Here is a 72,089-nt window from a genome sequence, read left to right on the forward strand (position 1 = left end):
GAGAGAGGGGCTGTTAACCATAAGCAAAAGATTGACTAAGAGCTGAGAGTCCAAATGAGGCTGAAGACCATGTCAGTGATCTTCAAGCTGGGTGATCTTCTCCAGCAGTTCTCAGAAAAGGTAGATTATAGGACTGACTTTGAGTGGAGGCTTATAGGGCAGGTGCAGCCAGGTCCAAAAACAAATATCAAAAAAGAAAACGAGCTGGTGAAGTGGGATCTTACAGTTTAAGGATGGAAGTTGGAGTTTAGAGATTCAGAGATAGAGCAGTGGGTGATGATGAAGTCCATAGCGTGGCTAAGGCAGTGGGTGAAATGGAGCAGAGCTGAAGATAACCTGAGATGAAGGCGCCAAGAAGCTAAGAGTTGGGACTTCCATATGGGGCCCTCGGGCTAATGACAGGAAGGGGAGTACAGAGGAGTACCAGAATCTTCCATGGATCTGGGGTAGTGACCAGGATGCCGATAAATGATAGCAATGAGGAGGCATAGGAGTAAATGGTGTGAGAATGAAAGAAGGAAGAAATGTTGCACGAGAGTGAAAGAAGGGCGCTAGGAAAAACTGGTGGTGTCTCTCTTGCTCTCCGACTTTGGGAGAAAGAGCCATTCCCACAGGAGACAGCTCTAGGGGAAATGTTTCAGTTTGGATTGTTCCCAAATCAGACTCTGAGATAAGGATTCCAGCATAAGTACTCTGTTTGGGAGGTGATTGTAGGAAATTCCCATAAAGGAGTGGGGAAGTGAGATATGGGAGAGAAGAAAGCCAATAAATGGGCGTGTTATAAAGCAGATTACTACTGTGGATAACCGGAGCTTAATCATGCTGGAGAATTCTAGGAAGCACAGTAGCACATGCATCTCAGAGTTATCCCACCTGAGGGATAACCCTCTCCTGTCAGTTATTGATTCAGAGCTGTCTTAGGGAGGTCATGCATCCCCTGGTACTTCTGGCTTCTTCTATGTGCAGGCAAAGAGGGCTCTGGGGGCTGGAGAAAAAACTCCAGGCAAAGAGACAGGGGAGCTGGTAGTTGGAAGTCAGACTAGCATGGACAGAAATGTTAAAAGCCCAGAAGACATGGGTGGGGCATCAACAACATCTGCTGCAGGAAGCAATGTGCAAGCAGGGAGCCAGGAAAAGAGCAAAGAAGTGGACAGACCATGCTGTAAAAAGAGTGAGAGTGAAGGACCTAATTTAATTCCGAGGGGACATTTTAAAAATAATCATATATATTCTTTACTTCAGTGTACAAATTCTTTAACACCTTCTAATGCTCAAACCGTATTCAAATTTCGCCCAATTAGTCCAGAAATGTCCTTTACAGCTGGTTTGTCCAAATCAGAATTCAGTCCAAAATCAGGCATTCATCTGATAGTGTCCCTTACATCTCCTTAACTTCAGAACACTCTTTTTTAATTTCATGTTAAATTGACTTATTGAAGAAACCAGGCCAGTTGTTCTGAAGAACGTCCCACTTTTGGGATTTGTCTACGTGCTTGCTTGTGGTATTATTTAGCTGTTCCTCAATCTCCTATATTTCCCGTAAACAGGACGTTAGGTCTAAAGGCTTGATCACATTCAAGTCCAATATCTTTGGCTAGTATACATCAACGTGGCATTATGTCACGTACTGCAGCACATCAGAAGACACACGTCTGGTTGCTCCACCGGTAGTAACGCTATGATTGACCACTGACAATTTTTGCCTGGATCAATGAATTCATGACAGTTTTAAAAATAATTTCTTAATTCTATCACTCCATCTCAATTTACTAGCTGGCATTCTTCAGGAAAGAACTTCCTTTGTTCAACCAGGGCAGCCTAAGGCAGCAGTAAGAGTATGGACTTTGGAGTCAGACTGTCTATATTCCAATCCTGGTCCCACCACTAGCTACCTGTGTGACTAAGTCACTTAACTGCTCAGTGCCTCAATTTCCTCATCTGTAAAATGTGGTTGCTATGAGAATTAAAGGAGGTAGTATTACTAAAGCAATCAGAATAAGGCTTGGTGCATGGTAAGTACCATGTAAGTGTTAAATAAATACAAAGTAAAATGGAACTATGGCTATTTAATTATGCTGAAATATAGTTCCTACTGGAAAGGCAGGATAAATGCTTAATTCTTTCCATTTAATTATCAAGTCTCAAAGTAAGGATTTGGTTTAATAGCTGCCACAAGGGGTGACGAATAAGCAGAATGAACATTAAAGAGCTCAGGGAAAGATTTGGGAGGGAGGGGAGCTGCTAGAAGAACCCAGAATGAGAATATATGTGCAGGATGGAGCTGGGAGAAGGCGAGTCCTGGAAATAGTCTTCTCGTCCTTTATTCTCCATTTTCCAGAGCCTCAGTCAAAATCACACACGACCGGGGCCGCTAAAGGAAATAGGAAACAGAGCTCCTATTTAAAGGACAGGCGCTTGGCCATTCATGCACATCTGCAAAAGATATTCACACTTTCTCTTCATTTACTGTTATGACTATATGATTGCATTGTTTTAATAGAATATATATTATACAATATAAAATAATATAAAAGTTTTCAAATTCAGAAAGCAAAGTTTGGAACAAAACAACACAAAAGTTATTCTAGCCCTATCATCTTGATTTATTAAATAAAATAGTGAGGGACTTCCCTGGTGGTCCAGTAGTTAAAAACTCCACGCTTCCACTGCAGGGGGAACAGGTTCGATCCCTGGTCAGGGAACTAAGATCCCACAGGCCGCGTGGCCAAAAAATAAAATAAAATAAAATGAGCCCATATTTGGGGATCCACTTAAAAATGTTCCTAGGTAAGGCTGGCTCCATGCGTGTGGGTCCCATGCAGTCCCACAGGGTCCCACGCTCAATAAGGCCCAGGCTTAGTTTAATCTTCTGCTGTCACTGTCTTGGAATTCTTAATAGTTCTTGAACAAAGGACCCTGCATTTTCATTTTGCACTGAGCCTTGCAAGTTATGTAGCCATTCCTCTCTGAGCCCCTGACCTTGACCTCAGCCTGCATCCCGAAGAACAGCATAGGTAGGTAGCCTTTTGCATTTCTAAGCTCTCTGCTTTTTAACTTTGTTGCCGCTATAAGCCTTGCTATTCTTGCAGCTTTTTCATTTGGTTGCCTGTGTGGCTTCTTGCAGCCTCTGTCCCCTCCTGGGGCTCCTTTTCCTCTTCAGAACCACTGACGAAATGCATTTCTCCGTGGGCAGTGCCCCTACCCACACCCCCAGCAACAGGCTTTCACCGGGGTTGTGAGGATTGTCTGTCTTATCCTCTTCCCCCTCAGTTTGAGCATTCTCAAGCAATAGCTTGTTGCTTATTACTAAAATAAGACACATGGCCAAGAAAAGAAAAGAAGCCTCCCCAGCTCTACCAGGCAAGCATTTTATCGATGTGCAGCCCAGCTCAGCTCCAAGGCTCTGGGACGGTTGCCTCTTCTCTGAGGCAAGAGAAGGGAAGCAAAAAGAGGCAGCTTGGAAGAGGATAAGATTATCCAGTTCCTCTCTGTCTCTCCGTTTGAGCTGCCCCCATTTTATGCCAGACAGACGAAGGGCTAAGCCATGTCATGGGGTTTTTTGTTCTTGTTGTTGTTTTTTTAATGTCTGAAACATGTATATTAACATACTTCCATACAAATAACCCAGAAAAAGTTTAGTATTAGTTGTTTATTTTGTTTGTTTGCTTGTTTATACTGCAGGTTCTTATTAGTCATCAATTTTATACACATTAGTGTATACATGTCAATCCCAATCGCCCAATTGAGCACACCACCCTCCCCACCCCACCGTGGTTTTCCCCCCTTGGTGTCCATACGTTTGTTCTCTACATCTGTGTCTCAACTTCTTCCCTGCAAACCGGTTCATCTGTACCATTTTTCTAGGTTCCACATACATGTGTTAATATACGATATTTCTTTTTCTCTTTCTGACTTTTACTTCACTCTGTATGACAGTCTCTAGGTCCATCCACGTCTCAACAAATGACTCAGTTTCGGTCCTTTTTATGGCTGAGTAATATTCCATTGTATATATGTACCACATCTTCTTTATCCATTCATCTGTCGATGGGCATTTAGGTTGCTTCCATGTCCTGGCTATTGTAAATAGTGCTGCAATGAACATTCGGGTGCATGTGTCTTTTTGAATTATGGTTTTCTCAGGGTATATGCCCAGTAGTGGGATTACTGGGTCATATGGTAGTTCTATTTCTAGTTTTTTTAGGAACCTCCATACTGTTCTCCATAGTGGCTGTATCAATTTACATTCCTACCAACAGTGCAAGAGGGTTCCCTTTTCTCCACACCTTCTCCAGCATTTGTTGTTTGTAGATTTTCTGATGATGCCCATTCTAACTGGTGTGAGGTGATACCTCATTGTAGTTTTGATTTGCATTTCTCTAATAATTAGTGATGTTGAGCATCTTTTCATGTGCTTCTTGGCCATCTGTATGTCTTCTTTGGAGAAATGTCTATTTAGGTCTTCTGCCCAATTTTGGATTGGGTTGTTTGTTCGTTTAATATTGAGCTGCATGAGCTGTTTATATATTTTGGAGATTAATCCTTTGTCCGTTGATTCGTTTGCAAATATTTTCTCCCATTCTGAGGGTTGTCTTTTCATCTTGTTTATGGTTTCCTTTGCTGTGCAAAAGCTTTGAAGTTTCATTTGGTCCCATTTGTTTATTTTTGTTTTTATTTCCATGACTCTAGGAGGTGGATCAAAAAAGATCTTGCTGTTATTTATGTCAAACAGTGTTCTTCCTATGTTTTCCTCTAAGAGTTTTATAGTGTCTGGTCTTACATTTGGGTCTCGAATCCATTTTGAGTTTATTTTTGTGTAAGGTGTTAGGGAGTGCTTTTTCTGCATCTATTGAGATGATCATATGGTTTTTATTCTTCAGTTTGTTAATATGGTGTATCACATTGATTGATTTGCCTATATTGAAGAATCCTTGCATCCCTGGGATAAATCCCACTTGATCGTGGTGTATGATCCTTTTAATGTGTTGTTGGATTCTGTTTGCTAGTATTTTGTTAAGGATTTTTGCATCTATATTCATCAGTGATATTGGTCTGTAATTTTCTTTTTTTGTAGTATCTTTGTCTGGTTTTGGTATCAGGGTGATGGTGGCCTCGTAGAATGAGTTTGGGAGTGTTCCTTCGTCTGCAATTTTTTGGAAGAGTTTGAGAAGGATGGGTGTTAACTCTTCTCCAAATGTTTGATAGAATTCCCCTGTGAAGCCATCTGGTCCTGGACTTTTGTTTGTTGGAAGATTTTTAATCACAGTTTCAATTTCATTACTTGTGATTGGTCTGTTCATATTTTCTGTTTCTTCCTGGTTCAGTCTTGGAAGGTTATACCTTTTTAAGAATTTGTCCATTTCTTCCAAGTTGTCCATTTTATTGGCATAGAGTTGCTTGTAGTAGTCTCTTAAGATGCTCTGTATTTCTGCAGTGTCTGTTGTAACTTCTCCTTTTTCATTTGTAATTTTATTGATTTGAGTCCTCTCCCTCTTTTTCTTGATCAGTCTGGCTAATGGTTTATCAATTTTGTTTATCTTCTCAAAGAACCAGATTTTAGTTTTATTGATCTTTGCTCTTATTTTCTTTGTTTCTATTTCATTTTTTTCCGCTCTGATCTTTATGATTTCTTTCCTTCTGCTAACTTTGGGTTTTGTGTGTTCTTCTTTCTCTAGTTCCTTTAGGTTTACTTGAGATTTTTCTTGTTTCTTTAGGTAGGCTTGTATAGCTATAAACTTCCCTCTTAGAACTGCTTTTGCTGCATCCCATAGGTTTTGGATCGTCGTGTTTTCATTGTCATTTGTCTCTAGGTATTTTTTGATTTCCTCTTTGATTTCTTCAGTGATCTCTTGGTTGTTTAGTAACGTATTGTTTAGCCTCCATGTGTTTGTGTTTTTTTCCCTGTAATTCATTTCTAATCTCATAACGTTGTGGTCAGAAAAGATGCTTGATATGATTTCAATTTTCTTAAATTTACTGAGCTTGATTTGTGACCCAAGATGTGATCTATCCTGGAGAAGGTTCTGTGTGCACTTGAGAAGAAAGTGTAATCTGCTGTTTTTGGATGGAATGTCCTATAAATATCAATCAAATCTATCTGGTCTATTGTGTCATTTAACGCTTGTGTTTCCTTATTAATTTTCTGTTTGGATGATCTGTCCATTGGTGTAGGTGAGGTGTTAAAGTCCCCCACTATTATTGTGTTACTGTCAATTTCCTCTTTTAGAGCTGTTAGCAGTTGCCTTATGTATTGAGGTGCTCCTATGTTGGGTGCATATATATTTATAATTGTTATATCTTCTTCTTGGATTGATCCCTTGATCATTATGTAGTGTCCTTTCTTGTCTCTTGTAACATTCTTTACTTTAAAGTCTATTTTATCTGATATGAGTATAGCTACTCCAGCTTTCTTTTGATTTCCATTTGCATGGAATATCTTTTTCCATCCCCTCACTTTCAGTCTGTATGTGTCCCTAGGTCTGAAGTGGGTCTCTTGTAGACAGCATATATATGGGTCTTGTTTTTGTATGCATTCAGCAAGCCTGTGTCTTTTGGTTGGAGCATTTAATCCATTCACGTTCCTAGAGTCTGTCATACAGAGTGAAGTAAGTCAGAAAGAGAAAAACAAATACTGTATGTTAACACATATATATGGAATCTAAGAAAAAAGAAAAAGATCATGAAAAACCTAGGCGCAAGATGGGAATAAAGACACAGACCTACTAGAGAATGGACTTGACGATATGGGTAGGGGGAAGGGTAAGCTGTGACAAAGTGAGAGAGTGGCACGGACATATATACACTCCCAAACATAAAATAGATAGCTAGTGGGAAGCAGCCGCATAGCACAGGGAGATCAGCTCGGTGCTTTGTGACCACCTAGAGGGGTGGGATAGGGAGGGTGGGAGGGAGGGAGACGCAAGAGGGAAGAGATATGGGAACATATGTATATGTATAACTGATTCACTTTGTTATAAAGCAGAAACTAACACACCATTGTAAAACAATTATACTCCAATAAAGATGTTAAAAAATAAAAAATGAAAATAAAAATAAAATAATCCATTCACGTTTAAGGTAATTATCGAAATGTATGTTCCTATGACCATTTTCTTAATTGTTTTGGGTTTGTTTTTGTAGATCCTTTTCTTCTCTTGTGTGTCTCACTTAGAGAAGTTCCTTTAGCATTTGTTGTAGAGCTGGTTTGGTGGTGCTGAATTCTCTTAGCTTTTGCTTGTCTGTAAAGCTTTTGATTTCTCTGTCGAATCTGAATGAGATCCTTGCCAGGTAGAGTAATCTTGGTTGTAAGTTCTTCCCTTTCATCACTTTAAGTATATCATGCCACTCCCTTCTGGCTTGTAGAGTTTCTGCTGAGAAATCAGCTGTTAACCTTATGGGAGTTCCCTTGTATATTATTTGTCATTTTTCCCTTGCTGCTTTCAATAATTTTTCTTTGTCTTTAATTTTTGCCAATTTGATTACTATGTGTCTTGGCATGTTTCTCCTTGGGTTTATCCTGTATGGGACTTGCTGTGCTTCCTGGACTTGGGTGGCTATTTCCTTTCCCATGTTAGGGAAGTCTTCGACTATAATCTCTTCAAATATTTACTCTGGTCCTTTCTCTCGCTCTTCTCCTTCTGGGACCCCTATAATGCGAATGTTGTTGCGTTTAATGTTGTCCCAGAGGTCTCTTAGGCTGTCTTCATTTCTTTTCATTGTTTTTTCTTTATTCTGTTCTGCAGCAGTGAATTCCACCATTCTGTCTTCCAGGTCACTTATCCGTTCTTCTGCCTCAGTTATTCTGCTATTGATTCCTTCTAGTGTAGTTTTCATTTCAGTTATTGTATTGGTCATCTCTGTTTGTTTGTTCTTTATTTCCTCTAGGTCTTTGTTAATCATTTCTTGCATCTTCTCGATCTTTGCCTCCATTCTTATTCCGAGGTCCTGGATCATCTTCACTATCATTATTCTGAATTCTTTTTCTGGAAGGTTGCCTATCTCCACTTCATTTAGTTGTTTTTCTGGGGTTTTTTCTTGTTCCTTCATCTGGTACATAGCCCTCTGCCTTTTCATCTTGTCTATCTTTCTGTGAATGTGTTTTTTTTTCCACAGGCTGCAGGATTGTAGTTCTTCTTGCTTCTGCTGTCTGCCCTCTGGTGGATGAGGCTATCTAAGAAGCTTGTGTAAGTTCCTCCATGGGGTTTTTAATTATAAAAGATCCAAGATATTCTGCCCATTTACAGTTCATTTCCTATCACCAAACACCTTTCCACAAGTGGTCGACACCACTTTTTCAACACACTAAACTCTAATCTTCACCCTTTCCCCATCTATGGTCTTAGTACAGTAGTCCCCCATTATCCGTGGGGGATTGGTTCCATGACCACCATGGATGCCAAAATCCCTGGTGCTCAAGTCCCTTATGTAAAGTGGCAGAGTATTTGCATATAACCTAGGCACATCCTCCCATATACTTTAAATCGTCTCTAGATTGCTTATAATACCTAATACCAAGTAAATGCTATGTAAATAGTTGTATATATAATGTAAATGCTATGTAAATAGTTGCCACAGAGTGGCAAATTGAAGCTTTACTTTTTGGAACTTTCTGGAACTTTTTTCCCAAGCATTTGCATGCAGAGTTGGTTGAATCCACAGATGCAGAACCCGTCAATACAGAGGGCCAACTGTATATGTTATTCCTGCTCTGACAGCTTGCTGTACACACACACACACACACACACACACACACACACACACACACACACAAATACACACACACACACACGCCAGTATTCTCCTACTTGAATAAGGCTTTATGTCTAAGTTCATGCCTTTTGCCCTTCCTCCTTTGGTTCACTCTCTTTCCTTACCAGGAGAAAAAAGATGTTTTCATTAGGGCTGGGATAATCCTCAACAGTGTATTTTGTTTGTTCATTTCATTTTCTTTAAGTAAAAAGATGGATGAATAATAGAATCAATAGAAAAAGTAGTAGGAGTACTAGTACTAGTACTAGTAGTCATAATAGTGAGTGCCTCCTATGGGCAAGGCACCGTCCGTGCATTGCTAATACTAATGACAACCCAGTGATTTAGGTTTTATTGTCCCCATTTTATGGACAAGGAAACTGAGGCTTAGAAATCAAGGGAACTTGCCCAAAGTGGTCACCTTTTAAATGACAGAACTGAGATGCTTAATGCCACTCTGTTGACAAAAATGCTTGGTCACCACACTGCCTGAGTCTCCTTTCTGTTTAAAAGAGAGGGACTGTAGCATCTACTTTTGTTTTATCAGGGGTCCACTGGCTGGGTAGCCATAGGATTTCCACTCTTTATTTACATGCAGACACTAAGTGCTGGGGTGCCTCCTCCACATGCACACCCTTCTTTCCATCATGTTATATATTACAATAGCTTTCACTAGCTACTTGTTACGTAAGATGTTCCACGTGACATCTCTGCTTTGCCCTCTTTCTTACAGTCCCTGAAGCCTCTTAAAGATCTTTTTAATGTCCTCCTCCCCTCATCCATCAATTTCTATTTTATAGGTCTAGCCCTCCTTTGATATTTCTCTGTAAGTCACTTTCCTGGCCTTCTCTTTTAGGTCCTTGCCCTTTCTTTTTCCCACTACCTCTTCATTGTCATGCCCTTTCCACAGGTCACCCTCTCCTGATACAGTGTAGCCTGTGTTCAATAATGTCAACTCCTCCTATTAGTGTTTCAGTGTTGGCAGGAGGAACTTGAAGCCTGACCCCGAGTTGTCCTCTTCTGGTATCTTACTTTGAAACAAAAAAGCATTAAATTGTAAATCAATTCTGCATTGATCAAGGCTGGCTCCCGTCCCCATTGCCTGGCTGTGACCTCTGAATGCTGAAACTCTGAGTTTTCTTCTGTAGTCGATCTATTGCTGCACAGGGCCAAGAAAAAGTCTTCATCAACAAAACTGCACACCCTGTTGGCAGAAGTCAGGCAGAAAAGCTGGCAGCCAAAACTTGCTCAGTTCTACCTTTCTTTTCTTTTCTTTTTCTACCTTTCTTTTCTAATGATAACTTTAACCTCTCTAATTTGCTTCCTTTTTATTTCCCTACTCCTATTGCATCTTACTGTTCTCCCAAGTGCAGCCGGACAGCCCTTATCCCGCACATTTGCATTTTCTTTTTTCTCCTCTCCTTCTGTTCTGCTCACTTATCCCTTTGGTTTGATTCTCACCTCAGTTTATTTGGATTATTCTTTTAGCTTTTAAAAAAAATTCAGCAAGCACCTATTGAGTGCCTACTGTGTGCCAGCTACTGAACTAAGCGCCGGTTCCTGCCCTCAAAGAGTTCAGTATTTCCATGTGCTCTGAATACTTGTGCAACCCCTGGGTGGAAGAAAGAGAGAGATTAAAAGAGCATGTTAGTTGGTCACCCATATATACACGGGGTGCAGAAAAATGCACAAAATGGCCTTTATTCCCCGTTTAAATCACACATTCTAACCAATCCGAATCAATAGGACATGTTGATTTTGAGTGGCCCTTACTACTCCACTCAATTCTCAGTTCCTCGGTGGGCACAAGACCTCTGTTCTAGATGCTTTGGAGCACTCCTCCCCCTCTTGCAGTCGGTGGGAAAACTTTCCCTGCCTCTTCTCTCCATCCCCCTGGACCTCTGGGAACTTCCCTGTCTGATGTGGGTGTCTAAATTGGGTAGTCACTCAGCTCCATCCAGTTCCAAAGTTGAATGGAGATGAAGAAGCCTCTCCAGTCCTGTGAGTGGAGGGGGATGGAGAGAGCAGAAACCAAAGGCTGGCCTCGGGGTGGAATCTCTTTGAGAAAGCTGAACATTCCACACTGCCGTTGACATTCTCTTGGCATGCCTTTTTGGTGGATTATGATGCTAGAAGAGTCTCTGTCCCTTTACCTATCTTGATTTACAGTAACAAAACCCCCTTCAATTAATATAGCTTGAATTTTTGCCAGGCCCTGGTTAGGGAGATAATGAGAAAAAAAAAAAGTGTATCTGCCCACTTTCCATTTTTTTTTTTTTTTATTTGGCTGCGCCGGGTCTTGGTTGCAGCAGCATGTGGGATCTTAGTTCCCCGACCAGGGGTCGAACCTGGGCCCCCTGCGTTGGGAGCACAGGGTCTTCCCCACTGGACCGCCAGGGTGGTCTCTCTTTCCATTTTTGGCAGCGTGATGTGCTCTGCCTGGGTGTTGCTGGAACTCTTCTTGCTTCTCCGAAACTCCCCCTTTCCATCCAACCACTTTGCACCCCTTTGTTTGATATATATTTCCTTTCTCCAAACTTCTTCACATCTGCATTTAGACGCCTAATAGGCTCCTCAAATTTAAAAGGTCCCAAACTCAACTGAGGATTTCCCCCATCCCTGAACCTATGCCTCTCTCATTCTTCCCCATCTCAAAAAACGTCACCCCGATTAACCTAGTTGCTCAGGCTGAGACACTGGGAGTCATCCTTGACCCTCTCTCACACTCCATGTCCAATTCATCAGCACAGCTTACTCGCTTTAACTGGCTTTGCCTTTAAAATGGTTGCTGATGGGGACCCGCCGGCCCGGCTGCGGCCGAGTGAGCGCCCTTCGGGCTCGCCTGGGCTCCCCGCCGCCGCCGCCGAGCGGCCAGGAGGGAGCCGGCCCCCGCGAGGCCACCGGGCCCTCGGTTTAAACGTAAGACTGGATGTTTAGTTCTCCTTCTAAGCCATATTGCTCCAACAAGCCACAGAGTCATAATGTGGCAAAGCATCCTTTTTGAGAGGTGAATATTACGGAAAGAAAACGGCTGACAGAGGTGGGAAGATTGTTCCAGGGCACGTGTATATTGAAGTGGAGTATGATTAAGAATGCGAAGCGAAGGACAGAAAGGTCGTGATAAAACAAGGGGAGCGATACATCCTGGTGAAGAAGACCAGCGATGACTGGTGGCAGGTCAAGCTGGATGAGAACTCCAAAGCGTTTTGTGTGCCTGCCCAGTATGTGAGGGAGGTCGGCCGCAGAGCCCTGATGCCGCCTGTGCAACAGACAGCGGGGCTGCCGAATCATTCTGTGAAAACGATGCAGAGTCTCCATCTTCAGAGGTCAACAGAAAATGTGAACAAATTGCCCGAGCTTTCAAGTTTTGCAAAGCCATTGCCGTCTGTTCAAGGAACAGGTCTTATTCGTGATGCCAATCAGAATTTTGGACCCAATTATATTCCAGGTCAGACTGTCAACCTCAGCCTGAACCTGACCCATAATAATGGAAAGTTCAACAGTGACTCACGTTCTCCCAAAGTTTCTGGCCAGAATAGGACACGCTTATTTGGTCACTTTCCCGGTCCAGAGTTCTTGGACGTAGAGAAAGCTGGCTTCTCCCAGGAACAGTCTTGTGATTCAGCAGGAGAAGGCTCGGAATGGATACATGAGGATTCAGAGTCCGGTGATGAGCTTAGCAGCAGCTCCACTGAGCAGATAAGGGCGACAACACCTCCAAATCAAGGGCGGCCAGATTCTCCTGTCTACACTAACCTGCAAGAACTGAAAATATCCCAGTCGTCTCTCCCCCCCAATCCCCAGAAGCCCAGCAATTCAGATTAATGGGGAATGGGAACCTCATAAAGATAGTTCAGGGCATTGTTATTACCATAACAGAGGAACACAGGAAAGAACTTGGAAACCCCCTCGTTGGACTCGAGATACAAACATAAGCAAAGGAGATTCCCATAGTCCAGGAGATCAAGAGTGGCTCAAGCATGTTGACGATCAAGGTAGACAATATTACTACAGTGCAGATGGATCTCGGTCAGAATGGGAGTTGCCAAAGTATAATGCCTCATCTCAGCAGCAAAGAGAAATTATTAAAAGTAGGAGTCTGGACAGGCGGCTGCAAGAACCAATAGTGTTAACAAAGTGGAGACATAGCACCATTGTGTTGGACACCAATGACAAGGAATCTCCAACTGCCTCAAACCCTGCTACTCTGAAAATGAGTCTTCTCCCTCTTCACCAAAGAACCAAGATACAGCCAGCAGTCCAAAGGGTCAAGAGAAATATGGATTATTAAATGTAACAAAAGTTACTGAAAATGGGAAAAAGGTTTGAAAGAACTAATTGTCTTCTTGGGCTGTGTTGCAGGGTTCATCTTTACCAGAACTCAAGGAAGTAGCACAAGCTGATTTGGGAGTAATCAGTCCAAACCAGAGTTCACAGTGGACTTTAAGGGGGCGACGATTGAGATGGCTTCAAAGGATAAATCCAGCAAAAAGAATGTATTTGAGCTGAAAACCCGTCAAGGAACAGAACTGCTGATTCAGTTTGATAATGACGCTGTTATCAATGAGTGGTTTTAAAGTTCTTAGTAGCACTATCAGTATAATCAGACAGTAGAACCCGATGAAGCAATTGAGGAAGATATACCAGATTCACCAGGAATAGAAAAGCACAATAAAGAAAGGACAATAAGGATCTGAAGAAATTGCGTTCCACAAAAGTATCTAGCATAGATTCTTCAGAACAGAAAAAAAACAAGAAAAACTTAAAGAAGTTTCTTACACGATGCCCCACTTTGCAAGCTGTTCGTGAAAACGGTTATATTAAAGATCAGGTATTTGGAGCCAATCTTGCTAATCTGTGTCAGAGAGAGAATGGCACAGTGCCAAAATTTGTGAAATTGTGCATTGAACATGTTGAACAATATGGGTTGGATGTTAATGGGATTTACAGAGTTAGTGGCAACCTTGCAGTGATCCAGAAGCTGAGGTTTGCAGTCAACCATGATGAGAAATTGGACTTGAAGGACAGTAAATGGGAAGATATTCATGTCATCACTGGAGCACTGAAAATGTTTTTTCGAGAATTACCAGAACCTCTCCTTACATTTGATCATTTTAATGATTTTGTTAATGCAGTTAAACAAGAACCAAGACAGCGTGTCTCTGCTGTGAAGGATCTAATCAAACAGTTGCCAAAGCCAAATCAGGACACAATGCAGACTCTGTTTAGACATCTCAAAAGAGTTACAGAAAACGGAGAAAAAAACCAGAATGACGTATCAGAGTATAGCAATTGTGTCTGGTCCCACTCTGTTAAAGCCAGAGAAAGAGACTGGTAACATAGCAGTTCATACCGTCTACCAGAATCAGATTGTAGAGTTAATTCTTCTCGAGATAAATTCCATCTTTGGACGTTGACTCTTACTGAAGACAACCTGTGGAATAGAAGCCGGATTTCGTCAGATTCCAAGTCCTTATACCTGATGTATTTTATGTTTGGACCAAGCAGTGACTCTTTGATTTTGCACTTTTCTGAGGGATCAGAAAGGAATGGGAGAGTCCAGATGTGTGATAAGCCCTGATATTTGCTGCTTTGTTGCAAGTTGATAGAACTGTGTGTACGTTTGAATTAATTTTATCCTGAATGTTTGCATTTCATACTCTGAATTTCAGTAAAAATCAAAACTTGCGATTCTAACCAGTCATATACACTGGATAATTTGGTAAGAATACTACATTTTTTCTCCTCAAACTGGATAATGTAGAATTTCTTCTCATGATTCAATAGGTTCATCACTCTATAGAACAATACTTACTATCAGTTATTTTGAAAACGCTCCTGGGCATTTTAAACGAAATGAAGTATATCTGTTTTGAAACCTGTGTATTTTTTTTTTCGGGGTTTCTGCATACAGTGGCATTCTGATTGCTAGGACCCATTATAACCCAGATGCGATCCCTTGATGAAGGCTTGCTGTCTTTACGGAGTAGCACAGCAGCACACGAATAGTACTTAAAACACTGTAATATACTGGACTTTAATTTAGCATAAGCCAGTTCAGGGTATTTGGGGGCTGTCTGTGCTACACTGACTTGTAGCTAACAATCCTAATTCTATCTAGTGCCATACTGAGTTCTTGGTATGACCCTGTGGAAACCAACATTATTTGATGTAAATACAGGCTAAAGACTCACTGTCCTTTAGCTTATGTATATAATTGTGCTATATAGTCTCAGAGTGCATTCTAACCCCTCATTTCTAATCACGATATTGGTAATTCTTTTCCGTGAATATTAGGTTCCCTCCAGAAATAGACCGTTATTTGAGAAAGTTAACTGTGTGTACTTTTAGATTTTAATTACATTTATAGGCAAATCACTGTAATGCAAATGGTACTGGAAAAATGCTGAATAGACTTGCTAAATGTAAATGCACTACAAGAGGAACCTTTTAGATTATTTAATATGTACAGAATACATTAGAAAAAATTTATTACAGAATTCTAACTCTGCAATACGAATAGTGGAAACCCATATGTAAATTAGATGGATGTCAGATCGAAAATGACATTGCTAAACTTGAGAATTTCTTTTTACACTACTATTGTAGATTGGTTTGTATAATAAAACAGGGTTTGGAAAGTTTTGTTACAGAGAGCATGGTCTGCTGAAGATTTTTTTAAATGTATTTTTCTAGATTAACTGCTGTATATGAAATGTCTAATCTGAATAAAGAAAACTGTAAGAGGTTTAGAGGTTTTTCCATTGGAAATGTGCATTTTGGTTTTTAATTTTGTTTTGTTTTTGCATTTACTGGCACACTCTTATGATACCTCATTTTTTAAAAAAAAATCAACTGAATCCAGTATTTCCTGTGGCAAATATTTTCCTCATTTCACACCTTTTGTGCTTTTGTGCTTCTTGCCATGCCACTGCCTCTGCCACCCACCCCTACCCACCCCTCCATTCTTTATTTCTTCATCAATATTTGAAAGTGAATGATTTGTAACCAAGACTCTTTTTCTTAGGGTTGCATCTATAACTTACAGATTGCTTTTCTTGGGAACAAATATTTTTTGTATGACCTGTGTAAAAACCTCTCACCTGAGTTTCGTGGTGAAAATGTTGTTTGTTGTCGTGATCTGGTTAAATTGATAACAAACCAAGCTACTTGACAGCGATGGAAAAGCAGATTGTTTTGGGTAGGGAGAAAAAGCTCCCAAATGAGAATGTTTATATTTGCCTAAAGATGTCCTTAACAATATACAGTATGCTTTCGGCCTGGCCTGTATAGTGATTCCATGCCAGGAAAACAATTAGACTCAAATCAGTGTTCTTTCTCTTGGTAGTTATGACATATCAAAGATTAAAATTGTCCTGTGTTTCTTGTTTCAAAGTACACGTGTGTATGTGAAGTCTTAAATGTTTTAATAGTCCACAGCTAATCAGCTTATTGTAATATTGTATGTATAATGAGATCAGTGTCTTGTGTTTTCATCCTCTGTGAATTAAAAATTCTCACTTGTTTTCTGGTCATAAAAAAACCAAAAAAAAAAAAGAAAAATAGATGCTGAATCCACCTACTTTTCACTGCTTCCCTTGCTGCCACTCTAGTTGAAACCACCATCATCTCTTACTTGGACTCACACAGTAATCTCCTGTCTTGCCTCCCTGCTTCACCCCCTACAATCCATTATCTCCACCACAGCCAGAGGGATGCTTGTAAAAGGTCAATCTGATACTGCCGATCCCCAGATCAAAACACTCTAACAGCTTCTCATCACAATTAGGGAAAAATACAAAGTTCTTACCCCAACCTCCAAGGCCTGCTGCAGATTGGCCCTTGGCTACCTCTCTGGCCTCATTTCCTACCACTCCTCCTTTTAACTCACCTTACTTCACTGACCTCCTTTGCTGTTTTTGAACATGTCAGGCACCTCCAGGCCTTCGTACTTCCTGTCTCCCTAGCCTAAACTATGTTTCTCCTAAATATCCACATGACTCGTATCCACATTTTATTCACGACTGTTCACTCCTTGGAGGGCCTCCCCAGCACATACTGCCTAAAATAGCACTCTACCCCATCACTTCCTATCTTATTAACCTGCTCCATTTTTCTTTATAACACTGATGAGATTAAATTATATGTGTAATTATTTGTTATCTAATTATCATCAGAATACAGGCTTCATGAGGGTAGAAATGTTGTCTATTTTATTCACTTCTATATTCTCAGCTCCTAGAACTGTGTCTGGCACATAGTAAGAGCTCAATAAATATTTGTTAAATGAGTGATTATGTGGAAGGGGCCTAACTTAGCAGCCTAAATTGGATTCACCCTTGGATTCACATATGTATTGTTCTGTCTGGAGGGTCTAGGAGGTGGGTCCACTGAGAAACTATGTGTTTAGAAGCTGAAAGAGCTTCGCAGGAAAGATGTCATCCTAATGGAAGAAAGAATGGACATCTAAGATCCCTCCTAGACCTCAGAGTTGAGGGGGAGGGAAGATGTTGAGTATAACTCTCAGGTTGTAATTAATCAGGACATTTAAAAATAAGAAACAACAGAAACCCAACTCAACCCACATTAAGCAGAAAAAAAAAAAAGGATTGCTTTGGTTCAGAAGGCTAGGAAGGAACCAAGGTTGGAGACTCAACATTGCCAGAACTCTCTGGGTCTATATTTCATCTCTGCTTATCTCTGCTTCTCTTTCCACATTTGTCTCATCCTTTCTTGCAGACTGGTCTTCTCCATATTGAAAGAGACATGGCTGTCAGCAGGCAAAGCCTCACAAAGAGAAATTCTATCTCCCAGAGTCCATGGATCTATCCCAGGGAACATTTCTGAATGGCCTTTTTTTTTGGTCATGTGCCCATCATTCGGTCCAATCACTGTTGCTAAGAGAATGGATGTTTTGTGAGTGGCCAGCTCTAGTTCACATACTTATCCCTGAGGCCAGAAGTAGAGGCTATAACCAGTTGAAGGGGAGTGGGAAAGCTTGCTGGGAAGAGCGAAAACCAAATAACAACAACGACAACACAATACCCACCAGAGGCCACTACCCTGGTTATCTTCTGATCTACCTCCTGGGACTCATACCTGAGTCCTAAGTAGAGAGGGCTTTGTAAGGGTAAGTACCAATTTAAAGGACTATTTCACTAAAATCTCTGTGGGGCATTGAGTACACAGGGCACATCAGAAGCACTGGCTTTAGTAGTTCCAGTTGGGTGAGAAGCAGCTTTGCGACAGCACGAGCAGCGGCCACCTCAATGCATCAATGCCTTTGTTACAGGCATCAGAAGTCTTGGCAGCAGATTATCACCCCAGGGAGCTAGAGAAGGAAAGGAGGAAATGGTGGAAGCCACTGGGGAGGTGAAAGGATATCGTTAATGAACCTGTGTCACAGACCTCTGGGAGACTCGCTGAAATAGTTGGATTAGTGAAAGGCTTTGAAGAGGGGCAAATACAGGCAAGGGCAGAGTCCGAGAAATTCCTCTTTGTGATTATGTTGTGAACTTGATTTTACTTCCAATATGTTTGCCACGTCAAAAGGATGTCCACAGACTACAGAAAATAGGGGCAGTAGATCACCAAGCGAGGCCCCATCCTCCAGAGCCCGTAGCATTGTGCTGAAGTCACAAAAATCTGTGAAACTGCCTCTCCCTGGGAAGCTTCGAAATAAGGCAGAGTGCAGATGGGTCCCATTTCTGAGATCCAGTGGCACATCCTTGGCTGAGCTATGATGTGGACCCACCTAGCTGTTCTGATTCAGGAGATACCTGTCCCACTCTGATTTTATCTCCACCTATTTCTCTCTTCTTAGCTTGAAGCCCAGCCAAAGACCAATACCACCATTAGACCAGGATTCTCCTGACACTGCTTTCTGCCTGGTTTGGACCTCTGCAGGATTACTCTTTCCTGTCTATTCAGACTCCAGGCCTTGTCTGTGTCCTCCAGTCTGGTTTTACACCCTGGATTCAGACCTTGGCTTCAACCTCATAACTCACGGTAACTAGCTCCCTGGGCATTCATTCTAGCTCCCCTATTCACCTGCTGGCCCAGCCTGGCTGGAGTCCTGGCTTGCGTTGTTTGGCAGGAACCCATGACCTAGCACTGACCGTGTCCTTCCACCTTACTCCCCTTGTCACTTGAATTGCTTTCTCTACCCACCCTCAGAATATAAAGATGCTGCTCACGTTGGTACATAATGTCTTCATATTTCAGCAGCTTGTCTGGCTGGAGGAAACTTCATAACCTCCTCTGGCAATCCATTCCACTGTCTAATCACGCTGATAGTCAAGGTTCTTCCTTCTGCCATACCATTTAGTAGAAGTCTGAGTGCTGCTGAACAATAATCATTCTAAATGTCACCCACCTGGGAGAGATGAGAACACAGATCCTCAGGGCCGCACTATTTGGAATGTGCCCAGAATGTAGAAACACCTGTTTGAGATGGAAATTGTGGTCCCTGAACATATGTCATTGATAAGCCCAGGGAACTATAATAGTCACTCCCAGAGTTTATTGGGATAATATGAGGAACCAGTGGGGTCACTTTGTGGCTCCTGAGCAACTGGGGTTCCTGAGGAAGAAATCCTCAAACTGGAGGTAGAGAAAGGCATCCTTCCGTGGATGGCCCAGCTAATGCAGCTTGTAATGTCCAGTCCTGTGTTTGGCAAAATAGATCCCAATTCATTCATTTTTACTTCTCCCCATTTCAACTGTCACTGCCTTCCCTGCTCAAGTCCAGGCACCCAGCTCCTTCTGCCTAGACAAAAGTCATAGCTCCTATCTGGTTTCCCTGCTTGTTCCCTCTTGTTCCCTCTCATTTCCTTCCATTCTATTTTCCTCACAGCTGTAAGGAAAGATCACAGAGTGATCTTTTAAAAATGTAAATCAGATCATGTCACTCTCCTGCTTAAAATCCTTCAAAAGCTTCCCATTTCACTTAGAAAATCCAAACTCCTTCCCATGACTTATAAGGTCCTCCAGGATCAAGCCCCTGCCTACCTCTCAGAGCTCTTCTGGGGCTACTGTCTCCATTGCTCACTATGCTCTAGACACACTGAATTGATTTCATCTTCTCCTATGTGAGCTCTTCCTTCTCTGGAGGGTCTTCATCCATGTGGTTCTTTTTGCCTGCAGTGCTCTTTCCTAGGCTTTTCTCAAGGCTGGTTCCTTCTCAGTTTTTAATTCTCGGCTAAAATGTCACCTCCTTAGAGAGGTTTCCCAGCCCACCCTTGCTATGGAAGTTTTCTCCTGACTGTTTATTTCCTTCTTTAGCATCCACTACAATTGCAATTGTTTGATGTGTCTATTTATTTATTCAAGCTCGATCTTCCTCACTAGAATGTAAGTTCCAAGAGGACAATGCCATGCTATCCCTAACCTTACCACAGTACCTAGCATATAATAGACATTCAATGAATGTATGCTGAATTCATGTATTTTTAATAAGTTTTATTTATTTATTTATTTATTTATTTATTTATTTATTTATGGCTGTGCTGGGTCTTCGTTTCTGTGCGAGGGCTTCCTCTAATTGCGGCAAGTGGGGGCCACTCTTCATCGCGGTGCGCGGGCCTCTCACTATCGTGGCCTCTCTTGTTGCGGAGCACAGGCTCCAGATGCGCAGGCTCAGTAGTTGTGGCTCACGGGCCTAGTTGCTCCGCGGCATGTGGGATCTTCCCAGACCAGGGCTCGAACCCGTGTCCCCTGCCTTAGCAGGCAGATTCTCAACCACTGCGCCACCAGGGAAGCCCCTCATGTTTTTAATAGTAAGTGCTCAACACATAATTTTTAAATGAATGAACGGGGTAAAAGTAGAGGGCATCCCATGGAAATTAAAAAGAAAACAAAGGAATATTAACGATAACTTTATGCCCACCAATTTGATAACTCAGATGAAACGGACCAATTCCTTGAAAGTCACAGTTACGGAAACTCAGACAAGGAGAAATAGATAATCTGAAAAGGCCTATATTGACTAAAGAAATTGAATCAATAATTAATAACCTTCCAAAGGAGAAAGCAACAGGCCCAGATGGTTTGACTGGTGAATTCTACCGAACATTTAAGAAAAATGATATCAGTTCTCTACAATGTGTTTCAGAAAATAGAAGCAAAGGAAACCCATCCTAACTTGTCCTGTGAGGTCACCATCACCCTAATATTAAATCCAAACAAAGACATTACAAGAAAGGAAAAGTACAAACCAATATCTCTCATAAACATAGATGCAAAGATCTTCCCAACTTGATTTATAGACTTAACTCAATCCCAATCAAAATACCAGAGCATTACTTTGTGGATATTGACAAACTGATTCTAAAGTATATATACTAAGGTATTAAGACCCAGAATAACACAATATGAAGAAAAAGATGAAGAATAAAGTCAAAAGACTGACACTCTCCAACTTCAAGACCTACTGTAATCAAGACAATGTGGTACTGGGAAAGGAATAGACAAATAAATCAACATAACGGAATAGAGCACCCAGATGTAGACCCACAGAGAGTGGGGAGAGGAGAGAAATCGGTGAGGGAGATTAAGAGGTACAAAATTCCAGTTGCAAAATAAATGAGTCACTGGTATGAAATGCACTGTGGGGAATATAGTCAATAATTATGTAATATCTTTGTAGGGTGACAGATGGTAACTAGACTTGTTGTCGTGATCATTTTGAAATGTATAGAAATATCGAATCACTATGTTGTACAACAGGAACTAACATAGTGTTGTAGGTAAATTATACTTCAAAAGCAAACAAACGTACAAGGAAACCCGTAGAAAAAGAGATCAGATTTGTGGTTACCAGAGGCAGAGGGGGAGTGGAGGGGGACTTGGATGAAGGTGGTCAAAAGATACAAACTTCTATTTATAAGTAAATAAGTACTAGGGATGTAATGTACAACATGATAAATATAATGAACACTGCTGTATGTTATACATGAAAGTTGTTAAGAGGGTAAATCCCAAGAGTTCTCATCACAAGGAAAAATATGTTTTTCTATTTCTTTAATTTTGTATCTATATGAAATGATGGCTGTTCACTAAACTATTGTGGTTTGTGGTAATCATTTCATGTTGTATATAAGTCAAATTAGTGTGCTGTACACCTTACTAATACAATGTGCTGTATGCCAATTATATCTCAATAAAACTGGAAGAGAAAAAGAAATAGACCCACACAAATATAGCTAACTGATCTTTGACAGAAAGATAAAGGCAATTCAATGAAGAAAGGATAGCCCTTTCAACAAATGGTGCTGGAATAACTAAACACCCACAAGCAAAAGAAACAAAAGAGAGAGAGAGAACATAGACACTGACCTTATACTTTTCACAAAAATTAACTCAAAATGGATCTTAGACCTATATGTAAAGTGCAAAACCATAAAATTTCTAGTAGATAACATAAAAGAAAATGTAGGTGACCTTGGGTTTGGTGATGATTTTTAGGTACAATACCTAAAGCATAGTCCATGAAAGAAAAAAATAGTAAGTTGGACTTCATTAAAATTAAAAGTCTTCCCTGTTAAAGACACTCTTAAGAGAATGAAAAAACAAGCCACAGACTGGGAAAAAAATATTTCCAAAACACATGAGAGATAAAGGACTAATATCCAAATATAGGAAACTCTTAAAACTTAGGAAACAACCTAATTTAAAAATGGGTGAAAGATCTGAGAAGAAACCTCACCAGAGATATATAGGTGGCAAGTTAGCATATGAAAAGATGCTCAACATCATGTCATTAGGGAATGGCAAATTAAAACAACGGGATGCCATTCACTACACACCTATTAGAATGGCTAAAACCCAGAACATTAACACCACCAAATGCTGGCAAGGAGGATGTGGAGCAACAGGAACTCTCATTTATTGCTGGCGGGAAGGCAAAATGGTACAACCACTTTGGAAGACAATTTGGCAGTTTCTCACAAAGCTAAACATAGTCTTACCGTATAATCCTGCAACCACACTCCTTAGTAGTTTTCAAACGAGTTGAAAACTTAGGTCCACACAGAAACCTGCACACAATGCTTATTGCAGCTTTCTTTATAATTGCCAAAACTTAGAAGCAATCAAGATATCTTCCAATAGGCAAATAAATAAAATCTGGTACATCCAGATGATAGAATATTATTCGGCAATGAAAAGAAATAAGCACTCATGCCATGAAAAGACACTTAATATCACTTAAGGCACTTAATGCATATCTCTAAGTGAAAGAAGCCAGTCTGAAAAGGCTACACACTACATAAGTCCAACTATATCACATTCTAAAAAAGGCAAAACTATAAAGAGTAGAAAGATTAGTGGTTGCCAGGGGCTGGGGCTAAAGGGGAGGCATGAATAGGTAGAGCACAGGGGATTTTTAGGGCAGTGAAACTATTCTGTATGATACTGTAATGGTGGATACAGTATTATACACTTATCAAAATGCATAGAACTGTACAGTACAAAGAGTGAACCCTGCTGAAAGCTATGGACTTTATTTAATAATAATATGTTATTATTGGTTCATCGATTGTAACTAACGTAGCGCACTAATTCAAGATATTAATAATAGAGGCAACTGGTGCGGAGGGAGAGGGGGGTACATGTGCTTTCTGCTCAGTTTTTCTGTAAACCTAAAACTGCTCTAAAAGATAGTCTATTAATTTTTAAAAGTGGAGGGAGTGTGTGAGAAACAGTTCTGGAAGGCACAAGTGAGGAGACAGAAACTCCTGGCATTGCCCAGGAGATGGAGGTTGATGGTTAAAGGGGTAGTTAGGCTCCAAAAGAATTGCAAAAACCCTCCTCCCACTAAAACCAGCAGCACATGCTGGGTTCCACCACCAGTCTTAACCCCACTCAGATATCAGGCTTTACACAGCAGCTAAATCCTAGTGGGACAGTCTCAGATAAGAACAGGAACCCCTCTGCCATTCACAGCCTCTCCTGTTTCTCCCACTGAAGTCCCACTAAACTGTTATCAGACAGTTAAACTAGGCCTATGGAAGGAATTTCCCCCATAATGAGTTCGTTTATTATAGCCTTCCAAATGGAAAGAGGGGAGAGAGGGAGGGAGGGAGGAAGGAAGGAAGGAGGAAGGAAGGGAGAAAGGAGGAAGGAAGGGAGAAAGGAAGGGGGTTAGTGATGATTTATATTAACTGGCTTTTTACTGGCTCAGGGAAATTCTGCCCATCAATCTTTCACACCACAATGAGAATGAAATAATCTCCCGGAAAGGAAAGGAAAGGAAAGGAAAGGAGGGAGGAAGGAAGGAAAGAAAGAAGGAAAAAAAGAGAAAGGAAACAGTTAATGAAGAACTAGAACTTCCTTTACAGCTACCTTTGGTGGAGTACATCCATTCTGTTACAGTGTGAGATATTCTCATGTCTCTTGATTCACATATCCTTCTGTCTCATTGGAAAAAGATATGATAAACACATTCACGCTGCAGTTCGAGTGACTGGTACTGTGTGTTCTCCTTATCAGAACTATTTGTAATTACCTAGGGATTCTGGGAGTCACACATTAGGAAGAAATCAGACTCCTGAGAGAATTCTAAGCACTAGTGAGTGGTGGAGCCTGGGGGGGAAATTTCCCCCCAGGCTTCTTGCTCAATCTTATCTTCTGGGCCCCAGGATATTGAGGAACAACAGAAAGAGGAGTTTGTATGGGCTCAATTTTAAGAGTTTCTGTTGTTATGCTTAATTGTGACAGATGGTTTAGGAGGGAGACAAGTCGCATGGGCCAGAGGGGAGAGGATGAGATCTAGCTCTGGTCCCGCAGCCCTCAGAGAGTTGCAGGGGGAGGAGGCTGACTGCTCTTGGCATCTGAGGTCCCACCTGACGTGAGGTGGAGACTGGAGTTGCAAAGCTGGAAGGCGCTGCTAGGAGAAAGGCAGCTGAGTGAGCTGTTGATTCAACAGGCACTAAAAATGAAGTTTGGCACCTCGTTTGAGAACTTCCAGCAGCGTGAAGGAAGCTGATTCATTTTTTCAGATCAGACTTAATCGTGGTTCTGTTTATTTAATAGTGAGATAATAACATCTTATGTTTATGAACTGTCTTATAGCCTGAGGGAGTCCACAGCGCTTTATAGACTTCAAAATCGGAAAGAAACTCGACAGGGACTATGTCTTCCACCACTGAGATGCCATCACCTGGGGGCTGGGCGATCAGGGAGGGGAGGGATTGGCTCGGGCAGGAGCTGGGTCTTTACAATGACAAATGTTTCCTGGAGTAGCTCCACAGCCCAGGATTCATGTCGCTAATGGGCAGGGCTACCGTACAGGTTGGGACAGGGTGTCCAACACAGGACAACCAGCTGAGGAGTCCCTTTGCCAAGCCGAGCATCCTGCGAGGGTCTGCATCTGCCTAGGGGAAGAGATACCCTATTTCCCATTCACAGAAAGAAGCGTTTCTAACTCTAATTGATGAAACTTCTTTCACTGTAATGTGTATTGGCTAAGGGTGGCCCCGAGGAAGGGATCTCAGGGCGTGTGTTGTGAGAGGGCTGGGCTGCAGTTTGGTAGAAGCGAGGTAGAGCCCCACCCTGACGTGAAATAGCTGTGTGACATGTTCATTCATTCATGTCTCCAGGCGTCCATTTCCTCACCTGGAAATGACGGAGTCACGGTAGCTGATTTTTGAGAAGGGCTGCTGAGATGCACAACTCCAGGGGGCGCTATGCCCATTGTTTCTGAAGAGCCGTGAGCGCTACAGTGGAGTCTAGGCTTGACTGGATGATGGGAGGGCTAACCGTTCGCTGTGTGTTTAAGTAAACGCTGCCACTTGCTTCAGGCTCTCTCACATCGGGAAGCCAATGTGCCCTGATCCCCTCTTTCTTTGTACACAGCACTCATCCCTTCTCGACACCCCCAGGGTATACCCTGCTGTGTTGTACATAATCTTGTAATATTTTCTCACTTATTTATATCCCTTATTAGACTATGATCTCTCCAAGGGCAAGGTAGGATCTTTTTCTTCTCCGTCTTTTCATATTTGCCCTCTGCCCATCCCCCAAGCCCCACACACAAAGAGTCTCTGTGGCTCCTCCAGCTAATTAGAGGCATTTAAGCCGGTTTGTCCCCTCTCTCCTCTCTAAAACTTAACTTTGAAGAAAAAGATTGAGGGCGGGGGTTACCTGGGAGACCACTAAGAATCACCCATTTCCCATCTAGTTCCCTCTTTGGCTCCAGGAGGCCCCTTTCTGATGGCCCGTCACTGCAGAGGCGGGGGGAAGGGGCCAGAGGACTAGAGATTAGCCGATCTCTAAAGTCTCTTCTGTTTCCAGCTTCCTATGAAAACATGCTCGTTGCCCTTAGTAACCGGCTATGCATAAATTTATGAATGCATCTAACCCTTCTTAAAAGGTATTTACACATAATTTCAGCTTACGCTAACTCGAGGCTAATGAATTTCATACATTTGTTTCCTGTTGCATAAAATCACATTTATTTGTGGTTTTCGAAACGTACCCCTTTCAAAACCTCGAGTGGGCTCTGATAGCATCTCCTAGATGTCGTGACCACATCTGCCTTCGCCATCGCTCCCTCCCCCAGCTCTGCTGTGTCTCCCTGCATACGGAATTCAGAGGCAGGCGGTCTTTGTGCAAGGGGAGGGATAGATCTTTCCTGAACAAGCCCAGAACTGGGTTGCCTGCCTTGACCACGGTGGTAGGTGGCTATCTGGCTTTAAAAAAGATCCTCTGGGACAGAGTTCTTTTCTCCACCTTTTCCAGTCATCTCTCCCTGACTTCTTCCCTCTCAGCCAGTATTGAAGTGGGTTTTGAAAAGTGGGACATACACCCCAAACAAGCTGGACAGCTCTCATGGATCCTGGAAGGGTCTTCGGCTGCATTCTAAGAGCTCCCAGCTTTTGAGGAGATGGTGTTTTCCCCTGAGATTCTAGAGGAGTATGGAGCCTAGGGCATAGCAACAAGATCATCCACCATCCAGAAAAGATTTCACATTAGAATATGTACAGCTGGCAAAGCTGCTTCAAAGAGAGAGAGAGAGAGTAACCTGAAGAAAAGAGAACCAGTCTAGTATACAGAGGACTTGCGTCTGGAGCTGAGCAACACTGTTGGATTGCTAGGTGGCTAAGACCTCAGTTTTTCCATCTGTCTTATGGGAAAATATGAGGATGAATGACCCCGCAAAAAAATAAATAGTTATTTATAATCCCATCCTCCCTTTAAAGAGGGTGGCTACTGGTACACAAAAGAAACGTTCTTAAATCTGTTGAGGCCTAGATGATTAATCTGCTAGATGCTCTAATAGAGTGAGAAGAAACTGCATGAGAGATAGGAACACAATCTAGGAGGAGGAGTGTAAAAAGAGCAGAGAAGAGAGGAGAGGGAGCAGAATGCAAGGGATCTGGCAGAAGCCTCTATCCTGGGATCCCCTTCCTGGGACTCTACCCACAACATCAGTAAAGTCTACCCAGACTTGCTGAATACTGGAGACAAGTAGATTTCTTTTGGAAATCGAAGAAGGGACTGAGGTTGTGCCTGACATCCCAAGGCAAACAAAAACAGCAGATGCAGAAGCTAGAAGCAGAGTGGGGACCAGAGGAACAGACGCCCTCCAGAATGGCTGACTCCCCTTCCATCACACTGAACTGTCCTTGGGGCCTGCAGTGTCCTTTCTTGCCAGGAAGCTGTGGTTAGATCTAGCCACTTGGTCAGATTTCCCTAACCTGAAGTCTCTGGGGAGAGATGGGGTCCCTTCCCCGCCCAACACACACACCTGAAGCTAGGGGTCGGGGCAGGGGGACACTAAGGAGGCATCAGGCAAAAGATCCTGAAACGCTCTTTCTCTCGCACAAAGGTGCAAGCTGGCCTTAATTTACTTAATTAAGAAAGCCGCTGGAGGGTTTTTTTGCCATCACAAAATGAAGTCAAAAGAAAAGAAAGGAAAGGAAAATCTGCAAGCTGAGGTGATGTGCAGATTTGGCTCCAATAATTTTTACATTGCCGCCCCACAAGTCCCCAGACCTCTCGAAGAAACCCACACAGATTTCTGATTTTGAGGCACCTCTCCCTTGGATCCATCTTTTCACCTACAGATTTGGTTAGCGCTGGAGAGCTGGGAGAGGCAGGACAGATGGATCAATATTCCTGGGGGACCCCCATTCAGCTCCCGGAGACAAACAAGCCCCTGAGCATCAGCCGGAATGTGATGCTGTGTTGAGCTCAAGATCTGGACCCAGGGGTCCTGCTGGCCTCTCTTTTCTGGGTAGCTGTGAATCAGGTGCACTGGTGGCATTTCCTCACACAGCCTGGGACGTTATAATTACGTAGTAGTAGTACAGCCATTTCTGTTACAGACATCAAAAGGGAAGGGCGGTCTCAAGCAAGAAGGACACATCAACCTCAGTGGCCTGCCTTCCCCTCCTGTCTTCCACTCTCCATCTGCCTCTCCTCCACCTCTACAGGCATTACCTAGAATCCTGAACCAGGACGGATGCTGCCATCCCCACACCTGGCCTCTGACAACCCAGTGTTTCCCTATCTCAGCTGGCCAGTTGTGGACAGATCCCTCAGTTTAACAGAGGTAAGGTTGGAATTAGAAAACAAATGCAAATGCATAGACATGGAGGCTTTGACAGCACAGGCATCTTCAGCCGATGCCACAAAAATCGATTCAGAGCTTATGCCCGGCCCCAGTTCCTTTGCCTCACTAAAACCTCACTCTGCACAAAGGGTGAATGTTAGGCCAAGCCACTCAGACTTCTGGCCCAAAAGAATTTTGAGTTTGTGCAGCAATAATTGCACAATGGGGCAGAAAAGAGGCCCACACACAAAAGAGGTAAGGGGACACACGCACACACACACACACACACACACACACACACACACACACACACACGTGATCCTTAAACAAATGTATCAACCACCACCATAAATGAGCCATAGTACTTTGTGATCTTAATGCCATCAGTTGAGCTGAGAAATATTTTTCATTCTGACAGTTAAGGGCCCGGTTGACTCAACTGGTTTGACTCTGCCCCCCATCCTGTGTGCTATCTGATTCACCCTTGAATTGGCTGATAGCTGGGCATTGGGATCGCTCCTTGGCCAGTTTTTTAGTTTTGAGATTTACCTCTGTGGCAGAAGGTTTAATCTGCTCAGAGAAGGTGTGTTTTTGGCTTTTGAAACAGCCATACTCCTCTCCTCTGAGAATTATGGGTTATTTCAGAAAGGGGAGCTTCTAAGAAAGCTCTTACTGGATCTGAACTTGGGCCACTCCCGGAACTGTTTGTTTCATCTGGTCCATCACTCTGCTTACTGCCACCTACACAGATAGGAAGCATCTCCTGGGACTGAAATTTACAGGCCCCTTGCCCATCATCCAAACTGCTAGATCCTATCTTCTGGAAGCTGATATCTACTGATAATTGTAATATTGATGCATGTACACAAGATCCATAAATACTGTTGGCCTACTGAAAATAGTCAACCCAGAGCTGATATGAGCCAGAAGAAGGTACTAGTTGTAACCTACCTACACCAAGGAAGCCCAACGTACAGCCCTGGCTCAGAAATGAACCATGCAGAGTTGAGAGCTGTTGCCATATTTAATAATGTAAACAACCTATGGTCATGGGAGAAGAGGGAAATCAAAGTAAGTTTTTTCAGAGCGTCTCCCGGCTAACCAGTAGGCAGATGTGTCTCTGAAATCATCCTTCAGCCCCTCATGTGAATCAGGCAATGACACAAGCGACCAGCAGAGAGGACAGTGTCATATTATGGATAGAAGCTTGGGCTTGCTGTGAGACTGCCTGGGTTCAAACCCCCCTAGAAGCACTTACCAAAACTTCTTTTGGAAATTAAAGAAGGGAGTAAGGTTGTGTTTCTCTTGCTTAACTTACTAAAGCTCTTTGAGTCTCCATTTTCTTATTCATAAAATGACCATAGTAATAGTACCCGTTGGGAGTTTCACATAAGATAATTCATGTAAATATTTGCCATAGTTCCTGGCACACTGTGAGAGTTCAGTAAACACTAGTTGTTTTTGTTTACGGGGTCCAGGGGTCCAGGGGTCCAGGGAACCAGGAGCGCATAGCAGATTTTGACCCCTGCTTCTAATTCCAAAGAGTGTGACCCTTTAGGTCTCCAGAATCCTAATATAAATTGATATCTCCTGCCATTGATATACAGCGCTCAGTCACTGGGGGACTGGATTTTCAAATCGGAACTGGTGGTATGTTAGTTAGGGTTCTCCAGATAAATAGAACTGGTAGGATAAATAGATAGATATAGATATAGATATAAATATAGATATAGACACAGATCTAGATATACATAGAAATTTAGTATAAGGAATTGGATCGTGCACTAATTGGGGCTGAGGAGTCCCACGATCTACAGTCAGCAATCTGGAGACCCAGGAGAGGTGATGGTGTAGTTCTGGTTTGAGTCCAAAGATCTGAGAACCAAGAGAGCTGATAATATAAGTTCTAGTCTGACACGCAGCATGCTTCAGACCCAAGAAGGGTCAATGTTCCAGTTTGAGTCTGAAAAAATGAGAAAAGATGGATGTCCTAGCTTATCAGTCAGGCAGGAGGCGTTCCCTCTTACTCAACCCTTTTGTTCCATTCAGGCCTCCGACTGATTGGATGAGGCCCACCTACATTAGGGAGGGCAATCTGCTTTACTCAGTCTACTGATTCAGATATTAATCTTATCCAGAACCCCCTCCCCACAGACATACCTAGAATGATGTCTGGCCAAATGTCTGGGCGCTCAGTAGCCAAGTCATAAAATTAACCAGTTGTATTGGCATCACCTGTGGGTTTTTCATAAATGCAGATTCCTAGGCCTTACCTCAGCTTAACTGAGTAAGAACCTATGGGAATGAAGCCTACAAAACTGACTTTTAACAGGCATGTTAAAGTTTAAGGACCACTGAGTTACAAGTAGACTCTTTCCTCTATAAGCATCAAATGACCTGATGCCTGAACAACAGGACATTCTTTCAGACCAATGACTTGGTTTTCTTAAGCTGATGGATTTGACTCCACCATTTTTCTCCTCTCTGAGCTCTTTCATGCTTATGACTTTATTGCTAGTCACTTGGTTGGGGGGATACTGCCATGAGGTCTTGCTCGATATCCCAGATAGTACAACTTCCCATCAGACTCTAAGCTCTGCAGCCAGCATTCCCACCTCCCAGAAATGACCAGTCTCCACAAGGGTGTTGGAGAGGGTACTTGATTCAGTGCTGGAGGAAGAAAAGTACGGACACTGGATGGGAGCTGAGAGGATTCTAAGACGCTCGAACCCGACAGCCCAAGATAAATGATGCCTCTCTCCCCACCCTCCTCACACACGCACACAATGGTTATCTGTCCTCTAAATAAAACGGAATGGGTTGATTGTGATTCTAAGACGCTCGAAACCCACAGCCCCTCCCACACGTATCCAGGTATAATTCTATTAGCAGAGCTCATCCTGTCTCCTGCCTCTTTGGAGGAGAAACCAACCTGAGTGATCTAGAAATGCCTGGATCTGGGATTACCTTTTTATTGACCCATAAAAGATACAAGACTTGGCAAGACCGAGAATTTTTCAAGGATTTTCTTGTTTTAAGAATATAAAATATTGCTGTTGTTTGTGGGGAGTTGCTTGGAAATTGCCCTGATATATTTTTGACAACTGGTATATGTAAATGTGTATGCACATAATTACATGTGTATATACCTACTTATGTGTGTGTATTTCCTTAAGAATATTCATAGTTTGCAATGTGAGTTTGTCTTTCCTGTTACGCACTCTCTTTAGGCCCTGAGAACCTTAAAAATCAAACAGTAATCTTAAAGCTACTGCTAGGCCCATGGGGTCATTAAATAAGTGGAAGGGGAAAGAGAAGGTCGTGGGTCCCCAAAGTTTGTGACAAATGTACCAGTTACTGTGGGGACATCTTGGGGGTGCCAAGAAGCTGGCTAATCCCTTTGCCAATACGTTTTGATCCCTGCTAAAATTCAGATACTCCTGGGCTCTTACTCTTTAGTTGCCGATCACATATCTCAGAATGAATATATAAATCCATTCTACAACAAATATTTTTTGAGCTTTGTGCCAGGCACAAGGTTAAAGGAGAAGTTGGAAATTCAAAAGGGAGAGGATTAAGAGAGAATCCCAAAGGGATCTGGGATAAGGAAAAAGAAGGGCTGAGTTCTTGGGCTCCTTCTTGCCTGGAAATCTTTTATTCATTCATTCAACAAATATTTTTTAAGTACCTACTATTTGTGAGACACTAGGCACTAGAGATAGAACAATGAATATGAACGGAACAGACCCAAATCCCTGCCCTCATGAATCTTACATGATAGTGGAGAGAGATAGGCCATAAAGTAGTAAGGAATATATATAGTATATTAGATTGTTATAAATACTGTGGGAAAAAGTAAAGCAGGATATGGGGATAGAAATGTCAGGAGTTGCAATTTTAAATGAGGCAGGGGCAGAGGGGACCTCACTGAGAATGTGGCGTTTGAGCTTAAGACTTAAAGGCAGCGAGGGAGTGAGCCGTGTGAATACCTTCAAAGGCAGAGGGGAATAGTCAGAGCAAGTCCTGAGGTAGGACTCTGGCTGGTATGTTATTGGAGCAGCACGGAAGCCAGAGTAACTGGAGCAGAGGAAGCAAGGGAGAGAATGGCAGGAGATGAGGTTGGAGAGTCAATGGCAGAGCAAGAGGTCTGATCACGAGGACCTTGCAGGCCATTGGAATGACTTAGGCTTTTACTCAGAGTGAGGTGGGAAGCAGTTGAAGGGTTGTGAACGGTGACAGGATCAGAGTTTATCAGGTCATTTCTTTAAATTAAAAAAACATATGTGTACATGATGGAAACATCAAACAGTGCATAGAAGTGTGCAGTGGAAGGCAGAACTCTCTTTTCCATCTTTTCATCTATCCCTACCTGACTCTTTCTCCAAAGATGAACACTACTTTCAGTATCTTGAATAACCTTCCAGAAAAACAAAAAAACACATACGTGTGTGTGTGTGTGTGTGTGTGTGTGTGTGTGTGGAGAGAGAGAGAGAAAGAGAGACATACTTCCTTTTTTATTTACACAAATGGAATCATACATTTTATACACTTCATAACTTAGAGATTTAGTCATATTGATCCATATAGATGTATCTCTCCTCATTCTTTTTAATGGCTGCATAGCACTACACTGTATGGCATAATTTAGTAAATCAATTCCTTATTGATGGATATTTAGGTTGTTTCTAGGGTGTTTTGTTTTGTTTTTGTTTGCTATTATAAATAATACTGCAATGGGTTTACTAATAAATGCCTCTTTGGGCACAATAATAATAATGACAGCTCACATTTGTTGTATGCTTATTATATGCTAGGTACTGTGCTAAGTACTTTATATGACTTATTTTATACTTATAATAACTCTATGAGGTAAGCACTTGCTCTAGATTGAATGTTTGTGTCTTCGCCCCCAAAATTCATACGTTGAAAACCTAATGCCCATGTACTCTAATGTCTAATGTGACGGTATTAAGAGATGGGGTCTTTGGGAGGTGAATAGGTCATTAGGGCGGAGCCTCCATGAACGGAATTACTGCCCTTCTAAAAGAGGCCAGAGAGACCCCCTTGTTTCTTCCGCCATATGAGGACGTAGCAAGAAGGTGGCTGTCTGCAACCTGGAAGAAGGCCTTCTCTCGAACCTGACTCTGCTGGCACCTTGATCTTGGACTTCCCAGCCTCCAGAACGATGAGAAATAAATTTCTGTTGTTTATAACTGCCCAGTCTTTGGTATTTTTCAATAGCAGCCCAAACAGACTAAGACAGTATTATTATTATCCCAATTTTGCAGATAAGGATACTGAGGCTTAAAAAAAAGTTTGAGGAACTTTCCCAAGGTCATAAAGCTAAGCTGTCAAGACAGAACTTGAATGCAGGCAGTCTGACTCCAGAGCCTGTGCTCTTAATCACGATGCTATTTAAGTGAAATTGCTAGGTCAGAGGATATGTACATTAAAAATTATAGTAGCTAAATTGTCTGTTCCCCTATGCCCTCATCAACACTGGATATTATCAATCTTTTTAAACATATGCCAGTACAGTAGGTGAAGAAAGGGCATCTTGCTGTTTTAATTTGCATTCTTTTGTTTAGGAGCAAGGTTAAACTTTTTTTTAATATGTCTATTTGCCATTTGTACTTCTTTTTCTGTGAACTGGCGGTTCATATCATCTGCTTGCTTGTCTTTGGGCTTGTTGGTGTTTTTCTTGTTGACTTGTTTGATCTCTTTGGAAACTAAGGAAATTAGTCCTTTGTCATAGTGCTGCGAATATCTTGTTGCAGCTTGTCATTTGTCTTTTGACTTTGTTTATGTATATTTTTGCCGTGCAGAAATTTTAAATTTTTATGTGGTCACATTTATCAATTTTTGTACTGATTTCTAGATTGGTGGCCTACTTAGAAAGGCCTTCCCCTTTCCAGGATTATATGTATTTAAATTCTCCCATATTTTCTTTTAGTACTTTTAAGGTTTCATTTTTCACATTAAAATCTTTGATTCATCTATAATTAATTTTTTTTATAGAATTACATTTGGGATTTTAAATTTATTTATTTATTTATTTATGGCTGTGTTGTGTCTTTGTTTCTGTGAGAGGGCTTTCTCTAGTTGTGGCAAGCGGGGGCCACTCTTCATCGTGGTGCGCGGGCCTCTCACTATCGCGGCCTCTCTTGCTGCGGAGCACAGGCTCCAGACGCGCAGGCTCAGTAATTGTGGCTCACGGGCCCAGTTGCTCTGCGGCATGTGGGATCTTCCCAGACCAGGGCTCGAACCCGTGTCACCTGAACTGGCAGGCAAATTCTCAACCACCGCGCCACCAGGGAAGCCCCTATAATTAATTTTGATGTAAAGAATAAGTTAGAGAATTCAGCTAGCCCATTATGCAAATATAATTTTTGAATAATTCATCTTTTCCCGCATTGATTTGACATGTCATCTTTGAAATGTACTAATTTCCCACACGTATTGAGGATTGTTAATAGGCATTTTTTTTTCCTCAAGAACTCAACTGTTTTAAGGTAGCATCATAACATGTTTTAATATCTGATAGGCCTTGTTTCTCCTCAAATGCTGTTCTTTCAGAATTTTCCTGACTTTTTACTTATACTTTTCCCCTTGAGTTTCAGTTTCCCCTTTTGCCATCTCTCCCCTAGCAAGAACGACAGCTTATCCACACAATCTGGGTATCGTTTGTTCATTCAACACATATTTACTGGGTATTGCCGATTGACAGTGTGTTAAGGACTAGAGATATAATGATGAATAATGACACAGTCTTTGCCCTCATGAAACTCACAGTCTCCTGGGAGTTGTAGGTAATCAACAAATAATTACAAGACAATGTGGTTGGTGTAATTTCCCCAGCGAGGCAGAAGTACTGTGGGTCCCTGGCAAAAAAGTAACTAATCTGGACTTGAGATGGGGGAAGGGGTCAGGAAAGGCCTGGAGTAGGTAACACACAAGCTGACCGTTGAAAGACAAATAAGAGTAAACTAGGTAAAGGGGAAAGAAATGGAAGGGGGTTCCAGGGAGAGCAAGCCTCCTGTGAAAAAGATCAGAAACATGATGAGCTTGACAAATCACAAGGAGCAGTTAGTTGTAGCCAGAGCTAGGATGTGTGGGAAGTGTTGGGTTGGGGTCGGAGATGTGACATATAGCTGGAGATGCAGGAGCTGGGTCCCACGTGGAGGGTCTTAAATGCTGTGCTCAGTAAGCTGGACTCTACCCAGTGGGCAAGAGGACTCCATTGAAATGTTTTAATCAGAGGAGTGACATGATCTCATTCTCATTTTTGAGTAATCACTCTGGCTGCAGGGTGGAGAATGGGTGGGGAAAGGGCAAAAATGAAAGCAGGGAGATGAGTTAGGAGGCTTATGCAGGAAGGTAGCCCAGATGAGACATGAATTAATGATTAGCTGGGCTCGACTGGTGAGAGGGCAGTATCAAGATGCTTTCCAGGTTTTTTTTTTTTCTGTAATAACCTATAAGGGAAAAGAATCTGAAAAAGGAGGTATGGTATAATTACATATATATATTTATATATATATATATATCTGAATCACTTTGCTGTACACCTGAAACTAACACAACGTTGTAAATCAACTATACCTCAATAAAAAATAAATAAAAATAAAGTTACATCATGAAGAAAATAAATATAGAGTTACATTGTCAAAAAAAACCAAACAAACAAAAGAATGCCTTCCAGATTTACTGAGCTAGGACTTAGAAAGGGAAAAAGGTTTGGGCGGAATGTGAAAAGACAGCGGGTCCTGAGGAGTGCCCAGTGTTATGAACCGATTCCTTCCCTTCCTGCTTCAAACTTGATCTATCCTGTGTCCCAGTACCTCAAAAGCTCTGTCCTCCCTTTCTAATTTACGCTGGGGTGTTGCAAGCTAGTTATTCTTCCCGTGCACGGGCAGCGTTTTCATTTGACAGCTACTTTTAAGGCTTTCATCTATAAAAATGATTCTAATAATGAGAGTTTCAGTCAGGCCAACTGGGGAAGAGATTTTTGGCAGGAGGGCTTCAAATTATACCATAGCCCACAGCCTGCTTCCCAAAGCAGGTCCTGGTCTTCTGTTACCCTAAAGTCAGGTCTGGCTTTCTGCCACAGCATAGGCCAGTGCAAGGTGGAGGGAGAAGAGGTTTGGACCCTCGATTGGTCAGAGACTGACCCAGACATCAGCAGAAATAGGTCACATGCCTCACTGGAACTATCTGTCTGCCTTGGTCTAGTCTCTCACATGTCAGACTCCCTCCTCCCCAAATAGAATGTGACCTTAAGGATCCGGAACAAACAGTCCTGGGAGACAGGGAGTTATTAGATGAGCCCATCATTGAGCCCTTGAAACCAAGCACAGCATTTACAGCAGAAAGAAAACTGGCACTCTGGATTCCGAAGGAGGGGGGGAGGGCAGCCTGACATCAGAGGAGAGGGATTTGCGTTGTCATAGCAACCATAAGAGTTATACTGTATTGTTTGTACCCAGAATTTAAGAGATTATCCTTGGGCTAAAAAAAACAGATAGTGTCGCCCCTTCCACTTCAACATCACCATCTCAGGACACCCGCCACCTTCCTGTGAGGAATTTTTATTTGTTCATTCTTTATGTGTCACTTGGGTATTTATTGATTTACTAATCTGCCTTCCTCCATTTGTTTCTCCTTTTCTTCCTTGCATCTGACCAGCACAGCCAGAAGGGGCCATTTGTCTTCCCGCAGATGGTGCCAGTAAATCAAACTTCTGGCTGGTGGAAACTGGGGCCCTGGAAAACCTCCCAAGTTGGGAGGTGTCCTTCCCACGCCTTAGAGCTGCTTCTCGTGTGCCCTGGGAGGGAGCAGGGGGCGGGGGGGGGATGTAAAGGAGAACTTCTGGGACAGGGCTCTTTGTCCAAAAAGGTGACAGAAAACCAGGCACTTCCGGAACCCAGCAGAGGTCGTTTTCCCGGTCCAAGCCTATATTGGGTTATTGGGTAACTTTGACATCTTCCCTCCTAAAATGGCATCGTCTCAGTCTGTAGTCACTAGGCAGGGAGCTCACCCGAATTACAGCCTTAAAAGTGTCAGAACAGGATTAGGGACTTGGTTAATGGGGAAAGACCTTTTCTGAACCTTTACACAAGCAGATAGGAATTTCCTCATCGCCCTGTGTTTCTTCCTATGTCGCAGAGGGATAAACTGAGACAGGAAAGGCACCGCCAGCAGGTTTCCAAAAAAACAAATCAAAGAAGAATCTAGAAACAACACAGCGCTGATTAATTCCCTGGCTCCAGTTAACCCTTCCTCCTATCGATAACATTGACATCACCTAGCTTTTTAATCCCGAGACTTAATTGGCATCCTGTTTATTAAGCTTTAAAAATCCTTTTCTTTCTTTCCCCTTCCTGGCTCAGTAACTCTCACTTTGGAAATCTCTGGAGATTTTCATTTCCCGAAGAGCCTCCTGTCATCTCTTACAGTAAGTCTTTTCATTTCACCTCGTTTAAGTGTATTGGCTGGTTTAGAGGCTTAATGGTGATGAAGAAGATTAAGTCCAAATTTAATAAGCATTAAGAGTAGAACAACATCCTTTATTTCCTCTGGCTTCAATAATCATTGCATTTGGTTTTTTTATTCGTAGTGGAAAAGTTCAGATAACCCAAAGTGGGGGAAGGAGGTGGGTTATAGAGAAGGGCAAGAAGATGTTTAGCTGGCTTTTTCTAAAATCTTGGTTATTGCTTCCTCAGTGGCAGCAGACACATGGTTGGAGGGTGAGGGGTCCGGAAATGATCTGGGAAGAATGCAAGATGAAGCAGGCACCCAGGGAGGAAGGAGCGCCTCCAAGCTCTTCCCTAGTTTCCAAATGGGCTCTTTATTTCACCAGCAAGATTGGCTTCCAGAACACTCTGGGTTCTCCAAGTCTCTTGGCATGGGTGTAGACAAATCTCTTTTCCTGTTAGTACAGCGAAGACCAGATTAGCATTTTTCAAAAAGAGCTTGACTAGGAAATGAAGGGAAACACAATACTAAAAAAAGAAAATGTAAATGCATAGAAATGAGCACAGAATCTAAGATAAAGTCTAGCCCCAGATTGGCTCGACTGGCATAGACAACCACACACACACACACACACACACACACACACACAAACACACACACACACACCCCTGGTCCTTTCTCCTCCTCAGTGCTATTTGTGGAATCCTGCCTCAAAAGGCCCCCTTTCAGGCCTTGAGTGCTCCTCCTATGCATTGCAGTCTTGGCTCTCTCTATTACATTCTTTATCCCTCTGTTTTCTGATGATCTCAATACATATTTGTCTCTTTCTAGTGGACTGCAAAGCTCTGCAAAGACAGGGACTAATCATAATCACTCTTGTACCCACAAGGTCTGGCATATGAAACCATCCATAAATGATTGTGGAACTGGAGTGCACCAGATCAGATCCTGGCAACCTAGAATCATGTCTATCCTTGGAAAGGAGCTCCTCTAAAAGCACGGTTCTGAGAGCAGACAATGCTTTGCATTCTAAGCTTAGATCTGTTTGACCCCATGTAAGCACACTTCTGGTAATTTACAGAAATAGTACTGCCTTGTAATTGTATAGGACTCTGCGCTTTTCAAAACATGTTTCATGCACTATCTCATTTGATTCTCCTAACAACCTTGTAAGGAAATGAGAGTCAGAGAGCTGTAATAGCTAGCCCAAAGTCACGGAGCTATATAATAGTAGAGTTAGGACTAGATCCAGGGATTCTTTTTTTTTAAAGGGATGCATTCTTTTTTTTTATGAATTTATTTATTTATTTATTTTTGGCTGTGTTGGGTCTTCGTTTCTGTGCGAGGGCTTTCTCTAGTTGCGGCGAGCGGGGGCCACTCTTCATCGCGGTGCGCGGGCCTCTCACCATCGCGGCCTCTCTTGTTGAGGAGCACAGGCTCCAGACGCACAGGCTCAGCAGTTGTGACTCACAGGCCTAGTTGCTCCGCGGCATGTGGGATCTTCCCAGACCAGGGCTCGAACCCGTGTCCCCCGCATTGGCAGGCGGATTCCCAGCCACTGCGCCATCAGGGAAGCCCTAGATCCAGGTATTCTGATTCTTAATCCAGTAGTCCTCCTAGTCTGGTGTCTTACATCCCCAAAGAGACCTTCTTTGGTTGAGTCCTCAGTAAACTCAGAGAACAAGTCCAAGGCTTGCCTCACACCATTCTCTCTGTCATCCACCCACCCAATATGGCATTAGCTCAGGGAAAGAGATCAATGACCATCTGGGGGCAAGCAAATAGCAGAACCTTGCTAAATCAGCACTGAATGCCATGACACCCAGCAATTCTATTTCTAGGAATATACGCTAACAAATCATCCAAACTCAAAACAACTTTTTTACTAGAGAAGGTATGCTGGCCAAGCAAAACACAACTGTGAGCAAAAATCAGCCAGCCAGTGGGTTGTCAGTTTGCTACTTATGAAATAACTCGACCGGTGTGTAAAGATGTATGTATGCCGAAGGGTGTTTGTGACAGCTACGTTACAATGGGAAAACATTGGAAACTACCTAATGTCTAACAATAGGGGAAGAGGTGAAAAAAATGAAGCCATATCCATACCATGGACTGTCACGAGGTCAATAAAACCAATGATGTGATATCGATCTGTATTTATTGACATGGAAATATATCAATGACATTGCGAAACTTTTTAAAAGGCAAGACACAAATCAGCATTATAGTATATCATGTTTGTAATATACTACACTTCAGAAAACAATCTGGAAGGATATTTTTTAAATGTTAACTGTAGTAGAATGTGTGACCTTGAGATTGGAAGGTGGAATGATATGCGATCTTCATTTTTGCTCACATATATTTTTCTGTAATGAACATATATTACTTTCGTCTTTAAAATATATAACAGGGACTTCCCTGGTGGTGCAGTGGTTAAGACTCTGCGCTCCCAATGCAGGGGTCCTGGGTTCGATCCCTGGTCAGGGGACTAGATCCCACATGCATGCCAGAACTAAGAGTTCACGTGCCACAACTAAGGAGCCGGCGAGCTGCAACTAAAGAGCCCACAAGATGCAACTAAGGAGCCCGCCTGCCGCAACTAAGACCTAGCTCAACCAAATAAATAAATAAAATATAAAATATATAACACATTATTTTGAAAGAAAGAACTGAATGCCAACCCTGCAATTTATGGGCAACTGATTTTCAACAAGGGTGTCAATACATTTCAATGGCTCAGAAGTAGTCTTTGCAACAAGTGGTGCTGGAACAAGTGGATATTCACATGCAAAAGAATGAATTTGGACCCCTATCTCATACCATATATAAAAATGAATCTGAGACCTAAATATAAGAGATAAAACTATAAAACTCTGCAGAAAACACGGGTGTAAATCCCTTCTTCTTTGAGTTGGAGTATTGTCTTCACATTTGGTGACTTTTTTTCAAAAATATAAGTATCCTCAGGGAGTTGTTTAAATAAATTTTTTAGGCCCTGGTCTGTAGTAAGCAATACTTTGTGTGTGTATGTGTCTGTCTGTCTGTGGGTGGTCTGTGTTTGCATGTGTATGTGTCTGTTTCTCTGTGTATGTGTGTCTATGTCTGTATGGGGGAGAGATGTGCACAGAGGGTGAAGGAACCTCCACCATTACCCTTTGAATAGTGTGGCTATGAGCAAATTGCCATTTTCTGGGCTTGGTGGGCAGGAGTTTACTTTCCTAAGGAAACAGAAGTGAGGGGTAACCTGGACTAGTTACATAAGAAGGGGCCCAGCTGAAATTTGCTGCTGAGCAGAGGCGAAATCTTTCTTAGCTGTGCCTTTAGAAGCACAGCTTTCCCCATTCATTGCCTGAACTGTAGCCATCTTGGCTTCCTTGTGGGTAGAGTTGCTCCACCCCCATCTACCCCACCCTGATAGTAATACTTCTCTCTTTGTATTAAATTAGAGTGTTGCCTCTTCTGCCTTTGCTCTTCCAGGTAGGCCCATTTTGAGTTTGTTTTCTTAGGTCAGGTTTCCTAGAAACAGACTCTGATGCAGAGATTTGCATACAGGAAGGTTGTTAGGGAGTACACTCGGGACCTCTGCCTGTGAGGGAGTGCGGAAAGCAGGAACTGGGGGGAGGGAGAAGGCAAACTGGAAAGCCACAGCTGTTCCTATGGGGAGCTCTGGAGCTGGGATAGCCTTTCAGGGTTGTCCAAAATTGAGGCAAGGGGTGTGAGCCTTTCTACTGTCATTAGATGTGTGCTGTTTACCACACCCCACCCTGCCTAAAAAAGCATAACCTAGGGCAAGGTCACCTTTGACTAATAGCAATGGCAAGAGAGGGTTACAACTGTGAGCCATCAACAACCAATGCTTCCAGCATCTGTGGAATTTGGGATGGGGGGTAAACTGTACCACAACATCCACTAGTTATTGACCTGGCCAGACCTCAGAGAAAGCTTCAGAACAGGTTGCTGTAAGTCTTTCACCTTCACCTATCTTCTAGCACATTCTTTCATGGCTAGAAGTGACATTTGAGAAGAGTGGTACAGGATGCCCGGATTTTGGGCGTGAGCAGCTGGGGAATACACAAAAATTCCTTGGCTTGAGCAAATGGATGGATGCTGGTGCAGTTTATTGAGATGGATAGGAAAAGGCTTGGGGCAGGGAGAAATCAAGATTTTAGTCTTAGACAAGTTAGGTTTGAGATGTTTGTGAAATATTCAGATGGAGATGTAAATTAGGTAATTGAATATCTGAGTATGAACTTAGAGAAGTCTGGGATGTGGCTGTAACTTGGGAGTTAGGATGTAAATTGTGCGGAAAGCCATGGGCATGAATGAGATCACTTTAGGAGAGAGTGTAGAAAGAGAAGAGAAAATCTAGAGCTGAGGCTTCAGGAAACCTTCAGTGTTTAATGGCTGAATAGAGGAGAATGAGGAGACAGAGATGGAGTAGCCAGAGAGGTAAGAGGAATACCGTGAGAGCACTGGGTCACAAAACTCCGTGGGAAGAGAATGCTTCAAAAAACAAGGAAGAGGGCTTCCCTGGTGGCGCAGTGGTTGAGAATCTGCCTGCCAATGCAGGGGACACGGGTTCGAGCCCTGGTCTGGGAAGATCCCACATGCTGTGGAGCAACTAGGCCCATGAGCCACAACTACTGAGCCTGCGTGTCTGGAGCCTGTGCTCCGCAACAAGAGAGGCCGCGACAGTGAGAGGCCTGCGCACCGCGATGAAGAGTGGCCACCGCTCGCCGCAACTAGAGAAAGCCCTCGCACAGAAACGAAGACCCAGCACAGCCAAAAATAAATAAATAAATTAATTAATTTAAAAAACAAAACAAACAAAAAACCCCGAAACTCAAAAAAAAACACCAAAAAACAAAAAGCAAGGAAGAGTATATAAGAATAGATATACATATATATGTATAACTGAATCACTTTGCTGTACAAGTGAAACCAACAGAACATTGTAAATCAACTAGACTTCAACTAAAAAGAGAATTTGAAAAAAAGGAAAGAAAGTTTGAAAGCTAACCCCTCCATGGAGGATGATTACAGAGACAGAAAAAGAAATAGGGAAGTGGTCAGTAGTATTAAATATTGCTGAGAAGGGAGGCAAACTGAGGATAGAAAAATTTCCGTTGGATTTAACAACATGGGAAGCCATTGGTGATCTTTGTGAGAGCTGTTTTAGGAGAGTTATGGGGACAGAAGGCCAGATTGGAGTGGGTTGAGGAATGAGTGGAATGTGAGGAAATAGAGGCAGTGAATATATAAAACTCAAGAAGCTGGCTGTGATAAGGAGGAGGGAAGAGATACAGGGCAGTTAGCTGAAAGGGTATGTGAGTTTGAGGGATTTTGTTTGTTTGCTTGCTTGCTTGCCTGTTTTTGGATATTTGATGGAAGTATAACATACATACAGAAAAGCACAAATCAGATGTGCTTGATGAATTCCCACAAACTGAACACACCCACATAACCAGCATCCAGATCAAAAAAGAACACCTAGAGGCTACATAGTTTATGATTCCAACTATTCAGCATTCTGGAAAAGGCACAACTATGGAGGAAATAAAAGATCAGTGGTTGCCAGAGGTTAGTGGGGAGGGAGGGATGAATAGGTGAAGCACAGAGGATTTTTTAAGGCAGTGAAACTAGTCTGTATGATACTGTAATGGATGTCATTATACATTTGTCCAAACCTATAAAATGTACATCACCAAGAGTGAACTCTAATGTAAACTACAGACTCTGGATGATATGATGCGTCAATATAGGTTCACTTTGGTGGAGGATGTTGATAACGGGGGAGGCTATGCATGTGTGGGAGCAGGGGGGATGTGGGAAATCTCTGCACTTTCTGCCCAATACTGCTGGGAACCTAAAACTGCTGGAAAGAGAGAGAGAACACCCCAGAAGTCCCCTTGTAACCTATTTCAGTAACTAGCCCCTGCAAAGATAACCATTATCCTAACTTCTAATACCATGGAGTAATTTTCCTTATTTTTGAATTCTAATGAAATCATCCAATATGCACTCTTACGTGTCTAGCTTTTATCGCTCCACATTTCTTGTGAGATACATCCATACTGTTGTGTGTTATAGTAGTGTATTTAGTCTCATTGCAATATATTATTTCATTGTGTTAATTTAGTCATTCTACTGTTAAAGGGCATTAGGGTCATTTCCAGTTTGGGGCTACTAAAATACTACATTCTTGTGTATATATATATTTTTTAACACTCAAAAAGTCTTAAATGCGTTTCAAACAAATCACTTTTCAGAAAGCGCTCAAACATTTTAAAACATAACTTTGTAAACACATACACACACACACAAATCTTAAAAAAAAAAAGACACCATTCTATGGTAGAAACCTACAAAGTTAACTTCAGGAATTTCACAGCAATTTATTGATTCTAAATATTCATAAAATGTTTCTAGTTATATGCCCATAGATTAAATGTTACAATGAGAAAGTTGCTTGAAAAGGAATCCCCTCTGTCACTCTTTAAATAATTTTCCTACTTCAAGTAATTCATGAGCTCATTTATGGCCACATTCCTTAAATGTTAGCTATAAAATAAGCCAGCACTTAAGTACTGGACAGAAACTTTTATTTCCAGGACATATGTGAATAGGCAACAAGTCAAACTCAAGCATTCTATTTTTTTTTTCAATTTTTTTTATTGAGGTGAAATTCACATAACATAAAATTAACCATTTTAAAGTGAACCATTCAGTGGAATTTAGTATGATCACAATGTTGTGCAACAACCACCACTATCATGGTCCAAAACATTTTTGTCACCCCAAAAGGAAACCCTGTGCCTGTTAAGCAGATGCTCCTCACTCCTCTTTCCCCCTCCCTCTGCCCCTGACAACCACCAACCTGCCTTCAGTCTCTATAGATTTATTCTGGATATTTCATATAAATGGAATCATACAATATGTGCCCTGTTGTGTCTGTGTGTCTCTCTTCTTTTCACTTAGCATAGTGTTCTTTCATTTGTTTGTTTGTTGTTGGCTTTTTTTGCTGCGCCATGCAGCTTGCAGGATCTTAGTTCCCCCACCAGGGATCGAACCCACGCCCCCTGCAGTGGAAGCACAGAGTCTTAACAACTGGACTGCCAGGGAAGTCCTTAGCATAGTGTTTTTGAGGTTCATCCGCGTGTTGTAGCTTGTATCAGTACTTCATTCCTCTTTAGGGCTAAATAATATTCCATTGTGTGTGTATACCACAATTTGTTTATCCACTCATCCATTGATTGACATTTGGGCTGTTTCCACCTTTTGGCTATTGTGAATAGTATTGCTATAGATATGATTTTACATCTTTTTGAGTACCTGTTTTCATTTCGTTTGTAGATATACCTAGGAGTGAAGTTGCTGGGTTGTATTGTAATTCTATGTTTAATTTTTTGAGAAACCACCGAACTATTTAGTTCAATGGCTGAATCATTTTTCATTCACACTAGCAATGTACAAGGCATCCAATTTCTCCACATCCTCACCAACATTCATTATTTTCTTATTTTTTTTTATAATAGCCATCCCAGTGAGTATCAAGTGGTATCTCACTGTGGTTTTGATTTGCATTCCCGTGACGACAATGATGTTGAGCATATTTTCATGTGCTTCTTGGCCATTTGTACATCTTCTTTGGATAAATGTCTGTTCAAATCCTTTGCCCATTTTTTAAATAAATAAATAAATAAATTTATTTATGGCTGCATTGGGTCTTCGTTGCTGCACACAGGCTTTCTCTAGTTGCGGCGAGCGGGGGCTACTCTTTGTTGCGGTGCACAGGCTTCTCATTGTGGTGGCTTCTCTTGTTGGGGAGCACGGGCTCTAGGCACGCGGGCTTCAGTAGTTGTGGCACGTGGGCTCAGTAGTTGTGGCTCCCAGGCTTTAGAGCACAGGCTCAGTACTTGTGGCACATGGGCTTAGTTGCTCCGTGGCATGTGGGATCTTCCTGGACCAGAGCTCGAACCCATGTCCCCTGCATTGGCAGGTGGATTCTTAACCACTGGGCCACCAGGGAAGCCCTGATACATTATTAACTAATTTATAAGCTTATTTGAATTTTGCTAGTTGTCCCACTAATGTCCTTTTTCTGCTCCTGATCTAATTGCATCTAATTATCATGTCTCCTTAGTCTCATGTCCAGTCCGTGCCAATTCTCTCAGTCTTCGTCTTTCATGACTGTGGTAGGTTGAATCATGGCCCCCAAAGACGTCCATGTTCTAATCTCTGCAACCTATGAGTGTTAGCCTACATGTAAAAGGGACTTTCCAGGTGTGATTAAGTTAAGGTTCTTGAGATAGGGAGATCACCCTGCATTATCCAGGTGGACCCAATGTAATCACGTGTCCTTATAAGGGGGGAGGCAGGCAGGAGAACAGAGTCAGTAGTAGAAAATGTGACAATGGAAGCAAAATGATGGAGCCATGAAAAAAACCGGAGTCACAAACTAAGGAATGCAGGCAGCCTCTAGAAGCTGAAAAGACAAGGAAACAGATTCTTCCCTTAGAGACTCCAGGAAGAGCACTGCCCTGCTGACACCTTGACTTTAGACTTCTGACCTCCAGAATTGTAAGAGAATGAATCTGTTTTGTTTTCAGCCACTAAGGTAATTTGTCACTGCAACAATAGGAAAATATTACAATGATCCTGCACTTTTGAAGAGTACTAGTTTTGTAGAATGTTCCCAATTTGAGCTTGTCTGATGTTTTCTCATGATTAGATTGAGGTTATGATTTTTTTTGGCACTAATATCACAGAGGTAATGCTGTGTCCTTCTCAGTGCATCATGTCAGGGGGTACATGATGTCAACATGCCCTATTATTGGTCATGGTAACCTTGATTACTTGGTTAAGGTAGTGTCTATTAGGTTTCTCCACTATAAAGTTATTTTTCCCTTTGTAATTGATAAATATTTGAAAGGAGCTACTTTGAGACTATCATACTATCCTGTTCCTCCTCAAGTTTTGCCCAGTAATTTAAGCATTCATCAACATTTCCTGCTTGAAATAAATATTACTGTGGTGTTTGCCTCATGATGATGATCTATCTCCATTATTCCTTCTACGTTTATTAATTGGAATTCTTCTGTAAGAAAGATCTATCCCTCCCCTACTTTGTTTATTTACTTATTTACTTACATGAGTATGGACCCATGTATATTTGTTTTATACAGACCCTTTTTATTCTATGGGTTATAATTCATTGCTATCATTATTAACTTTGTTGTTCAGATTGCCCCAGACTTGGCTTCTGAGAGTTGCCTGCTCTGTATTCTAAATTTTCTTCTGAAAGCTTTATTGTTTTACCTTTCACATTTATATCTGCTATCCATATGGAATTCATCTTTGTGTATAATATGAAAAGAGGTTGACATATAATTTCTCCTGTATGGATAATCAAGTGATCCAGCACCATCTATTGAAAACACTACTCTTTGCCCCACTGAACTGCAATGTCATCTTTGACATAAATCAGGTGACTATAGATATGGATTTGTTTTAAGTTCTCTATTCTGTTCCATTGGTCTAATTGTCTGTCCTTGTGTCTATACCACATGATCTTAATAACTGTAGCTAGATACAGCTTAGTTGCTGGTATTATGTCTTGTTTTGTTCTTCTTCAATATTGCCTTGGTTATTCTTGGCCCTTTGTATTTCCATATAAATTTTATTTGGTTTGTCATTTTCATTCTTTCTTTTTTTAAAAATTTTTTTATTTTTTTGGCCACGCCAGGTGGCACGCGAGATCTTAGTTCCCCAACACGGGATGGAACCCATGCCCCCTGCAGTGGAAGCAGGGAGTCCTAACCACTGGACTGCCTGGGAATTCCCATTATTTTCCACCATTGGAAAAAACTTCTGGGATTTGATTGGGATTGTCTTGAATTTCTAGATCAAATCAGCAAGAATTGACATCTTTACAATATTGAGATTTACAATTCGTTTACAATCTACCCATTTATTTAGGTCTTTTTTACTTCTTCTCAAACGTGTTTCAGAACTTTCTGTTTAGAAGTTGTGCACAATTTTCCTAGTTTCACTCTTAGGTATTGAATATTTTTCAACGCTATTATAAATGGTTTAGGGGTTTTGCTTTTGTTTTGTAACGTACTTTTAACTTTTAATAAACCCATTTGAGAATCCAAAATTTTTAAAAATGTCTTCTCATAATGGCAAATAGAAGAAAATTGACAAAGGAGAGTATTTCACAATTATTAGATGAGTCAGAATGTGAATGAATATAATGAGAAAGATAACAGCACTCCAGACTCAGATTATGACAGTGAAATTGATTCTGTAAGTGAAATCTCAGATTATGAGTCTTCAGATGAAGATATATATCCTAGATAAATTTTCTCAAACTCAAGAATTGATGAGTCTATAATATATCTCTAAAGACAAAAAGGAATGATTAAAAAGCCCCCCAAAACAAAACAAAAAAGACTCACAAAAAAAAGAATGACAGTCAGTTAACAGGAAATATTTTATTATTCAGTATTTTGTGACATGGACCTGAACCATCCCTTTATGCTAAGAGGCCATGTGACTACATTCTATATTGTTTATGATGTTTTTGTGCCAAAATTTACTTGATACAAAATTATTTGTTATATTAAAATCCTTCCTAAATGTTTTTATAAAGTTATTTGTCTTCATTCTTACTTCTGTAAATTACTTGTTAAGATGACAAAAATATAAATATCAAAAAGTGTACATTGGATCCAGATTCTAAATGGGATGACTATTTCTGCTGATATACTGAGGATTAAGGTGTATTGTTGTTTTTATTTGTTTCTTTACAATTATTTATCTCTGTAAGGTATATCCCACTGGAGATGTACAGTCAAATTACTGTTTTTAAATTTTTTGAATAATTCTATCATTAGATAGAAATTTAAGTCAATTTGTTTTATGTTATTTTTTTATTTTTAAAGGTTGCTTTTTTAAAAATAAACTTTTTATTTTGGACTAAATTTAGATTTCCTGAAAAGTTGCAAAGATAGTGCAGAGAGTTCTTGTATACCACTCCTACAATTTTTTCTATTGTTTACATCTTACATTTCCATGGTGCTTTTGTCAAAACTAAGAAACTGTTGGGACTTCCCTGGTGGTCCAGTGGGTAAGACTCCGCGCTCCCAATGCAGGAGGCCCAGGTTCGGTCCGTGGTTGGGAAACTAGATCCCGCATGCATGCCACAATTAAGAGTTTGCATGCCACAACTAAGGAGTCAGCATACCGCAACTAAAGATCCCGGGAGCAGCAACTAAAAGCCGGCACAGCCAAAATTAATTAATAAATTAATTAATTATTGAAAACAAGAAACTCTCATTGGTACATTACTATTAACTAAACTCCAGAGTTTACCTGGATTTTACCAGCTTTTCCATTCATGTCCTCTTTCTGTTCCAAGACCCAATCCAGAGTAATGGTATAGTTTTAAAATTTTTATTTTCAAGTTGTTTGTGCTGGTATATAGAAATACAATTGATTTTTGTTTATTGACCTCATTAACAATGACCTTATTAAATTCACTTATTAATTCTCATAATTTATCTGTAGATTATTTTGAATTTTCTGGGTAACCAGGTATATCATCTGAAAATAGCACTGGTTTTAATTTTTAATCAACTTTATTGAAATATAATTTACATATAATAAAATACACCCATTTAGAGTGAATAGTTGATGAGTTTTGTCAACTGTATACACCTTGCGGTCTTTCTCAATTAATTTCCACAGCCCATTCTTGGCCTCAGCAACCATTATAGATTAGATTTGTCTTTTCTAGAGTTCCTTATAAATGGAATCATACAATATGTACTACATATTTTGCACCTGTTTTTTTTCACTTGGCATAATAATTTTGATATTCATACATGTTGTAGTGTATCAGTAGTTGGTTTCTTTTTAAAAAATAGTTTAAAACTTTCTTGAGGTGTAATTGAAGTACATTAAACTGCATATATTTAAAGTATACAATTCACTCAGTTTCGACATGTACACACCTGTGAAACCATCACCACAGTTAAGATAACAAACGTTTCCATCATCCCCCTAAAGTTTCTTTGTACCCCTTTGTAACCCATTCCTCCATCCACCTTCATCCCCAGACTTCTAGTGGTCTGCTTTCTGTCACTGCATGTTAGTTTGCATTTTCTATAATTTTATATTAATGGACTCATGCAGTATATACTTTTTTTGGCCTGGCTTCTTTCACTCAGCATAATGATTTTGAGATTCATCCATGTTGATGAATATACCAATAATTTGTTCTTTTTAATTGATGAGTAATATCATGTTATATAGATTTACCACAATTTGTTTTTCCATTCATCAAATGAGGAACATTTGGGTAGTTTCCAGTTTGGAGTTATTATAAGTAAATCTGCTATGAATATTTTCATACAAGTCATTGTATGGACATAGGCTTACATTTCTCTTGGATAAATACCTAGAAGTAGAACACCTAGGTCATGTAGTAGGTGTAAGTTTACCTTTTTAAGAAATTTCCAAACTGTTTTCCAAATTGGTTGTACTGTTTTACATTCCCACTAGCACTGTGTGAGAGTTCCAGCTTCTCCCCTTCCTCATGAACACTTGCTATGTCAATATCTTAAATTTTAGCCTTTCTGCTGGATTAGTAGGGGTTTTAGTTTGTGATTCCTTGATGACTAAAGATATTAAATATCTTTTAATGTGTTTACTTGCCATTCACATATGTTTTTCGTGAAGTGTCTCTTCAAATCCTTTGCTCGTTTTTTAAAATTGGGCTGTTTGTCTTCTTATTGTTGATTTGTAAGTGCTCTTTATAAATTTTGGATACAATTCCTTTATCTGATCTATGTGTTGTGAATATTTTCTCCCAATCTGTGACTTGCTTTTTCATTTTCTTAATGGTGTCTTTTGAAGAGCAAAATTTTACAATTTTGATTAAGTTCAATTTATTAATTTTTATTGTGTGGTTTGTGTCTTGGTGCTCTAAGAAGCTTTTGCCTACCCCAAGGTCATAAAAATTTTCTCCTATTATTTTTCTTCTAAGGTTTTATATTTTAGATTTTATGTTTAGATATATGATACATTTCAACTTAATTTTTGTGTCTAAGGTGAGGTAATAGTAGAGATTCAGTTTTGCATTAGGATATCCAGTTTTTCCAGTACTATTTGTTAAAAAGAGTATATTTTCCCTATTGAATTACTTTGGTACATTTGTAAATATATATATATATATGTATATATATAATTTATATATGTTGAATTTATATATATTGTATTTTTACATATGTATACGTGTATGTGTATATATATGCTATTCTGTTCCACTGATCTATCTATTCTTACACCAATACCACACTGTCTAGATTAGTATAGTTTTATAGTAAGACATTTTAATATAGAGAGGAAAAATTCATCAAATCATCCATAATTTAAGGAGGAGATAGAGTATTGCTCTTTAAGACACCATACACACACACACAAACACACACACACACAGATTTCTCTACCCTCCATCCTTCCAACAGAGTTACATCACAATTATTGTTTAAATTGATATTGATCTTTTTTTTTTTCTTTTTTGGCTGCGCCATGCAGCTTGCGGGATCCTAGTTTGCCGACCAGGGATCGAACTCACACCCTTGGCAGTGAAAGCTCGGAGTCCTAACCACTGGACCGCCAGGGATTCCCTGATACTCATCATTTACATTACTATGACTATGTTAATATCTTTCATTGCTGAGCCAAGTAGTATACTATGATTATATTTCCTTTCTTCTACATGCTTTTTTCTCCTTAGAGTGAATTGGTCCTTTTTTTAAAAAAAATTGTGGGCTTACTATTTGGGTATTATCAATATTCTTTTAATTATACTCTCCCAAGAATATTGTTTTTAACCATGGTCAAAGATATCGTATTCTATCAGTTCCATTTTTTAAATAGAGACATCTGTCCTACAGGCCTCCATCTTCTTGCTCCAATTTAGACTCATTGCCTTCTAGGCCGGCTACACAGTTTTGTTTTGTTCTGTTTTGATTTGGATGTGCTGCATCTTAGTTGTGGCACACAGGATCTTCATGGTGGCATGTGAGATCTTTAGTTGCGGCATATGGGATCTCGTTCCCTGACTGGGGATCAAACCCGGGTCCCCTGCATTGGGAGCTCGGAGTCTTATCCACTAGACCACCAGGGAAGTCCCCTGCTACACAGTTCTCACCTTACTGCCTCCTTTCATTCCCCTTCTATGATGAATCTCCTATTTCCTGAGTTGCAAATGTTCCTGTTTCCTGGAGCACTTCTTCTAATCACTTCCTGAGAAACGGTGCATAGGAGTTAAGTTTTCTAAGACCTTGCATGTCTGAAAATTTATTTATTCTACCCTAAATCCTGATTAACAGTTTCGCTGAACATAAAATTCTTTTTAGAAAGAATTTCCCCTTAGAATTTGGAAAACATTTTCCCATTATTATTTTTTTTTTTGCCATTTAAAAAAAAATTTTTATTGGGGTATAGTTGATTTACAATGTCGTGTTAGTTTCAGGTATACAGCAAAGTGAATCAGCTATACATATATCCACTCTTTTTTGTTAGATTCTTTTCCCATATAGGCCATTACAGAGTATTGAGTAGAGTTCCCTGTGCTATACAATAGCTCTTTATTAGTTACCTTTTTTATATATAGTAGCATGTATGTGTCAATCCTAATCTTCCAATTTATCCCCCTCCCCATCTTTACCACTTTTAAGCATACAGTTCAGTGGTAATAAACACATTCATCACATTGAGCAGCCATCACCACCATCCATCCCCGTGAACACTTTTCATCTTCTAAAATGGAAACTCTATACCCATTAAACAGTAACTCTTCATTTCCTCATTCCCTGCCCCTGGCAACCACCAGTATATTCTTTTAAAATGTATCTGGACAACCTATGTTTTCACCAATTGATCAAAAGGCAAATTGGATGTCTGTGCTAATGGTATCATAAAAACCTCAAATATTAGAATACTATCACAATCAATCTAGAAATCCTTAACATTGGTGTCAATATGTGGCAAATCTACTTTTTGTATGTCGTTGCAAAGAGGTACAGCTAGATGTCAACTGTGATGTTCATTCACTGGTGGTTAACCTTTCATGTCCCTAAACCTTTCTGTACCATCTTGTTTTCACTGAGACCAATCTATTTTTCATTTGCTTTAAAATATTTTCTTGGAATCCTTTGGGTAAGACCAAGTAAAGGCCACCTAATTGATTTTGGTCCCCAAATTTCTAGGCAGTCCCCTCCCTCCACCCCAGGAGGTTGACAGCTGCTCACACGGGTTAATGCAGGAAAGATGTGAAGTTCTGAGGATCTGTCCAACACCAGGTAGAGAACATCCTTTGTGTCAGCAAAATTCACAGTACCCAAGTAGAAGGCACGCTACTCTCCACTTCTTGTCACTCTCCACTTCTTGTCACAGCTTGTTGATGAAGTGGCAGGAACCATTACCTGGGCATCCCAGCCATCCCAACAGCACTTCTCCAAGAGGAGAATTCCAAACTTTAGGCCTTCAGCCACCAGGCTAGCCCTGAATCTCTGTGAAGGGGCACTGCCCCGGCTGGGCTTCCAAAGCTCTCAAGCTTTATTCAAAAATAACACACCGGTGAACGTCTTAAAGCCCCTCGAGGTGCTGCGGACCCTCCTTGGAGAATCAGGGGCCTGGGAAGAAACCAGTGAGCTAGCAGAAGCCAGGACGACTACCAGACGAGTCCCCCCTGCCCTGGGCTGGGTCAGTTCCAAGCAGTGGAGTCACAGAGACATCAGAAACTCTAGTCTGTAATGATAGTTCATGCTGCTCAGCCCGAGACTTCGGTCCCCTCAGTGTCCAACACGGCCCTGAGGTACCTGAGGTACCTGTACGCAGGCAGCTGTGCAAAGACGGCACAGGTGGTCGCCTTCTTCTTGGGGGTTTGCACAGCGGCTGCCGAGCTGATCCCAAAGCCACCATCTTCACCCTCCCATTATTTTATGACTTTCAATATGGCTGTTGAAAAGTCTGATGTCATTCTGATTCCCCAGTCTTTTGTATGTAACCTGTTTTTCCTTTATGTAAACTTCTACTATCTTTTATTTATCCGCAGCATTTGAGTTTTCATGATGCTCTTTCATAGTCCATGTCCTTTTGCATTAATTGAGCTGGGCACTTGTTGGACCCTTGCAATCTGGATCCTCATGTCCTTCATTCCCAGAAGTGTACACTATTTCTTTCATAATTTGCTCCTATTCATTTTTCTCTTCTCTCTTCCTAGAACTCTTATTGATTACATTTTGGCCTTCTGGATTGATTCTCTAATGTTTCTTATCTTTTCCCTCTGATTTTCTATATAACTATCTGTTTACTTTCTGGGTAAGAGTCTTTATCTTACAACTCTTACAGTGATTTTTTAAAAAATCCAGTTATACTGTTTTTAATTTCTAATAGCTCTTTCTTGCTCTCTATTCGTTTTTTTTTTTAAGGATTTCTGCTTATTGCATGAATTATCTTATCTCTCTAAGGGTATTAATTATTGGTTTTTAAAAGTCTCCTGCTCTATGCATTGTCTCTGTTTCCTTTGAGTTCTCTCCCCGCCCCCCTTTCTCTCACTGCTTTCTTTCTTTCGTGTTAAAGGCTTTCCTCAAATGCCTGGTGATCCTCTGTTGTCCATTTATATTTTATTTTTTTTCAGCCTTCCCTCCCCTGTCCATTTATTTTGAATGCAAGTTCGTCTAAGGCTTACTAACTGGTAGGCTTCACTGTAGATGACTGCGCAGGAACCCAGACATTTCACCAGAGGAAAAACAATAGTCAATACCAGCAATCTTCATTTTGCATGATTCCTATATGAACAAATTTCAGCTTCCACCAGTCCCCCAATAGCACAGTTCAAATTTCAATTACCAAAGTATATTAACTGTAAGCAATTGCATAAAGTACAAACTGTGCTGCTAGCTCTTCAGCCCACAAATCACTATGTAAATAACAGATGTGCATCAAGACCATGTCACTGGACTTTCCTGGTGGTGGAGTGGTTAAGAATCTGCCTGCCAATTAAGGGGACACGGGTTCCATCCCTGGTCTGGGAAGATCCCACATGCCGCAGAGCAACTAAGCCCGTGTGTCACAACTACTGAGCCTGCGCTCTAGAGCCCGTGGGACACAGCTACTGAGCCCGTGTGCCACAACTACTGAAGCCTGCGCACCTGGAGCCCATGCTCCACAACAAGAGAAGCCCGCGCACTGCAAGGAAGAGTAGCCCCTGCTCGCCACAACTAGAGAAAGCCCGCGCGCAGCAACGAAGACCCAACACAGCCAAAGATAAATAAAACTTAAACAAAAAAGAGACCATGTCACTTCTTTCAAAGCCCATTGGTGATTGGTCCCTGTGAATCTATTATTCAGTTCACGCAGACTACAAAGCATGTACTGTAGTTGTGTTGACGCCTTGTCTCCTGGTGATAAATCCCATGACATTTTACAAAAATGGATAATCAAAAGGGGGAATTGGCTAACAAAGATGAAAGTACAGCCAAAAAATGAAAATGCTGGAAATGAAATTGGGTATGGTTCGAAAATGGCTACAGCAAAGCAAAACAGGACAAGACCTAGGCCTGCATGAAGCTATGGTACAAACAACATTGGACAAGTTTGATCAATGTTTTCTAAAAAGGTGAAGTTGCATCGACAACTTTTAGTTTAAATTGCACTAGGGACAGAAAGCTGCTTATGATTGAAATGGAGTGTTTACTTCTACTTTGGATTAAAGATTGTAATAAAAAAATCCTCATCAATCTGGCTAGTGTTCAGGCCAAAGCACTGAAGTTATTACCAGTAAAGTTTGCTTTAATCATTTCCGAAGTTGACATGAATTGATTAATATTAACTTACCTGGTGAAACTACTAGCACAGATGAAGGTACTGCTGTAAAATTTGCACCAAGATTCCAAGGCTTAGTTGAGGCAGGTGGTTATAATGATCATCAACCATTTGATGTTGAGGAGAGAGGTCTCTTTTAAAAGGCAACTCCATCCATAATTTACATGACAAAAGATGAGGGATCATGAAGGGGCCATAAAGGAGAGATTCTAGATATGCAGCCAGAGAAACTTCATCTTAGTGAGGATGAACTGATCAACATAAATCAGGAAAGTTGTTGTGCAAAAAGGATGAAGATGTCTCAAAGGAAGTGATGCTGGCAAAAAACTTCACATTAAAGGACCCCTCAGAGATGTTTCACGGGCTTGAAAGTGCAAAGGATAAAATGATGGAAGCTGATCCAAATTTAGAAAAGAGTATGACAATTTCCAAGCCAAGACATAGAAAAGATGCTTGCTCCATATTGTAAATTATACTATGAGAAGAAGGCAGGCACTGTTCAAACTACTTCTTGATAAGTTTTCCCCTCAAAAAAAAAAAAATAAAGCACTTTCATTCTCAATGTTCCTAATGTTTTAAATTGCAGAATACTAAGTAAATATCAGTTTTACATTTTCATCATTTCCCTATACATTTATACCCAACGGTAAGAGAGTTTTTAACATTTTGACCAAAAAATGTTAAAGGTCATGGGATAATTGTAGTTTTTCCCATTGATTATTAAAGTCACTTTGCATGGTCCAGCTTGCAACGGTCATTTTTATGGTCTCACCCTGCCATGAATGAAAGACTGCCTGTATCAGTAGATCTCTTCTCTGGGCCGTTCAGTTTCTCTGGAGAGCAAACTTCCAATCCCTTGCCTAGTGACTACTATATATCTAGCTGCTAACATGCTTGGAGCTATGTGACACAAGAGGTATTGGCGGTGGGGGGAGGTTTCCACCATTGGATATGTAGACTTTCGCTTAATCACACTATTTTCAAATGGCACCATGCTCTGTGCCTGATAACCCCCAAACCAAAGTCTCTCTGGTTCAGTTTATCTGTGGAATAAATCTCCTATCTCCTACCAGGATGGGGGAAGAGATTTGTGGTGGGCCAAGGTGGTGGGTAACTCTTTCTCACACAGGTTTTCAAGTAAACTTCTTTTCACCTCTAGTCATTTCCCATTCTTTACTTATTAACTAGCACCTCCAATTCCTGAGCCTCTCTGGAATTCTGTAGGTGAATTGGCTTGCTTCTCATCACCATCATCGTTTTCATGGGCTTGCTGTTCAACCTTTTCAGCTCTGCTATCTCCTCCAATTTCTTTCCATCTTCAAAAAATGTGTTCATATTCTCTTATCCTCTGTGGTCTCCTTTTCTGCAATTTGTTCTCATGGGTTTATACTTGAAATTTTTTTTCTTTACTCACATTTTGATGGGGCTTAATGAGGTAATAGGTAGGTGTTCAATATGCTATGTTTAACTGGAATAATCTATTGTCATAAATTTATAGTGATCCCAGTCTGCCTTATTGTATTAACTTCTTTGGCAGTGCTTGGGTGCTTGGGTTAAAGAATCAAGAAACTAGATAATAGGGTTCATCCATAATTAAGCTTTTACCAGGCAGGTGCAGCAAAAATTGGAGGTACAAGAGAGTCTGAGGCAGTGGCAAAATGTTGAAATGATGAATTATGTAAGCAGAATAAGAATGGAAGAAAAGAGAGATTGATGGACTGATAAAATTAAGTGGTCAATATCCTGAAGGTGCTGATTAGGTCAAAAGGGTCATAATTGGAATATTTGAATAAGTAGTTAAGAAGAAGAGGAAGCTGTGGTCATACAGTGGGGTGTTTGGGTTACTGATTTTAGAGATTGAACAGTCATGGGTGGCTGACATGGTATAAAGGACAAGGTTATTGGAATGAGATACCAAAGAATGGAGAGGTCAGATGAATAAGTTGGCAACATGGATGTTGCACAAAGGTCATCATAATTGAACTCTCTTGGCAGGTAGGCCTTTTCGAGAGTAAAAACGAGGAGGAGTAGAAGGAGGAGGTGGTGGAGGAGCAGGAAGAGAAAATTCTGTTTTGATTAGGATTAAGTTCAACTTCTAATGACAGAAAACTCAAAAATAGCCATGGCTTCAACAGTATAGTTTCTCTCTCATGTGAGTGTCAGGCTCAGGGAGGTTCTGTCCCATGATGTCCTCCAAGATCCAGGCTACTTCTAGCTCAGCGTTCTGCCATTCCTACAGTATGGGCCTTGTCTTCATTGTCCAAAGTGGACCTCCAACCTAGACATCCTACCACCACATCTGCATTCTAGAGAGGCAGATGAAGGAAGGTTCAAAGAAGAGGCAAAAGACATGGGCAGCTTTCTTTTTTTAAAATTTTATTGAAATATAGTTGATTTATAATGTTGTGTTAATCTCTGCTGTACAGCAAAGTGACTCAGTTATATATATATATATATATATATATATATATATATATATATATATATATATATATATTCCCTTTTGTATTCTTTTCCATGATGGTTTATCACAGGATATTGAATATAGTTCCCCATGCTATACATTAGGACATTGTTGTCTATCCATCCTATATATAATAGGTTGCATCTGCTAGTTCCAAACTCCCAATCCATCCTCCCCCACCCCCCTCCCCCTTGGCAACCACAAGTCTGTTCTCTATGTCTGTGAATCTGTTTCTGTTTCATATATATGTTCATTTGTGTCATATTTTAGATTCCACATATAAGTGATATCACATGGCATTTGTCTTTCTCTGTCTGACTTACTTCAGTTAGTATGATCATCTCTAGGTCCATCCATGTTGTTGCAAATGGCATTATTGCATTCTGTTTTATGGAGGAGTAATATTCCATTGTATATATGTACCACATCTTCTTTATCCATTCATCTGCTGATGGACATTTAGGTTGATTCCATATCTTGGCTATTGTAAATAGTGTTGTAAAGAACATTGGGGTGCATTTATCTTTTCTAATTATAGTTTTGTCTGGGTATATGCCCAGGAGTGGGATTGCTGGATCACATGGCAACTCTATTTTTAGTTTTTTGAGGAACCTCCATACTGTTCTCCATAGTGGCTGCACCAATTTACATTCCCATTTACAGTGTAAGAGGGTTCCCTTTTCTCCATACCCTCTCCAACATTCATAACTTGTATACTTTTTAATGATGGCCATTCTGACCAGTGTGAGGTGATACCTCATTGTAGTTTTGATTTGCATTTCTCTAATAATTAGCAATGGTGAGCATCTTTTCATATGCCTATCGGCCATCTGTATGTCTTCTTTGGAGAAATGTCTATTAAGGTCTTTTGCCCATTTTTTGATTGGGTTGTTTGTTTGTTATTGAGTTGTATGAGCTGTTTGTATATTTTGGAAATCAAGGACATGGGCAGCTTTCTTAAAGAAGTTTCCTAGAAGCTGACATACGTCACTTAAGCTTATATCCCATTAGCCTGAACGTTACATACCACTGGCTCACACCCATGGCCACTTCTAGCTGGAAGTGAAGAAAGGAAATATAATTTTTTTTTTCTGGGAAGCCATGTACTCAGCTAAAATTTCTATCACTATGGAAGAAAGGGAGAATGGATATGAGGGGCCAAGCAGCAACCTTTGCCACAGCCCTGAAAATCAGATATGAGGGGAGAACTGAAACAAAGATTTAACTAGAGAGGAATATTCCCACCATTAAGTGATGTCCAAATTAACCTTAAATTCTTTACGCTGCAATGTTGCCTCACCTTCCTTAAAAAAATTAAAAGTCCTTGGTATTTGTTAACAGACAAGTCAGCAGGAACTCAGAGGTATACCAAATTAAATAATTATCTCTTTAGAGTTACCAAGGGGTTTGTGAACTTGCACTCTCTTAAATAATAATAAAGGCTACTGTGGGTAGCTAAAAATGGCCCCCAAAAGAGATCCACCTCCTAATCCCCGGAATCTGTGAATGCCACCTTATATGGCAAAGGGCGGGGGGGCAGGTGGTCTTGGCAGATGTGAGTAAATGAAGCATCTTGAAATGGGGAGATGTTTTGCTCCCCTCCTCGTCACCCCACTGGCGAGGGAGAGAGTCCCACTTTAGGGTTCTGGGGATGGTCAAATACATGGCACCTGACACTGGACAGATGAGATGGACAGCAGTTATTAGTCACATTTAGTCACTGTCCAGAGGAGGAGGACACCAAGTGCCATGCAGGGCCGCACGGAGGCTGCACTCAGGAAAAGAGTAAAGCAGAAGGGACTGTGGGAGGCTGGCAGGCTTTGTAGTAACAGAAGGGTGTGGTACCCTTTGGTTCCCAAGGGAGACTGTGATTGATTGGTTTGTTTGAATAATTTCACAGGCGGTCAGGGAGGCAAAACCAGTTAGGTTGAGGACTGGGCTGAGTGAGGTTCAGCTGATCCAGCTGTTAGGGGGACTAACCAGTTGGGATTCTTTCCTGCTGGATGAGAGAAAGAAGTTAGGACTTTGAGGCCCTGTGAGTCTCAAAGATATCGAGGGAGCACATGAAATTCTAGGCCTTACACTACAGGAGGTTATTCTGCATTATCCAGGTAAAGTCTAAATGCAATCCTGTATATCCTTATAAGAGGGATATAGAAGGAGATTAAACACACAGACAGAAGAAGAGAAGGCAATGAGACCACAGAGGCAGAGATTGGGGTGATGCAGCTACAACCACAGAATTCTAGCAGCCACTAGAACCTGGAAGTGGCAGGGAATAGATTCTCCCAGAGGGAGTGAGGCCCTGCTGACACCTTGATTTCAACCCAGTGAAACTGATTTTAGACTCTGGCCTCCAGAACTGTGATAGAATAAATTTCTGTGGTTTTAAGCCACCAAATTTGTGGTAATTTATTAAAGCATTGCTATGGTCTGAATGTTTGTGTCCCCTTTAAATTCATATGTTGCAGTCCTAATGCCAATGTGATGGTATCAGGAGGTGGGGCCTATGGGAGGCACTTAAGTCATGAGGGTGGAGCCATCATGAATGGGATTAGTGCCCTTATAAAAAAGACCCCATAGAGCTCCCTTGCCACTTGTACCACGTTAGGACACAACCAGAAAAAGCCAGAGAGTGGGATTTCATCAGAATCCAACCATGCTAGCGCTCTGATCTTGGATTTTCAGCCTCCAGAAGTATGAGAAATGAATTTTTGTTGTTTATGAGCTACCCAGTATGTGCTGTTTTGTTATAGCAGCCACAGGAAATTAATACAGCTACCAACCATTGAGTGTTTACTATGTACCAGGGACTTTGCTAAAGCCTTTACGTGCATTATCTCATTTAATCCTCACAATAGCCCAAATAGGTAGATACTATTGTTAACCCTGTTTTACAGACAGAGAAACTAAGGTTTAGAAATGATCAATAACTTGCCCGATGTCACATACAACTCAGTGGTAGACTGAGGGTGCTGCACCAAACGTACATGGCCCTAGAGTCCGTGCTCTTAACCACTATCCAATGTTATAATTAGAATATCCAGTTTTAGGACCTTGCGAAACGCTCCCCAAGAGAATGGGAAACAGGATGGTGAAGTTTGGATGGTGGAGGAAGCCAAGTCATAGAAGCTACCAGGGAGTGGACAAATAACTCTCAGGGTGCACAGACTAGCAAAGCAACTATTGGTTTATTCATTCATGCATTCTACAAATATTTACTGAGTGTCTATTATGTGCTTGACACTCTGCTAGATGCTGTGGGGATAGAGATGATCAATAACTGAACTTCTCCTTTCGGAATGCTCTTACCTCCTCTGCCCCAGAGTGAACCACAAGCAGCTTTCACTGGCCAGAGACACTGTCCCAAACTCTCTGCTGAGGGCCAGCTTGAGCTTTCCTGATTCCGAAACCCAGCCATCCGACCCTCAAATCACTCAAGCCTCCCAGTCAAGGAAGGTCAGATTCAGGGTGAACCTCTCTGAAGTGCTTATCACTCTCTAGCATCTCCTTAATCTACGAATAACCCTAGGACTTCCTTGAACCTCTTTTTCACCTACTGGTCACAGAGGTCTTACACTCTAGGGCTCCTCCAGCTTTGGAAGGAGGTTTTCTGAACGGAGTGTGCATGAAAACTCTCTAATATCCAAGAAAGACAGAGGAACCATTAAGAGGCAAGTGATGTTCTTCACTGCTTGCCCTGCAACACTGCTTTCTGAGCACCTATACTTCACCCTTTGCTGCCTTCACCCACATATTCATTAGTTTCTGCTGATGAAACCAATCAAATTGGGATAGATGAATACAGCTATGTGTATGCATAAGCTTGGTCCATTTCCCAGTATGTAGACTGTCTTATGATAAAGCTTCCATGAATACATTGCATTGCAAAAGCAGGAACCGCATACAAATTGACCTTTCATCATTTTAAAAGACCTCCCCTGAGGACTTTCTAAGCATAAATGCAATGGAAGAAGTCACAAAGGGAAAATATAGATAGACATGACAAAGTCAAAATCAAAAACTTATGTGCATTTAAAAAAAAACATAGACTGCTGGCAGGTAAGTAAATTGGTACAACTTTCATGGAGGGCAATCTAGTAATGTATTAAAAGTCTTTTAAATGTGCTTACTATGTCACCCAGGAATCCCACTGCTAAGAATTTATCCAAAGGAAACAAACAGGTATGGGCACAAAGATTTTGCTATGAGGATATTTATCAGTTTTAATTATAATAGCAAACAGTTTGAAGCAACACAGATGTCCAATAATAGAGAGCTGATACACTGATATGATGGAATACAGTACAGACATGGAAAATCATATCTTAAGGAATATTTTTTATAGGAAGTGTTATCTTTTTAAATTTATTTTATTTACTTATTTTTGGGGCCGTGCCGTGCAGCATGCAGGTTCTTAGTTCCCCCATCAGGGATCGAACCTGTGCCCCCTGCATTGGAAGCACGGAGTCTTGACCACTGGACCATCAGGGAAGTCCCGAGGAATATTTAATGTCATAGGAAATACTCAGATTATAATTAGGTAAAAAAAAGCAGGATATAAAAATGTACACACAGATTTTTTAAATTAAAATAAGTATATGTACTCATTAATTAAACAAATATTTATTGAAGATCTAATGTGTGCTGGGTACGTTGGCAGATTCTGGGGATACAGTGGTGGGACAAACAGACACAGTCTTTGCCTTCATGGAGGAAAAGAGACTAGAAGGAAATACACCAAAATCCAAATCTTTAAAGGTACCTGTCTCTGGGTGGGATTAAGGGTGATTTTAATGTTTCTCTTGATCCCTCTCTATATTTTCTATAATTATATAACGCTTTCATAATCAGAAAAAAGTTATTTTTGAAAAATCTTCCTTCCAATTGAGGCCAGCTACTATGTCCTTGTGAAGCCTAATATATAAAAATATCTTATATCTAAAGAACTCTTGACAATTTGGATCACTTCCATGGCTGTCAGCTCTTTTGATCCTCACAACAATCTTGTTTGTGGAGATAGATAGGGCAGGGATTGCCGTACCCATTGTATGGATAAAGAGACTGAGGCGGAGAAAACAAGTGATTATCCTAGAAAATAGAGTGTGTTTGGGCTAGAATCATAACCCTACATCAAGTTTCAGGGATCTTTTATCTCTGGTGTGTTTCCCTAAAGATTTTGTGAAGGATGGGGCCTCCCAGGGCTTTGCTCCAAATTCTTTTCCAGACATTTCGCCCACTGCCCAGGCCACATTGTCATTCCCTGTTTTTCTGAAGTGACTGGATACCATGGAATTCCAGATAAACAAGAGGAATCACCAAATTATTTTACCTCTAGTGTCTCAAAAATTTAAAATCATGGAAGAGAAGGGACCTTGGAAAGCATTCCAACCTCCCATCCAAGTTGAGAAGATTTCTTGTCCATCTCTCCCTGCCAGGTGTAGGTACCCTTTCTTTCCCACCTCTTTTGGGAAATCTGTGAGGTGGCTGTTTGACTGAACAAATGAATTAGACCTAATGTCTTCTGGCTGGTAATGGAGTCATGCCTGAATACCAAACTTCCCAAGATGTTTGCACTGCAACTAGGAACTCTGAAGACACCAAACCGAAATGAACTGTGGGATTTCAAGCAGCATAGCAGGCTATCGAGGGAGGTATCTCTGGTCAAGATCGTGTTTGGGCAGATCTGCTAAAGATTTTAGAAAACCAAGGCAAGCTCCCTCCTCCCACTGCATATAAGATCAGCCCCATCTTCAGGGAGTTGGCTCTGCTGGAGGGGAGGACTGGGGATCCAGGCCCACAACGACTCACCCTTCTGGGGTTAGCGGGTGTAGCAAGGTACAGTGCCCACAATCACTCAGGAGGAAGCAAGGGAGCCTGATGAACAGGGAAAGGAAAGAGTTGCTAGTGGGGAGATTTCCAATCCTTCCGAGAGAAAAACAAATCCAATTCCTATTCATTCACCTCCTAGTTCCTGCTTCCATGCCTCCTGGCTTCCTTGAGTCAACGGCAAATCTGAGCCCTTTGTTGTCCTCTTCTTTGCCTTGGTTCTGGTCTCTACTTGAGTTTGCTGCAGCTGCTGCTGCAGACCACCTTCCATCCATCAGCACAGCTGACTCCCAGTTTGCTGCAAGGGAAAATTGAGATTTTGTCACTCTGGTTCTGCTTCATTGCCTCCATTTCAGGGCCTGCCCCCTGAGACATGTAGCTCTTCCCTCCAACCACCCCTCTACCCCCATGACTTCTCCCCAAACCTAAAGCTTTTTCCCGAAGCATTGTTTTTTTGGAACCCAAGGCACTGAAACTTGGACTTAATTCGATGGTGGCTGTAGTGGTCACCTGCCTGGTGTGGTGTCCCATGGCATCAGGAAAAGATTTCCCATCCAGAAACACAATTCCCCAATTGCTTGTCGAGGCAATAATAATAATAATAACTAATATTTATAAATAATCAAATATGTGCCAGGCACTGTGCTAAGCAATTTACATGTATAAATCATTTAATCCTCAAAAAAGTAATAGACACCACTATTATCCTCATTGTACATTTTTCTTCAGTTCAAGATGGTAGGCTGAGCACAAACATGTAAGTCCTCTCCCTCCAGAGACCTTATTAAAATAATAGTACAGAAATTTTAAACTGCATAAACCCACCACAATAAAGAGAACAGGAGGGGAGCCGTCAGCGGATGAGAAATTTAAATAAATTTCTGAAGTCAGAAAGCATCTGGAGGAGTGCTAACTGATGAAGCAGAGTGGAGCAAACAATCAGCTTAAACTATGTGTGGAAGTGCTGCAGCTAAAGAGGCAGCCCGCCTACCTTGCAAACCTTAGCAAGGTCTGGCCTTGCTAAGACTGCAAGGATGACAAAGAGTGAGAGTGAGAAGGAAAGCTGACAACAGGGCCTCACAACTGAAGGTCTGTACAGTGCAGGGTACAGACCCCCAAACTCCTACATGAATACTGTCCGGCAGCCCAATATTTACTTGCCAGCCTAAAAACAGAGGGTTTCTTCTTTACAGAAACTGAACAAAGTATTTAGACAGAATTAGGACAGCTAGTTGGGTGTTAGTGCCTCAGACTTAGGCCTTCTGCAGTTTGCTATCTGGACCTTTCTCCCCCACCCCCATCCCCCCATCAAAGATTCATAACCAGCTCCTCTCCCATCATCCTTGAGCAAAATCTGCCCATTGACAAGGTCTGCTCATACACCCAGCTCCCAGTCAGACTCTCTACTGCCTCATTTCAAAAGATGAACGGGGTGGGGCGGGGGGCACAAGGGAGGGATACATTGGAAGATTGGGACTGACATATACACACTACTATACATAAAATAAAGAACTAATACGGACCTACTGTATAGCACAGGGAACTCTACTCACTACTATGTAACGGCCTATATGGGAAAAGAATCTAAAAAAGAGTGGATATATGCATATGTATAACTGACTCACTTTGCTGTACACCTGAAACTAACACAACATTGTAAATCAACTCTACTACTTTAAAGAGCTCACCTGATTAAGTCAGGCTCACCCAGGATAATCTCCCTTTTGATTAACTAAAAAGAAATTGATTGGGGACTTGAATTACATCAGCAAAATCCCTTCACCTTTGACATATAACCTAATCATTGGAGTAACATCCCATCATATTCATAGGTCCCACCCACACTCAAAGGGAGGGGATTATACAGGGCGTGTACACTAGGGGGCAGGAATCTTGAGGGCCATCTTAGAATTCTGCCTACTACAGAGGATTGGAAGATGAAGATAAGGAAATCTCCCACAATGAAGAAAAAAGATGAGAAATAAAGGAGGAAAGAAAAACAATAAAGAAGAAAAATTCAAGGGGACTTCCCTGGTGGCACAGTGGATAAGACTCCTCTCTCTCAATGCAGGGGACCCAGGTTCAATCCCTAGTCAGGGAACTAGATCCCACATGCATACCACAAATAAGAGTTCACATGCCACGACTAAGGAGCCCGCCTGCCACAACTAAGACCTGGTGCAACCAAATAAATAAATAAATATTAAAAACAAAAAAAAAGAAAAATTCAAGAGGTTCAATGTCTAACATCTAACTGTTAGAAATTCCAAAAAGAAGGAAAAAGAAAATTATCAAAGGAGTACTATGATCAAATTTTCCAACGTTGATGGAAGACATGAGTTTTCTAATTAAAAAGCCAACTGAATGTAATGTAGAATTACGGTTGACCCTTGAACAACACGGGTTTGAGCTGCCCAGGTCCACTTATTTTTTTTCAGTAAGTACTATAGTACTACAGGAACGACCGAGGATATGGAGCGTCGAATGTAAAGACATGCAAATTTTCAACAGTGAAGAGGGTTGGTGCCCCTAACTCCTGCGTCGTTCAAGTGTCAACTGTAATTTTTTCAAAGCTACAGTTCCCAGCCATGTGCAAGGCTTATATACTGAATCCTAGAAAATGCTTACGAAAGAAATCAAACTTAAGTAAATGGGGAGACATACCTGTTCATGGACTGGAAAACTCAGCATGGTTAAAATATCAGTTCACCAAATTGATCAATAGCTTTAATGCAATGTCTATCAAAACCCCCAGAGGTTTCTTGTAGCTATAGATAAGCTTATTCTAAAATTAATATGGAAAGGGCGAGGAATTAGAAAAGTCAAGACAATATATGAAAAAAAGAAAAAAGTTAGAGGAATCACACTGATTTTAAGATTTATATAAAGTTAAGTAATCAAGACAATGTGGTATATTGGTGAAGGGGTAGGCACATAGATTAATGGGACAGAAGAGAGTCCAGACAGAGACCTATAAAAAGAGACAAAGGTGAAAAAAAGAAAAAAATATTTTAAAAAGAGAGAGACAAGGGTGCAAACGCAATTCAATGGAGAAAACATAGTCTTCAACAAATAATGCTGAAAAAATTAGAAATTTGTATGTTAAATAAAGAACCTTGATCTAAATCTCATACTTAATATAAAAATGAATTAAAATGAATATTCAATCTAAATGTAAAAACCTAAGACTATAAAATTTTTAGAAGACATAAGAGAAAATCTTCATGATCTTGGGTTAGGAAAATAGTTTTTATTTTATTTATTTATTATTTATTTACTTATTTATTAAATAAATTTATTTATTTTTGGCTGCATTGGGTTTTCGTTGCTGCAAGCGGGCTTTCTCTAGTTGCAGCGAGCGGGGGCTACTCTTCGTTGCGGTGCGCAGGCTTCTCACTGCGGTGGCTTCTCTTGTTGCCAAGCACAGGCTCTAAATGCGCAGGCTTCAGTAGTTGTGGCTTGCGGGCTAAATAGTTGTGGTTTGCGGGCTCTAGAGCGCATGCTCAGTAGTTGTGGCCCATGGGCTTAGTTGCTCTGCAGCATGTGGGATCTTCCCCAACCAGCGCTCGAACCCGTGTCCCCTGCATTGGCAGGTGGATTCTCAACCTCTGTGCCACCAGGGAAGCCTGGAAAATAGTTTTTAGACATGGTTCCAAAAGCTTGATCCACAAAAGAAAAGAATTGATAAAGTGGACTTCATCAAAATGTAAAACTTTCGCTCTATGAAGAGAATGAAAAGACAGCCTAAAAACTGGGAGAAAATATTTGCAAATCACATATCTGACAAAGGACTTGTATCCAGAATATATAAAGAACTCTTACAACTCAATAATAAGATTTATTGAAACAAACAAGTTTTTAAAAATGAGCAAAAGATTTGAAGTGCCACTTTACAAATGAAGATATAAAAGTGGCTCATAAACACATTAAAATGGTCATTCAGGAAATGAGAATTAAAACTTGTATGGTCAGACCACCCAAGATGGCTCTTCCCTTGCTCTCTGTACATCCCCTGCTCTACCAGTCCCTGCTCTACCTACGCCCTACTCACATGACTGACCTTCCCTCTTAATCATAGAGCCTAGTCAGTAAATGCCTCCGTGCTTGCCCCTGGCTCCAGCTAATGATTGTTCTAATCTTTAGATCAGAACATCTCCACCATGATAGTTTACCAAGGGGCAGTAAGGGATGTGCTGGTTTCCCAGGTAACTGATGAGCCAACCCGATGTCAATTCCCTCTATAATTGGTAACCTCCCCCCTCCCCCCTCCCCCACCCCGCAGCAAAGACTGCTGCCATGTCCTGCCCACCGTTTGCACACTTGGTGGGGTATCACTTCAGATGCGTAAGGTCCCCCATTCATTAAACCCTTGATGTCTCTGTTGCTGACTCTGGGCTCTTTCTTCAGTCTCGAAGCTGGGCAAGTACAGGGCTTGCAAGCCTGCGGGATACAGCCCAAGAAAACTGCACACAACAGTGTACCTCTACACAGCCACTAGAAGTTAAAATTAAAAGGAATATCAATACCAAGTTTTGACAAGAATGTCAAACAACTGGAAGTCTGATTGTTGGTGGGATTTTAAAATGGTACAACCACTTTGGAAAGCATTTGGGTAGTGTCTTATAAAGTTGAGCATATACCTACCATATGATCGAGTCATTCCACTCCTAGAGAGAAAGGAGGACATATGTCCACACAAAAACTTGTTCCCAAATGTTCTTAGAGGCTATATTTACAATTGTCAAAGATTGGAAATAACTCAAATGCCCAGTAAAAGCAAATAGATAAACAAATTTTGGTATAGCCATACCGTGGAGTACTACTCAGCAATAAAAAGGAATTGACTATTGATTCTCTCAATAACACAGATGAATCTCACAAATATGATATGTGAAAGAAATCAGACACAAAACTATAAATACTGCATGATTCCAGTCATAGAAAATTCTAATCTGTAGTGACAGAAAGCAGGGCAGTGGTTGCCTAGGGATGGGAAGAATGAATTACAAAGGGGCCAGGGAAACTTTTGGGGATGTTGCATATGTTCAATATCTTCATTGTGGTGATTGTTTCACAAATATATACATATGTCAAAACTTAGCAATTGTACACTTTCAACATGTGCAATTTATTGTAGGTCACTTATTCCTCAAAAGAGCTGTTTTTAAAGATTGTAAAAATTATACTAACTTAATTGAACAAAGATCACACATGAAGGATACATATGTATGATTCCATTATATGAAGTTGGAAACCACAAAAATGTTTTATTTTACTTTTTTATTATTTTTTAAAATCTGGTCTCTCTTTTTATTTTTTTCTTTTTATTTATTTATTTATTTATCTATTTTTAATTTGGCCGCACAGCTTGCAGGGTCTTAGTTCCCCGACCAGGGATTGAACCCACGCCCTCGGCAGTGAAAGCACAGAGTTCTAACCACTGGACCGCCAGGGAATTCCTTGTTTTAATTTATTTTGAAATCAGAAGGAAAAATGAACTTTTAGGTCAAAGAAAAGGCTTTAATATATAAGATGAATATATTTGTCTTTATACTAATACAGCCATAAAACATCATTTTTGATCCTTTCTTTTATGAAGAAAGGGCCCATGAAAATCATGATACCTCCTTGTCTGCAGTGAATTATATTTTTAAAGTCACAATAATGTAAACAGTATTTATTAGTTGTCAACTTTTAGAATCAACCGATAAATAAAGCATGGTACATATAATCACAGCTATAGAAGAGTATGTAAATGTTATCAACCTTGACAATGTAAAAGTAATTACACATTTGACAGAAAGTAGAGGTAGAAGGGGGAAAGAGGTGGAGGGCAGGGTACAGACTTAAACAGTTCCGTCTGATAAAAGTGGGGAGTCAAGAGAGGCAGTCTATAGTTGATGGAACAATACATAAGGGTTTATGTACATTATTTAATGTTACAACTGTACTTAGTAATAGAACTGCAGTACTATATACCTACATTGGGAGGCGTGGAGAATGAAAGTGCGTGTACTGTTGACCACTGCACACTCATCTATCATAGGAGAAGTCCAATAGATGAATGTTTCAAGTTGATAAATCAAGAAAAGAGGACAGAAGCATATTATCTAGAGAAATAAAGGTCAATCCGCAAAAGAATTCAAAGAGAAAGGTTAAAAGTAGCAGCCTCGTGGAACTGAAGGTTGAGGAGAGAGGATGAAAGGATGCTGTTTGTTATACTCGAAGTTGTTCTATAGTGTTTGTGTGGTTTTTTTAACCAGATGCGTGTGTCATTTTGATAAAAATGAAGTCAACTTCTCTCGCCCCTGTTATTCTCTGCTTGAGCACTGATCCCAACTTGTAACTACTTTAGTTATGTGTGTGATGACTCAGTTATTGTCTTTCTTCCCGTTAGACTGTAAGCTCCATGAGGACAAGAAAAGTCTGTCTCTTTTACCACAGTGCCTGGCACAGAATGTGACCCGGGAGTCAGGGTTGTACCACACATACCACACTGGGAACTCCTCATTCAAAGGTCTGTCCAAACTTCCCCTTTAGGACAAACTGGCAGTTGAGATAGAAAATGCCCTGGAGGAATTCCTTGGCGGTCCAGTGGTTAGGGCTCCGCGCTTCTACTGCAGAAGGCATGGGTTCGATCCCTGGTAGGGAAACTAAGATCCCGCCTGCACCGCATGGCCAAAGAAAGAAAGAAAGAAAAGAAAATGCCCTATTGTGGAAAGGCAATGCCCCCCCCAAGGAGCAAAAGCAAGGATGGGCATTAGATGAGAAAGGGTCTACAGCCAAATAATACCCCAGAAAGGGCTGGAAACCTTCCCTAGTGGGGGTGTGAGCTGAGGAAAATCAGGTATGTACTTATCCCTCCAGCACTGAAATCCTCTTAAAAATAACATCAAAGAGTGCCTTGAAGGGGAAAAGAAATTCTAAACGGACCTCCTGCAGGTAGAGTAAGGAAGGGGGAGGAGCAGAGGCACCTCTTAGCCTAGGTGAGATGAGCCTCCAGCATTTTGACACCAGCTGGTAGATGGCCTTCTTTCAGTTGGCCTGGGCTTGTGCCTGTCGGTAAGCAGAGGCAGGTCCATAGGATGCAGTTGATTTGGCGGTCCTCCTCGACAGCTCTGAAGAGGAATCTGGAAACTGCTTGGTGGCTGAGCTGTAGATTATCTGGGGGTCAGAACAAGAGAGGCTGGAGTAGGGAGCAAGGGAAACAAGTTGTCATAATCTCATAGAGCCACTTCCCTAAGAACCTGGGGGATGCCGGGGCAATGGTTTGGGCAAACCTGCTCATTTCCTGATTAGGCGACTAAAGGTGACCTGTGAGGCCTCTCCCTCCTGACCTCAGCCCCACGCCTGACCACTGCAAAGTCATGGGTACGGAGATTTTTTTTTATATACATTTATTTATTTATTTTTGGCTGTGCTGCGTCTTTGTTGCTGCGCGCGGGCTTTCTCTAGTTGCGGGGAGTGGGGGCTACTTATCATTTTGGTGCGCGGGCTGCTCATTGCGGTGGCTTCTCTTGTCGTGGAGCACAGGCTCTAGGCGCACGGGCTTCAGTAGTTGTGGCACGTGGGCTCAGTAGTTGTGGTTCGCGGGCTCTAGAGCGCAGGCTCAGTAGCTGTGGCGCACAGGCTTAGTTGCTCCGCGGTATGTGGGATCTTCCCGGACCAGGGCTCGAACCCGTGTCCCCTGGGTTGGCAGGCGGATTCTTAACCACTGTGCCACGAGGGAAGTCCCTACGGAGATTTTTGAGGTTCAGACAACCCCTCAGAACCCCCCGTGGGCTGACTGGGTTTTCCTGGAGAAAATGTTCTTATAATGAGGGGAACCCAGGAACTCCCCTGGCGGTCCAGTGGTTAGGACTCCGTGCTTCCACTCCAGGGGGCCCAGGTTGAATCCCGGGTCGGGGAACTAAGATCCTGCAAGCCGTGCGGCGTGGCCAAAAAATATAAAAATTAAAACTTAAAAAAAATAATGAGGAGAAAGCCCGTGTGCAGCAACGAAGACCCAACGCAGCCAAAAATAAATAAATAAATATATAAATTGTAACAAATTCAATAAAGACTTTATAAATGGTCCACATCAAAAAAATCTTTTAAAAAAATAAAGAAAATCAG

The 72,089-nt window shown here is 41.2% G+C and overlaps 1 pseudogene across 1 annotated transcript; it reads left to right on the top strand.

Moving 5' to 3' along the window:
• Positions 1-11,529: 11,529 nt before the first annotated feature.
• On the top strand, positions 11,530-16,249 carry LOC309652177 (rho GTPase-activating protein 12 pseudogene; annotated as a pseudogene). The gene is made up of 2 exons: positions 11,530-11,667; positions 11,773-16,249. The product of its transcript is annotated as a rho GTPase-activating protein 12 pseudogene (transcript).
• Positions 16,250-72,089: the final 55,840 nt, after the last annotated feature.

The sequence above is a fragment of the Balaenoptera physalus genome, assembly GCF_965194825.1.
Source record: "Balaenoptera physalus genome assembly, chromosome: X".
Taxonomy (NCBI): Eukaryota; Metazoa; Chordata; class Mammalia; order Artiodactyla; family Balaenopteridae; genus Balaenoptera; species Balaenoptera physalus.